At 39.1% G+C, this 72,089-nt stretch overlaps 3 protein-coding genes, 1 long non-coding RNA gene and 2 pseudogenes across 5 annotated transcripts; 2 read left to right on the top strand and 4 right to left on the bottom strand.

Annotated features, from left to right (window-relative positions):
• Positions 1-7,690: 7,690 nt before the first annotated feature.
• LOC115728507 (uncharacterized sugar kinase slr0537) lies at positions 7,691-10,920 on the top strand. The gene is given in 9 exon segments (XM_048273451.1): positions 7,691-7,828; positions 7,830-7,874; positions 8,371-8,634; positions 8,758-8,829; positions 8,939-8,977; positions 9,145-9,252; positions 9,609-9,706; positions 9,813-9,924; positions 10,416-10,920. Coding segments are annotated over 9 exon segments (1,125 nt in total). The 3' UTR covers positions 10,665-10,920.
• A 15,054-nt stretch (positions 10,921-25,974) lies between these two features.
• On the bottom strand, positions 25,975-27,346 carry LOC125312469 (annotated as a pseudogene).
• A 9,857-nt stretch (positions 27,347-37,203) lies between these two features.
• On the bottom strand, positions 37,204-37,892 carry LOC125313646 (annotated as a pseudogene).
• Positions 37,893-39,692: 1,800 nt separating this feature from the next.
• On the bottom strand, positions 39,693-42,997 carry LOC115728506 (ornithine transcarbamylase, chloroplastic). Of its 2 annotated transcripts, XR_007197604.1 has the most exons (6): positions 42,699-42,997; positions 41,272-41,606; positions 40,965-41,096; positions 40,601-40,876; positions 39,881-40,152; positions 39,693-39,789 (listed from the first exon to the last, which is right to left on the bottom strand). XR_007197604.1 is itself a non-coding variant. In XM_030658819.2 (5 exons), exons 1-5 carry the CDS (start codon positions 42,907-42,909, stop codon positions 39,970-39,972), a joined length of 1,137 nt encoding a protein of 378 aa, XP_030514679.2. In that variant the 5' UTR covers positions 42,910-42,997; the 3' UTR covers positions 39,738-39,969. The 2 variants fall into 2 exon arrangements, 1 of the variants encoding a protein (XP_030514679.2); XM_030658819.2 differs by having other exon boundaries at positions 39,738-40,152.
• A 6,236-nt stretch (positions 42,998-49,233) lies between these two features.
• Positions 49,234-50,253, bottom strand: LOC125313905. Its single transcript, XR_007197618.1, has 3 exons — positions 50,244-50,253; positions 49,396-49,581; positions 49,234-49,316 (listed from the first exon to the last, which is right to left on the bottom strand). It is a non-coding gene; the product is annotated as an uncharacterized LOC125313905 (long non-coding RNA).
• Positions 50,254-64,005: 13,752 nt separating this feature from the next.
• On the top strand, positions 64,006-66,151 carry LOC115733092 (mannan endo-1,4-beta-mannosidase 7-like). Its single transcript, XM_048275045.1, has 5 exons — positions 64,006-64,399; positions 64,528-64,722; positions 64,872-64,994; positions 65,185-65,387; positions 65,486-66,151. The coding sequence occupies exons 1-5, from the start codon at positions 64,067-64,069 to the stop codon at positions 65,922-65,924; spliced, it is 1,293 nt and encodes a 430-aa protein (XP_048131002.1). The 5' UTR covers positions 64,006-64,066; the 3' UTR covers positions 65,925-66,151.
• Positions 66,152-72,089: the final 5,938 nt, after the last annotated feature.

The following is a 72,089-nucleotide window of genomic DNA, read 5'->3' as shown; positions in this document are numbered from 1 at the left end:
CTCATTCTTTCTACGAGATCGGAATCTTTCTTTCAAATGCAACCACACAAAATCACTTAGTTGGAAATGAATATTCTTTCTTTGCTGATTAGCCTTCTTCTTATAAGACTCGTTGGCCTTCTTAATCTTGAATTGAATATGCTCATGAAGCTTCTTCATTGATTGTGGTCTTTCTTAATCGTCGAAGTTCACTTGTGAATTGGATGGAATGGAATCAAATCAATTGGTTTGAGAGGATTGGTTCCATATAAAACTTCAAATGGTGATCAACTAGTGGTGTAACTTGGTGATTGATTGTAAGCAAATTCAGCACGTGCATGCTTTTACATCACAATCTTTCAAAGACTTACTCGTCATACTTCGAAAGAGAACAATGAGGATGTGATTAGTTACCTCTGTCAGCCATCTGTTTGAGGATGACAAGAGATGCTGAATAGAAGTATAGTACCAAACATCCTCTATAATATCTTCCAAAAATGGCTTAAGAACTTAGGATTGCAATCTGAAACGATGGTCTTTGGTACTCCATGAAGGTGACACCTCTTTCAAATGCAACTCAGCTACGTGAGATGCACCATCCTTCTTGTGACATGGAAGGAAATGAGATATTTAAAAAAAATCGATCGACAACCACCACGATGGCATATTGTCTCCTTTAAGTTATCGGAAGAGCCACAATAAAATCTCTACTCACGAATCTTCACATCGCTCCTCATAAAGAGTTGTTCATATTTGCTAATCGCACCTCATAAGGAGTTTTTCAAAATCTCTAATGTGTTCTTTCTCATTTCACGCTACTGGAGGGAATTAATATTGAGGAATAGGTCTTGTTTGTAATTGTCGGGCAAGAATCTCATCTTCATGAATATATTTAGTGATCGATTGTTAATCTTTTAAGAAGTGTATAAGTTTTATAGTAGTATGTAGTATGTGTATTCTTGGTAGTGTGATCTACCACCTTTAGTAGTGGTAGCAAGCTACACCTGTAACATCTCAAGAGCTACTAGTAAGTTCTAGCCTTGTTGGTAGTTATTAATCTAGAAGAGTAGACGTAGGCTTATTTCAAGCTAAACCACTATAAATCTGTGCACGCGTGTGTATATATATGTATGTAGGTATGTATGTATATGTACGTATATATCTCATTTACTTGTTATTTCATTCGTTTGATAGAAGCACCTCTCAGGTAGTTCCTGTGTGTGCATGTATATGCATATAAACTTGATTTTACTCAATCTCACAAATAGTTGTCAAATCTTGTTAAATAACCTACTCATCGCTTTTTAGGTTATATGGCACATGCCACTGCCAAGTTCTTTCAAGTACTCTTGAATTGAGTAAAAGGCCGCTTTTCAATCTGCACAAGAAAAGAAGTACCTACTATTTATGAGTCATGTAAAATTCAATTTTGTGGGGACACTTATATCTGAAAAGAAGAAAAGGATTGTTAAAAAGAAAAAGTTCTAGAAACAAAAAAAAGAAAGAAAAAATAGAGCCGGATCCTATCCAACCTATGAACATGACCAAGACAGATCAATTCGATTCCCAAGTGGATGGGGTTAGTTCCCAGTTCCAGAAGGTGATAACAAACCCTATCCTGTTAGTTGTCGGTTTCAAGGTGGAAATTGACCTGTCTTGAGACCGATCACCCATTGTGGTTACTTGTGCCCTTGTGCTGCCTCAATCCCTTTATCACCTATCTATTTCCAAAAGTGCATATGCCTTAAATTGGGGCTAGTGACTCCAAATATATGTTTTTGAAGGCTCCACCTTTGCCAACCTAGGGCAACCCTAGTTGGGTTGGTGAGGCTATGCCATTGCTCTCGATGGTTGTGACCTCGTTTGCAATGGAAGACAAAGGGAGAGAGAAGAGCATAGAGCGATGTGATGCGGTGGCGAAGTACGATGGGCGACAATCATGAGGATGTAACAACCACGAAGGTGAAATCATTGTGAAGAGTTGATATTGTGGCAAGTGGCAAATAAGGCCAATAGGAAGAGAGATAAACGACTCTAGATTTGCTTTGATAAGTTTCTAAAGTTGATATCTTCTATGAAACAAAAGAAGTTTAGACTAGAATTGAGATTCGAAATAAAGTTAGCATTGTGTCATGTGACAAAAAAATGTTCAGATTGGAATTGAAACACTAGTGAAAATTGATTTTTTTAAAAAAAATTTAGCCTTCTAAATTGGTCATAAAAGTATGGCATGGAAATGGACATCATTAGCCTAAGATCATATTCCCTTAGCAATAGCCTATGAAGAACCGACATGTCAAGGAGGGCATCGGTGTTGAAGGTCCGACACGTGGTAAATGTTATCGACATATCGGGGACACGAAAGTTGGTGAGGAAGGAGGGCGGAGAAATCGCAGATCAGGAGAGTGTCTGTATCTCGGCCCATGACAGAGATGAGGGAGAAAGCTGACGACGCGCGAGTCGGTGAGGAAGGAGGAAGGGGAAAGTGCGGATCTAGAGGAGAAGATGGAGTGCAAAAATCATAGGTGGAAGAGGAGGCAGCGATGGAGGGGAGGGGAGCAAGGGCATGTGCGACGAAGGGTCCCACGTGGGTGTCCCTGATTGAATTGGCATGGCCATGTGGGTTTGACGAGCTAGTGGTGGCACTAGACTGCAAGGTCTAGTTAGTAGTTACAGATTAATTTTCTTTTAATAATAGGAAAGGGAATAATATTTTCTTCGAAAAATTGCTTTGGCGCCACAGCGACATGTGGGTCCACATGTCTGTTTTTGATTGGTTGGGAAGCACGTGACCTGAATTCCGGGAGCACCCAATATTTTCTCAGTCAAGTGATTTAATTTTTTTCTTTATTATTTATTATTTTTTTCTAGGCTGGCTGGAGTCAAATTACGGGAGTACCCATGATAGGGAATTTCTTTTTAATTATGAGAGCTCTTTTCGTAAATTCTCCATTTTTATGAAAAAATAAAGGAATAATAATTTATCATGCATATATAAATATCGTGTCCTGGCGTGTCGTGTCGCTTATTGACTAGATCAAAGCTCAGACAATTTTTTCTCTTTAAAAAATAGATTGGGTCTTCAAAGGTAACTAAACCTACCCCATCTTACCTAATCATTTGATTAAAACCATATCAATTGGCTGGGATAGCCTGTGTCTAGATTTAACAAAAGAGGAAGATTATTTGAGGGTAAGAAAGATAAATCAGGAAGAAGGATGTGTTTTTTTTACCCCTTTTGTTTGCTTTGAGGAACAGGTGACTTGGACTCGGCAGGAACCAACAGGCGAAGAGTATAATAGAGCAGGTAATTCCGACGTTGTACTAAACCCGCTACACCGGTCCGGTCAAAAACGAATTGTCCATCAATGGCGAATTGTCAATAGTTTGGACTAGAGAAATGAAAGGAAAAGTTGTTTTCACAGGGCTTAGCGGCCACGTCGAAGAGGATTGGAAACCTTACGCTTGTGGAAGGAAAAAGGTATTGAAAAAGTCCTAAATCTATTATATTAATATCAATTTAGTTTTAAACCTTTTAATTTAGAGCTAATTTAGTCTTTGCTAAATTTTATTGACGTAGACGTTGGACGACCTACGTGGCACGATCGGTGGTCAAAAAATCCCAAACTAGTATATCTATGATAAATTTACCTTCCATTAATTTTCCGTCAAATTTTACAGTCAAACCTATGAGTTGGATAATACGTAGCAGTTGACGGATATATCAATTTGAGATTTTTACCCTATTTTTGTTACAAATATATTACGTTGGGATTTTTCCTAATATTAACTCAATTTAACCGAAACTAACGGAGGGTAATTTTATTACATATATACAAATTTGGGGGGTGAAAGAAATAGTTTGGGGTAAATTTATGACAAGTGCACCAATTTGGGCTTTATTGTGATAAAAAAATATTTTAAGTTAAGTTTGTTACAGGTATATAAGTTTGAGACTTTTTGAGGTAAAAAAAATAATTTGGAGTAAATTTGTCACATGTGTACCAGTTTGAGATTTTTTGTGCTATTAACCCAAAAAATAAAAAAATAAAAAATTATTAAAATACCATTTAAATGTTCACATTAGCGCCGATCGTACAACATAGGCCGACATTCACGTCAAGAATATCCAATCAAAATTAGTTAAAAGGAATGAATTGGCTATAGGTCAAGATGTTTATGACTATATTGACACCATTAAAACGTTTAGGACCAAATTAGGTTTAGGACTTTTCTACACTTTTCCTCAGCGTAGAATCCTTACAAGCTTATGACCTTAGCTAATCCCTCGATTATTGTAACTAATTTGTGATTGGGACTTCATTAGTTTGCTTTTCCTTCCAACCTAGTTCCTTTGAAATCCCCAACGAGAAAAGCAAGTTTCCATCGGGACAAGTCATTGCCACGCAACAATGTTGTCGAGACAAGACGAGATCAAGGAGGCATGCCATATTCCAAGCAATGGGAGTTAGATAAAATGTTCCAAGATGTATATTTCAATCCGAAAGCAGCGGCCAATCCCTCGAATGAGCCAATCCTAGACCGACAAGACAACCACTACCAGCATAGAAACAAGAGACGAGTTGACTGGTGACTTCTTGATTTATTCCTTTATTTAATTCTACTTAGACAAATGATTAATGTCGGTCAGTAATTAAGTTCCATAATTTACACGGCATTGATTTTTGTCGGTCGGGGAATATCATCGTGTTTGAAGATGGTAACCGAAACTTCCATCTTAATTTCTTAATCAATCGTCGAACATAGCGTACGTAATGCGCTGAGGATTAGGTCCACAATTTCCTCGAAGCTTCGCCCTTTTCTTTTGTCAATATGTCTTTTTTTTTTTTTTTTGAATTTTCCTGAAAGTGAGATACATCAGGAATATAAAAAATTAATATATACACAAGCGTGGAAATTCAGTGTTTCTTACGAATTTCCATCCTATAATCATCAGTTTCTTCTCTCTCTTTTTTTATTTTGCATTGACTGAGTTAGTTTATTGATCCAAAGACAATTTATTTATTTATTAAGGATTATCATATGTTGGTGTCCTCGATTGACTGGAGAAGGGTGATTTGACTTTCGGAACTCATCTACGAAGAATTTATCAATGGGGCCATCACTAGAGTCAATAAACGCTATACATGACGTGCTTGATTATAACTGGATATATGTTGCTCCCATTCATTGAAATCCTTTTCTTTGTCATTTTGAGAAGAACATTCATTTTGCTCCGGAAGCATAATCATATCATCCTTGATTGCAATTTTTTTTCCCAAGAAAATTACATTTATTTCGGTTAAAACCTCTTGTTTATTGAAATTGGATAATCTGGTTGGGATGACCAACAAATGCGCATATGTTAGTTCTCAGATTCAGATTTTGTGTATGTTTTCGGTTAAGCCCTCGAACTTGTAAATTGGAAAATCCATTTCTGGAACTTAGATAATTTTTCAAGTCAACTTCATATTTCGGCTGCATTCGCTTTGTAGAGCTAATGTATCCCATAGAAGCCAGCAAGAATCAGGTGTGGGAAAACCTTTTGCCATGTAGGCTGTATAATTCACAGAATTTGAAAATGAAGACCATGACCAGACCTTGAGCAAGGGAATTTTTTTGACACAAAGCAATTGTAGTCCAAACTAGTGATCCAAACCGATTTCTGGGTTGTGAAGTATTTCACGAGCCTCTAGTTTAAACGATCATGCATCTTGGTTATCGTGAACAAGGGATAGTGGTGGAGAAACTTTTTTTATCGGAGCATATGTTCATGTCCCTGAAGCTCAACATGATGGAGAGTCAAATCATACTTCATTTGACTCCATTAACCAAAAGCACGAGATTTAATGTATTTTCTCTATATGTCTTCCAGGTTTATTTGGTAACCAGATAAAAGAACTATATTTATTAAAAAAATTGAAATTTCCATAAATTTTACTAAATTTCTTATTTGTGCCTTTAAATTCTTTTTTTTATTAAATACCAATGTTCATTTTCACCACAAATTCTCGACTCCAAACATGTTCAAAATTATATTTTCCTGTCAGTAGAAAACTCGTTAAATAAATTAAGAGTCTCAATGAAACCGGGTTTGATATTGTGCTTGATGAAATTTCCTTTTATAACAAGGCAACAGTAAATAACAGATAATTAGTCTGAGTCAATGCATTGGATGTAATCTTGTAGCTTAGGTACTAGTTGTACTATTAAAATCTGTCGATTTCGTAGTTTTCTTCAAGTTAAAATTAAAAGGGCAATGCATAAAAAATAAATTAGAAAAATAAACAATCTCGAAACTGTGACTTTAGTGCAACAACAATGTATATTATTATTAATTTCTGTTATCATATCAAAATAGTCAGCTTAAGATTATTTCAGCTCCAGGAATAGGATGTGTGCTCAGTCAAAAGGGGCACGGAAATGGCCACACTTGTGTATAGCTATGTAAGCATTGATATTATAGGCTCGCACTATTCACACCTCCTTATTGGCTCCCGACACCCCATATCACATTGAATTGACTACACTGTCCCTCGGTCACACTCTCGAGTTAAGATTATTATTTTTTTATTGATGATGAAACTACGAATGAAGAACATCAATCAATTATGTCAATAAATTCATTTGGAGCTTCTCGCACTAACCAGTGATTATGGCTCTCTTATTGCAATTGTAAACTTTTATTGTTTGATAGAGGTGAAATATTCTTTTTGGGAGAGTAATCATTTTTAGGGGAGCTAAGCAACTGAATGGACAATATCTCTTGTTAAGTTGAATATGCAACTTCTTCCTATTGCATTGGATAATTTTCTTTCACTGAATGTTTTAGGGAGCATTTAGTTTGCGTTGGCATGATAATAGTGGATGTTTAGAATTTTTTACATGCTTAACTTTATCATATTTTTTATTCTTTTAAAATATCTTTTAAAATATCATGCAATTCTGGCATAAAAATAAATAAAAATAAGATTGATAAATTCACTGAATAAAATGAAAGTTGAGAAGTCAAAGTATATAGAGTAAAACTTAACGACATATATTGAAAGTTATAACTAAACGAAGTGTGTACTAAAATAAGTAGATGGAGTCTTTTTAATCTTACCTCTGCTTTGGTAATTTTTTTAGTACAACAAAAAAGAGAAATATACAACTCATTGACACGACATGAGTTAGTTATCTACCAAATAAACTATATTCTTGAAAAAGTGGGACACCAATTTTGTTCTAAATGGAGAAAGAAAAGAAAAGAAAAAAAAAAGAAGAAAAATAAGGCAAAAAAAACTCTTAAATCTTAGAGTACGGCCCACATTTTAACCTTAATAATTATCATTTGAAGAGGATCACACGTGATTTCATCTTTAGTAAAATTGAAATAAAAGAGAAAGAAGAAATAAAAAGAAAGAAATTATCTAAATTCAAGAGTGAGATCCACAAAGGATAATATAGTCAATTCAATGTGATAGAGGGTATGTGCCAGTAATGGCGTCCATAGCTCTCTCTATAAATGTAAATACCACCTCTTTTCTCCATCAACGAAGCACGGGGCCAACAAGATCGCTCAGTATGAGGATACTCTCATTGTGATTGATTCTCGCTTCTGAAAAGCACAAATCGCATCATTCATATTTAAGCGAAAGATTTTTTGCCTTCAAAAGAAGAAACAAGGAGCCGAGAGGAGGAGGAGGAGGAGGAGGAGGAGAATAGAGGAATGGGATTCAAGCTTCTTCCCGACGGACCCGCCGCTGAGCCTCCCGCCGCTGAGCCTCCCGCTGCTGAGCCTCCCGCTCCCCTCATCGTCGGCCTCCAGCCGGCGGCGCTCATCGATCATGTGGCTCGCGTCGATAAGGTCCCTCCTCGATCGCGTCGCCGGCGAACCTGGCGGCTCCATTCCCGTGCGTAATTTTGATGTTCTTTGTGCGTTATCATTTAGGATGTTCTTGGTGTTGCTGTTGTTGTCCTGTTTCAGCTCACTACTTTTGTGGAGGCCACTGCTTGTTGTTCAGTAGATTGTCTTTCTTTATTTTTACTTTGTTTACATTGTTCAGATTCACCAAGCTCGAATCTTGAATTGTTCTATGTTGTGTGTTTCTTTCTGCTTTTCTTTCATTTTCTTCTGCTATTGACAAACTATGGTTGTGGATATGATGCCGACCGAATCTGTCCCTAATTGCTTCATTGTTTGCTTGAGTAGACGCCATGAAAAGGGAATTTTATTTTTTGTCGCCTGTGTTTGATCTAATCAAACGAGTCTTCTCTTTTATAGGCTTGTTAAATTGTGGAACAATAGGCATGCAATTGATCAGTATTTGTTTTAGGAATTGGTCTAAACAATTGAACATCTAAGATGTTCTTATCCCTTTTATTAATTCCAATGTGAATGCTTTGTAGGTTGCCATTGAAGAGCTAGAGCGCATATTGCGTGAAGTGAAAACCCATAGTCTATCTTCACCCAATGACCTGTCTCCTGTTAAATCGATGGCCGGCGGCAGCGTCGCGAACACCATTCGAGGGCTGAGTGCGGGGTTTCGCGTCTCGTGCGGAATAGTTGGGGCTTATGGTGATGATGATCAAGGCAAGTCGTTCGTGAGTAACATGAAATTTCATGGAGTGAACCTCTCGGGAATGAGATTGAAAGAAGGACCCACTGGTCAGGTGAGGGTCTGGTGACCGTTATTGAGACTTTACCCAAGAGAGGGGGAAGACAAAAATTAGTACTATGATGGACACAATTTGTTCTTACTATCTGGAGCTTCATTTTTTTATTGCATGTAATAGTGCGTGTGCTTGGTCGATGCATGTGGGAATCGAACAATGAGACCTTGTCTCTCAAATGCTGTGAAACTTCAGGTTCTTTCTTGACCCTATAAATCTGTCTTTGGTTGACCACGTGCTTGTATGGTCAAATTGTCAAATAGGTGCTTTCAAGGATTTGTTTATTTTTCTCCCCCTCTTTCAGGCAGAGGAATTGACTGGAGCGCACTTCAGAGGATCCAAGGTTAGTCTCTAGTTGAAATTCTAACTTTTGAACCCAATTTACTCACTATTCTTTTGGATGCATTTTTTTCCCCTGAATTGTTTTATCATCCTGTCAAATTCCTCGCCATAGTATATTACGGTCAAAGTTATGCTGGGGCTTATTTTCTGGCAGTCATATTATTGCAGTGGTTGGTGATAAGATATGCAATGTTCAACCTGCAAGTCATTGAAGCCGCAATAAGCATTGCCAAACAGGAAGGCCTTCTTGTATCTTTGGATTTGGCAAGCTTTGAGGTAGGTGGATTTTTACCCGCCGGTGTTAAGTCTGTTAAGGAGAGAGCAACCATTGGTTAATTGAATGGTTTAAGTATGACAGGTATTAATGCCAAAAATTGAAATATCCAATGGCAAATTTTCCCACATGAAGAATGAAAATGGGAGTCCATACTGAGGATATATTTCGTGTCCCTTGTAATCATAATGGAGAGTTATTACATGTTTTCCTCAGATTTAAGTATTTATATTCCGTGTACACAGTAATACAGAGGATTCACTGTTCTCCCTTTTGAATTTTAGTCAATCTTCTTTCTCTTGAAGGCTTTCTAATTGCTGGAATAATAATGAAAACGCTGTCTAATAAATGTGGCCAGATGGTCCGAAACTATATATTACCTCTTCTCAAGCTGCTGCAGTCTGGAAATATAGACCTCTGCTTTGCCAATGAGGATGAGGCTGCAGAGCTGCTAAGGTAGCAGTCATTCTAAGTCTTATTATGTTGACTTTTGTCACATAAGATTGGCTTATTTGACTGTGAGCTTTGTATTTCTCTTAGCCCACTTGTTCAATCGTTGTAGAGGAGAAGAAAATGCTGGACCTGAGGCTGCGCTTGAATTTCTGGGACAATATTGCAAGTGGGCTGTGGTTACATTAAGCTCGAATGGGTGCATTGCGAAGCATGGGAATGAAGTAAGTACTTTCTATGGGTATGCACATGCATATTAGCTGTTGCTTTCTATGCCTACACAGATGCATGTAGCCATTTGAATTGGTGAAATTGGCAAGTAAAATGGCCACTAGTAATTGGCTGTAAGTGCTTTCAGATAGTACTATACCTAGAAGATAAAAGATGCACTCGTTAGATTGTAGTTTGCCCTTTGGATTAGTCCTAAGGTTGGTCATTGCAAAGCCAGGCATTTAAGTAGCACTAATTCCTTGTCAACGAGGAGCGCCAGTGGGTAGTGAGCATACCATACCCTTTGGTTTTTGGCTGTCCAGAACTTTCCAGAAATGTTTCCAGAACAAGATGAATGTCCCTTCAATCCATGTTCCACGATTAAAATGATGCTCTGGAATGACGTACTTTTTGGTAGTTTCTTCCAAGCATATATGTGGCATTTAGGTTTGGTATAGTTGTGCTTCATTTTTGTCGATTTGTCACTAACATGCATGACCGCCAGACCGTCCGAGTTCCAGCTCTAGGCGAGGTAAAGGCAGCAGATGCAACTGGAGCGGGAGACCTATTTGCGAGTGGGTTTTTGTATGGCTTGGTGAAAGGATTGTCACTCGAAGATTGCTGCAAAGCGGGCTCTTGCAGTGGCGGTTCTGTCATACGAGCCCTTGGGGGTGAAGTGACCCCGGAGAATTGGAAATGGATGTACAAGCAAATGCAGATCAAAGGCCTTACTCTTCCCGACATTCGCAACTGATTCTTGCTCTGCGTGGACAAATCCGATCGATTTTTTAAGGCTCCCCAGATAGACAACTTGGCGATTGGGCCCTTTCTTTTTCTTCTCTTTCGACAAGCGAAGAGAAGTTATGGTTGCACTTATGGAGTTTGGTCTGACTGATGTGAACGGAATCAATTTCTAATCATGCATACAGGAAATATCATGTTTCGAGTTACTGAACAAGCGTTTGTTAATTTTGCTTTATCGGTGTTCTTAGAGCACTTAGTTAACACGGCCATTCTAAAAGTACCAAGGTACTCAGCAACATCGTCACTTGACAGTACAATTTTGGACATGATGAAATATCGAAAACCATCCCTAGTCCTACGAATCCAATCGATGAATGGGATGAGTAACATTACTGGCAGGCGATGAATATCGAAAACCATCCACGTGAATTACTTTTTGTCGATTAAAAACACCCTAAGTCAGGTGATATACGTCACAAGCCAATTGCCAATTCTAACTATCTAATGTCTTACATCAAACATTCATAACAGGAGCTATCTGTTTACTCCTCTCTCCAGAGTTTATGCTATATCTCCAAAGTCAAGGCGTCTGGTTATAATTGCTGATGTTGTAATAACGATGGATATGCTGCACAGTCGGAACATCGATTTCCAATGGTGAAGGGCATTCGGGCAGCCAAGGATTCACCAAACAAGTGACATGTAGGACCGCTTTTGAGAGCACAGGAAAGGTAAACCAAGATAAATTCTTCTCTTACTAAAGGATGGGACAATAATGACAGTACACGCCGTATTACACAACAACTGAATCATTTTCTAGCTCATGAGTGAGAACATATGACGAGACGGCACGAATATGGCGCATTTCTGTCTTGTCAAATTCTGAAACTCAAGAATGAGGTGAATCCAGCTGATTGAGCTCACAGGGAAAAAGAAGAAACATTCAACTATCAATCAGTCGAGGCAAACTGAAGCAGCATAACCTGGGTGCCAAAGTCAGAACCATGTAGCAGCGTGTGGCATGCAACGAAGAAGAAGAAGAAGAAGAAGAAGAAGAAGAGAGACAGTCACGAGGGTGTAAAACAAATCCAACCGGATCAGGGGAAATTGAAATAGAAAGGTAGGGACGATAAGTAGAGAGGCGGAGACAGGCCAAGGTATACGGCGTAAATTCATGACGAGCGACAGCAATTTGATAATCAAAAATTGATTTGAGGATACGTTTTAGACCGGCAAATATCCACGTTTATTCAAAGAAGATATGTCTTCAACCCCTCTTCTCAGATCAGTGAAACTGTTCAAGAATCTCCACTCCACTTCTACTGCTGTAGCTCATTCATGCATTCTAGAGCAAATGGAAGTCTCTCGGAATATGTTAACCTTTAGGGACTGGTCTCTGGAAAAAATAGGAGGGGGCCTCAAGTGGTACCAATGTACTAGACCATAACAAATTTGAGCGACGTGTAGTGATCTTGTAATCGTCTGCACACACATCGAAGGTTTTTTTTTTTGGTAAAGTAAGAAGTATATTAAATTTTCAAGGCGCAAATTACATAGAGGTAGCCGAACACAAAAACCTCGTACCCGTGACGATACTTGGGGGTGTCACAATGGGTGCAAAAGTGTTATGGCTAATCAAAATACAAGGCAGCAACATGTGCGCTAATAATTACAAAAGGCCAAACAATGGCCAACAGAAAACGAAAGCGTAAAAGCTAGGTAGCACCAGGAGATCACTAAAAAATAGAGGGAGATATGCCCCAATTAACTTGAATCCTCCTATTGCAGGGTGTGTTTTCCACGAGATTGAAAGTGAGGCCTTTATCCCGTACCACCTTAACAAGATGCTTGAAGAGGGCTGGCACAAAAAGAGCCCAATTCCCGAAGAGGATATGATTCCCGAAGAGCAATGCGCTGATTAAAAGTTTTGACCACCAATTTGCCGAATGGCCCAGCGGAGATTGTCTTGCCACGTACCATTTCGCCAAGCCAAAATATACTTAGCTGCCTAGAAAAGCGCAAGGGTGCTGGTGGTAGTGCACCCAAAGAAAAGATGATCGATAGAGTTTGGCCTACATTGGCAAAAGGCGCACACACCATCCAAAATTCTGTGATAATTCAACAATAAAACTTACGTTGGGAGCCTATTGAGGGTGATAAGCCATAGTAGGAAGTCATGCCTTGAGGCAATGATGCGATCCCAAATGAACGAGTGCTAAGGGACGACCTGTCCCTTGGATCCGATGTGGTCCCAAGGCGTGGCGGTAGAGAAGACGCCCGAAGGATGTCCCCGCCATACTAAACGGTCACACCTCTCCTCGGCAAAAATAAGGGCAGCATCCAACCATGAGGTGATAGTGTCTAGCACATATGACAGTTGCCAATCCGAGGAGTTGAGGTCCCAAACAAAGCCTTTCTCGGGATACTAGAACGGTAAATGTCCCTATCGGTGAAGAGCTTATAAAGAGGTCCTCTATGGTGCCAAAAATCAAACTAGAATGAAGCCAAACATCCATTACCAATCCGCCATTGAAATTGTAGATAAAACTCCTAACGGAGGTCAACGATTTTCTTTCAGGCCCAAGAACAAAAGGTTGGCTCGGTGGCAACCCAAAAGTTTTTGTTCTTCAGAAATGTCGAGTGTATCCACTTACACCATAATGACTCCTTGTCCGTGAATAGCACGCATATATACTTGAGCATGGCCACACGATTGCAATCAAGAAGTTTACCAATATCCAATCCCCCTTCTTCTTTTGGGAGACACACATCGCTCAATAGGACTTTGGCACCACCAACACCCAAATCTGGTCCTTTCTAGAGAACTTGTTTGAGAATCAACTCAATCTGCTATAAAACGAACATAGGAAGAGTGAAAACACTAGCCTAAAATACATGTATGGCATGAAGGATCGACTTAATAAGTTGGAATCGGCCGGCAAAAGGCAAAAATCGTTAAGACCAAGATCATGCTCTAGAGGTCATGGAATTCACCAGAGAGTTACAATCAGCCTTACTCAACCTAGAGGCAATGATTGGTACCCCAAGATACCGAAAAGGGAGCGTACTTTCTTGAAAGCGGAAGGAGTGCAAAATCTGGTCCTGTAGTTCAATCGATCCACCGGAGAAAAAGATCTCACTTTTGTTGATATTCCACTTTAGACCGGACCATCCGGAGAATAAATCGAGGCCAATCTTTAGAAGAGCGGTGGAAACCATATTTGCCTCTGCGAAAAGTAGGACATCACCGGTAAAGAACAGATAAGATAGGCTTGTAGCCTTGCATCACTAATAGAACTTGAAGTAAGGTAATCGTGTTTGGGCATTGAGGATATCGGTGAACACTTCCATAACTAGAGTGAAGAGGTAGGGAGATATGGGGTCCCCTTGGTGAATGCCTCTACCAAGAGCAAAAAAATTATGAAGTTCATCATTAATGGAAACCGAGAATTTGGAGGAGGTGACACAAGCCATGATAAGCTTGATGAACATAGCAGGAAAGCCAAATGTTTGCAAAGCCAGCTCAAGAAAATCCCAGTCAATAATATCATAAGCCTTTTGAAAATCAACTTTGATAGCACCTTTCGGTAAATAAGACTCATGTTGGAACCTAGCGAAGAGTTCCCGAGCAAGTAGGATATTATCATTGATCCTACGCCCCTTTAACAAAAGCATTCTAGGGGGGGCTAATGATAGAAGGTAGCACACAAGCAATCCTATTTGCCAAAATCTTGGTGATGCACTTGTAAATTGTATTGCAGCAAGCAATGGGCCAAAAGTCATTCATAGCCAAGGCATTGGGGACCTTCGGCACTAGTGTGAGGATAGTAGCATTGGTTTCCTTAAGCAAGAAATCAGAATAAAAAAAATTCCTTAATAGCCAACGTGACAAAAGGACCCACAAGTTCCCAAGAGGCTTTAAAGAGATCAATATTGAAACCATTGGGACCCAGACCCTTACCTTTAGCAAGGAAAAACATAGTGTTGCGGATCACGATATCAGCCACCTATCGGGATAGATACTAGATCCGATTATCATCAAGAACACGATCAACCACTGCCCAAATCTCCCGAACATTTGGCCGAGTGGTCGATGAGTTTGCAGCAAGCAAATTCTGAAAATGTGAGACAATATGTTACTAGACCATACTCGGGTAAGTGAGGATAGCACCATCATTGTCGGTTACCGAAAAAGGATACGATTATAATGGTGCTCTTATTAATAAAATGGTGAAAGCACTTCGTGTTAAGATCCCCTTCCTTCAACCATTTAATCCAAGATTTCTATTTGAAGAATTCCTCTTGGAGTCTAAGATCCGAGAATGTCTTGAGTTGCTCCTTCTCATGATCCACCACACCCAGTTAAAGGGGTCTAAGGCAAGAGCATCATGAGTAGAAGTTAGGGCTGACTTGGCTTGGGAGGCGTGGGTCAAAATATCAGAGAAAGAGTCCCTATTGAATTGTTTTGGGCGCCCTTTGAGAATCTTGAGCTTACGGCACAAAATGAACATCGGAGTACCAACAACCCGGGTTTCCCAAACTTGAGTGACAATAGCCAAAAAGGATGGGTGAGACATCCAATAATTGAAAATTTTAAAAGGCTTCCTGGATAATGGGGGAGGCACAATTCTGATTATCATATGAGTAATCAAAAATCTTGGGAGCCAAGAATGTAGCCTTGGAGAAGGAGAAGTCTCTACTCCACTACTCATTGATTAGGACTCTATCAATCTTTCTTTGCTTACAAAGAGCACTAAAGAAGGTTGACTAAGTAAATCTATAGCCAACATATCTTAGATCGTCAAGTCTGGCTTGAGCAAGACAAGTGCCAAATTCATCAAAAGCAGGGATACAAGTATTGGAGCTGCTTAGTATGTCAGAATGGTCTCGGATGGCATTGAAATCCCCAACAACCAGCCACGGAGAAGTAGTAAATAGAGCATCAAACTGAATAAGATCGGATCAAAGAGCCCGCCAAGAAACAAAGGTGTGGTCCCCATATACCACCGAAACATGACAAGACTTATTCATAGCCAAATATGACCATGGATAACTTGAGAGGACATATAGTGAACTACAAGCTCAACCGACCGAGGAACCCACCCAATCCAAATTCTCCCACGAAGAGAGAAATCGTAATTAGATGTCCACACCTAACCTGGCATCAAACCAGAAGATATGTTACCAAAAAGAGACGGTATCACTTTCGTCTCGAGAATACCTACACAAGAAAGATTATTAAATCTAACAAGGGATCTAATTTCGGCTTGCTTTAAGGGGTCCGAAAGACCTCTAATATTCCAAACACCAAAAAACATATATACAAGGAGAAGGGAAAATTACCGCCTTTTCTTGCCACCCTGTTTTTTTTCTCGACTTCGATTGGCTATCTTAGCAGTAGAGGGATTGCTTTCCGAGCTTGTATTAGGTTGTAAAATAACATTCAGCGGAGTAGGAGGAGTAGCATCATGCTTTCAATTTCGAGTTCAACTCTTAGGTGCAAAGTCGATCTCCTTTGAGTGTTTGGAGGGGCAGGGGATGGAGGATCCTCTTCTAAATCATTGCTAACATTGCTGGCCATATCCCCTTGAGAGTCTTCCAGGTCAGAGGATGCCACAGAGATCGCCCGAGAGAACGTAGGCTAATACCAAAGCCAATGAAATACAATGGAAAAGGAGCCATCTATCGGGTACCCCTGTTCACTTGAATAAATACAATTCATGTGAGATTTTGTTGAACCACATTTAACTGCTCTAAAAATTTAAGTAGTTAGATTAAGGTGTGGTTAGATATTTAGTTGTTATCCACTCCGCATAAAGCTGTAAAAAAATATGCAAATCTAGGATGACATCAATTTTACATGCAACCCAAAAGCAGCAGCAGTAAGTCCATAACATTTCCATCTTCGCTTAAACAAACTCTCACAAGTCCAGCAGAAATTTCAGAAAAGGTTAGGAATTCATATAAAAATAAAATGGTGCCTAAAGGTTTTGACTTCAGTAGGCAAGAGAAGCAGAAAATAAATCCTCAATTCAATTTCTTTCTCCAATTTGTGTACCGCTGGATCATTCGGAGTTGACATTTCTTCCCTAGACAATCCCTCAATCAGCACGACTATCGAGCAACTAATCAAGGAACTCTTCACCTCTAAATCCTTTAACCACTTCTCCAGCTATAACACAATACCTGTTAACACCTAATTTTTAATCCCTTTATTTTTAGAAAATTAATCAAAAATCAATAAAAATTCATAAAATTACAAAATCAATTTTGAAAGCCTTGGCCAAGCCTAGGGAATCAGTTTTGAACAAAAAAGTAGTTTTCTGACTTTTTTAGGAGCTTCTAGTATTTATTTTAATTATAAAAAAAGCATTTGTGAAAAAAAAAAACATGGAACAATACCCATTAGTCTTATTTTAATTCCAATTGCATTTTGGTCACTTTAGATCCTAAAAATTTAATCGAGAACGTTGAATTCCAAAATTTTGCATTTAGGTCCCTAATTGAACAAAAATCTCAAATTGAGTCCTTTCTACTGTTCTTTTCACTTTGTGCTAGTTATGACATTTGATTTTAATACCTTTAATTGCATTTTGGTCCAACTACTTACACGAATTGAGCAAATTGGAAAAATGGACTTCTTTGAAATTTCAGTTTAATCCCTCATCTTGAAATTGTGATCAATTGGGGGATTTCATTCTAAACTAAACCCTTAATCTTAGGTTTCGTATCATTTTAAATACACTGGTAAGCTCAGTTTGGCACGATTTAGTGATTAAGGGTCTCAATTGGTCAAATTTGCTATTTAGGTTAATTTTTGGATGAGGGTTTCGAATTAAATTGGGCAGATTATGCTCGACATAGTCATTTCTAGACAATATCCATGTTGTAGAATATTTAGACATTTATTTCATGAAATTTGGTCATTTTCGAGATCAATTTGACAAAATTTGAGCATCTGGATCAATCGAGTCGGATGAATCTGACCTGATTATCTGGATTGACAGTTCTTCTTCCCCAACTCCTTTTTTGTGCGCCGTGAAGAGGCAGGAAGAAGAAGTCGAACTTGATGGCCAATTATCGCACGCTGGAGCATCAAAGGAGGTGTGCTGGATTGTCAAAACTTCCCCGGCGCCGTTTTGACCATATGGCACGCTCAGGTCACGTGAGGACGAGTGGCAAAAACTTTCTCCAGCGTGCCAAAAAATTTTCTAGTTCGGGTGTAAGCTGTCCACGCGGTTTCAAGAGAGAGGGGGGGGTCATTCTCTTGCTTACTGAAGACTAACTGTATAGAGAGAGATGCAGGGAGTCCTTGGGAGTTTGCCATTGATGCTCAAGCTCCGAGAGCTTCGTTGGACTTCCCATAGCGAAACCGAGCTACGCCGCCGGTCTTCCAAGCTTGGTGAGATCCCAAGGAGCGCACAGAACCCTTCCAATCGCACTAACCTCTAAAAATGTGAGTGCCATTTTTGAACTCTCAAAGGTCCGTCAATGGCGAATCTCGGTTCCTTTCATATTTTTGCTTGATTCTTGCTTTAATCTGCTCCTAGTCGGCCTCTAAGATCGCCTTTATCTTGCATTGATATCAAGTTAAATCTCATGAATGAGCTTCGAAAAACCATGGGCCATCGCGAGTTCATATGCTTGTTCTGAGCGAAACCAAAGCCCACGAACCACTAGGTAAGTTTCCTGACCTTCTATTGATGCTCCTGGATGTATTAGGCTGCTAGTTTAACGTAGGAAATTAGAGGATCGAGCTTCGCTAGCACCGCGACTGCGAGTCGTCAGTCAGGTACGTTTCAAGCCTTATTTCAAGCCAAAATCAAGATATGTTGATCTTAGAGAGTTGCTTAGTTGATTTAGGAAGAAATCTGTGTGAAAACCACACGAATTGGCCTCTGTTTGATGTCTATGGTGAGACATCAGCGACTTTTGCCGAAATTTTAACTGTTCTAGCAAAATACTGGTCGTCTTCTCCGACGAGCACCGACCAGTCAACAATGACGTGGCACTAACATGGCGCCATGTGTCCGACACGTGGCGGCCAAGTCAATGTTGGAGTTTTTCTAAAAGTGTTTTTGAAATAAAAAAATAAAAATCCATATCGGACGGTGGATATTACGCCATGTGTCACGATTTGGGAGTTTTGTAAAATAAAATCATTTTTTGAATAAGAATCGATTTTTTAAAAAAAAAATAAAGATCTAACTGCTGATCATGTGGCCTAGGTTTGACCATGTGTCAAGATTTTAGATTTTTTGGATTTCATTTTCTTAGAATTTCAGAAAATGATAAAAAAAAAAAATAAAACTGATCCAGTGGTTGGCATTAGGCCACATGGTGTGTTCCATACCGTTAGATCAATAAATAGGCAGAAAAATTAAAAATTCATAAAAAAAAATCCGAAAATTCAAATTGCAAAAGCCTAAAAACTACCTTGTTTTTGTAGGCTGACCCTGAGCCATATGGTCTAGGTCAGACCCCCATGGTTGATGGGTCCAACCCGGCTAGGATAATATTTTATGAATAAAAACTTTAAAAAAATAATAAGAAATTTAGAAAAATCTAAAAAATTTTTGAAAAAATAAAAAATTCCAAAAATTACAGAAAATGGCAATTTTTCCCTTTTGGTAAATCATCCCAAAATTTTCCAAATCTCTTCCAAATCGTAAACACAATTCTCTAAACCCTTAAGCTGTGTTTGGTCATCCATATAAAACTTAGGATATGATATGTTTTATTCCATCTCATGTTTAATAGGTGTCCCGAATAGTATAATGTCGGATATAAATGGGATATAACCTGGATAAAAAAATTCAAGGGGAGGGAGTAGGATAATGCTGGATAGAATTTCTCTTATCCATCATATAAAAGCTAACTTTTAGAATAATGACAACTTTCTTGTCTCATTTGTTTCTATATTCATTTTATTTTTATTTTTTATTTTTGCAAAGAGGTTTGAAAATCTAATAAAATGTTTTTTTTTCAAGTTTTTTTTTTATATATGAGAACATTATTTTTATAGTAATAAGATCATAATATTCCATGAGCATCACGTAGGGTTATATATGTCATTTATATTGATATACAATTTCTACCAAATGCGGGATAGGATAGGATATGAGAATATCCGACTTTAAATCCTTGATTCACCAAATAATTGATAGAATGTGGCCAAATCCCTAGATTTCTTATCATATCCTATCCAATCCTATCCCGACTAGAAATCCCGACAACCAAACGCAGCCTTAGGGCTATAGTAGGGATGCCATGACTTGTTTTGATGCGTTTTATTCACATGTAATGGAACTTTGGTTGTGTACTTCATTACCCGATTGTGACTACGAGGACTAGTCTTCCCCTTTTTGCATGAAAACCTAATTCTAAGACTTACCTCACTAGAAAATTGAGCATCCATGAAATCAAGTTAGGAAAACAATCGACGTTAGGCACCGAAAGGGCGTTGGTAGAAATACCGGTGTAACCAAGTTCATGTATCCAAAATCTCCGGTTCCACAGAATCGAACGGACTCTTTCAACCGCTCCATATGAAATCCAGTCTATCCACCAAAAAAAGACTGGTGGCAACTCATTTGCATGTACACCTTTGCAGATGTCACACGATTGTATTAAAGATCGAACTTGATAAAAATTTTCACCACCCTCATCGCGATTCGGTAAGGGTCTGGGAGGACCCCAAGCTAAACCTACCTCCGAGGTTTAGCAATCCATTAACCCTCATTCTAGCTCCTCAAAGGGTCGCGACAATGCCTCGCCACAATTACATCGAACCCCCACATGACACAACAAACGCTCATTTGTCGCAACCTAAGAATTAGGTTTTCCAATCTTAGGTTAATGGATTACCAAATTAATTAATTAGATTAATTAACTTAGCTCGAACTCTCCCATGTTCTACCAAATCATGACTTTACGGTTCAAGTGATTATTTTGTAAAATATTTTTAATTTTTCGGATCCACCATTAATTGTTTTTTTGGTTGGTCATATTAATTTTTTAAATTAATGCCCTTTTGATATCAATTTCACGAAAAATGTTCAATTTGACAATTTTGATGAATTCTGACTTGATGTTCAAAGATGCAATTTTTTTAGGGTTTTCTTTTTATGAATTTTTTTTGTATTTTATTTGTAATTTTCGAAATAAAAAATTAATTAAAAATGAGGGTGAAGTGGTTCAAGATTGACTTATAATTTTCATATGTAATTTGCATTAATTCCCAAAATTTAAAAAAGTCTTTTTACCCTATGTCTACATATTTTAAAAGTTAAGATGGATTGAAAAAGATTTTATTCATTGAATGTAGTCCATTAGATAGGATTTCTAGAAAATTCGATCTTCTTAAAAATAAGAGACCATACCTTACTAATTTTCTCATGAATGATTTTTTTTAGATTTCTAATTTTCCAAAGTGCATTTAAATTAAAGTTGCAAATCTTTTAAATTGAAAAGATAACTTCTGATTTTTTTTAAATTAATTTTCGACCTAAAGCCCGATAGATCAATCATAAAAATTCGAAATACCCTCTATGAAAATAATTCTATGTAAAGCCCGATGAATAGACTTATTTCCATGTTTGCGGTTACATGTTAGGAAATTTATTAATGGATTACATTGTAAAATATTTTGGATATCTTTGAGTATTTTCAAAGAATTTTTAAATTTTGACAACATTATCACAAAATCCCAAAATATTCACAATGAATCACAATCTTTCTAATTTAAGCACAAGATTTTCGAAAATATCCAATGTCTAAATTTGACATGCAATCTTTCAAATTAGGCAAGTAGCATGTTGCAAGATTTCTAAAATACCTAATCCGAAACATGCAATTTTTCGATTAAAGCAATCAAATATCAAAATACAGCAATGGAGTTTTCGGTATGTGTAGATTGGATACTCAACTAATACAAAATAGGCAATTCAAATATTGAAAGCATTCAAGATAGAAAACTAAACCTTATTTTGTAACATTTGCCTTTTCCAATTTGAAATTCGCCAACCTTGACGGCCAAGTTGTGAATTGGACCAGCTCGAATTGGGACACGCTCGCTCGGTGACGTTCGGAAGGATGACTTAATGCAGCGGCACTTGTAAGTGAAGTTGCTCGTCGATGGTATGTGGGGGATGCTCGACATACTTGGTGATCAAGGAAAACAAAAGCGAGAAAGCTGCTGGTTGCCTTAATCCTTTTATTGTCAAGCCAAAGTCCCGCTAAGAAGTCAGCAAAACACCACTTAAACAGCCCTATTTGTGGCGTGAATCAAAATGAAACAACCCCCAAATGACGCACAAACCAACCCTAAAACTTGCAGCAAAAATCTTGACTAAATAGTGAGTAAACCGGGGGTGATCGGCCGCCGAAGAGAGGCGACCCAGTGGGTTGCGTCAGGTTGGACCAACAACGATTCCGGTCGCTGTCCTAAACAGATGCAGCTTTCGATGTCAAGGATACTGACGTAACTTCGTCGGAGCAGCAATAGCGTGTTAGCCATGATTAATACCCTTAATGCAGCGACCCTAGATAATCACGTTTAGATACACGAATTACACATTCATGAATAGAGGAATTAACGCACCTTGTTTCGGATCCATTGTTCTTGATGCGGAATTGTGACAATCCGATTGCTCAAGAGCTTCTCCTCTATGAACCCTCTTTATCACCGGTTTCAATGAGACGGCCCCTCACGTATCGCTCTTGACGACCTTTTATGTGAGGTTATATGGACATTAGGATTTAGAGAATGGACTTGAGCTCTATTTATAGAAATTGAAACCTTACCCCCTTATTATAGATAAGGCTTATTGATGTGAATCGTTGCGGAATTGATCGTTCTATGAAGATTCGGAAGGTGCAAATTGTGAACCTCGACCCCCAATTGAACCCGTGATTGGTAACCTCGGTATAAACGTGACGTTTTGACGAACCTATGTCAACCAACCAATGTTGTAGACACCACGAACAAGAGAACTCGCTATTTTGTTCGATAAGTCGAATCAATCGCCACAAGGAAGCCTTGATAATGTCAAGTCCTCAAAGAACTCAAAGAAAAGAAAATCCTCTCATTGTACGAAAAATGTAATGTTTACCCATCTCGAAGCCCTAAGCACCCTTATATATGGTGCTAACATTAGGAAACACAATATCACAAAATATCATTAAATTATGAAAATTGCCTAAAATAAAAAAAAAATGCCTAAAACTCATCATGACGACTCCAAAACGCGAAAAAAAAATAAGCATCGTCAGTCATGGCGTAGCTAACGGCTCGGGATCAACGCCACTCCAAATAATCGTGTTACGTGAAGAAGTACAAGATTCTTCGAGTTTCGATTCAAGATCGCCTCCACTCCAAAAATCACAAATCATGGCACTAATAGCTTGCTTGAATTGCTTCGCCCTCGCTCGAGTGATCGAACCAAGTGGATAGGATAACGGGTTCCTAACACCTCCTCCTCGATATGACTCGATGTCCACATCATTCCCTCCCCCATGCAAAGGATTTGTCCTCAAATCATCACATGCATCGAAAAGAGTCAAGTCAGAAACATTGAAAGTAGCACTAACACCATACTCACCTAGAATATCAAGCTTGTAGGCATTATCGTTGACCCTCTCCAACACCATCAACGGTCCACCCCATCGCGGTAATAACTTAGAACGTCGCTGCTCGGGAAAATGCTCCTTGCGCATATGAATCCAAACCCAATCGCCGGGCTCAAACACTACTTTCTTGCGCCCTTTATTGGCTTGCCTTGCATATTGCTCGGTCTTATGCTCAATATTCAGCTACGTCTTCTCATGCAATGCCTTGACAAATTTGGCCTTCTTAGCACCATCTAAATCCACATGCTCATCAATAGGTAAAAGGGCTAAATCTAATGGAGTTAACGGATTAAAACCATAGACAATCTCAAATGGTGTAAATTTAGTAGCAGAATGCATGCTCCTATTATATGCAAACTAAACATGTGACAAACAATCTTCCGAAGACTTTATGTTCTTTTTAATGATAGCACGCAACAATGCCCCTAAAGTCCTATTAACTACCTTAGTTTGACCATCGGTTTGTGGATGACAAGTAGTAGAAAATAAAAGCTGCGTTCCCAACTTTTTCCACAATATTTTCTAAAAGTAGCTAAGAAATTTAGTGTCTCGATCAGAAACAATGGACCTAGGCATTCCATACAAACGCACAACCTCACGAAAGAACAATTCAGCAACATGCGATACATCATTGGTTTTATGATAGGATATAAAATGAGTCATCTTTGAGAATCGATCAACCACCACATAAATAGAATCCCTATCATGCTTAGACCTAGGTAATCCTAACACAAAATCCATAGAAATATCAACCCAAGGATGCGTCGGGATAGGCAAAGGTGTATACAAGCCATGTGGTTTAGTTGTAGACTTAGCTTGCTTACATGCAATGCAACTCTCACAAATACGTGTGACATCTCGTTTCATGTGTGACCAATAAAAATGTTTATGTAGCACTTCATAAGTTTTATTAATGCCAAAATGCCTCATTAAACCACCATTATACGCCTCTCACACCAACAACTCACGGAAAGAACATCTAGGCAAACATAACTTGTTTTCATGAAAAAGATAGCCATCATACCTATAGAATTTATCAAATGCAGCGTGTTCACAAGTTTCAAACACTCTTCTAAAGTCATCATCATTAGTATATAAGTCTTTGATATGCTCAAAACCTAGACACTTTGTTCCTAGAGTAGTTAGAGTTGCGTACCTTCGAGAAAGTGCATCGCCACCACATTTTCCTTACCTTTCTTGTACTTGATCACATATGGAAAGGTCTTGATGAACTCCATCCATTTAGCATGTCTTTTCTTCAATTTTTGTTGCCCCTTCAAGTATTTTAAGGTCTCGTGGTCGGTGTGGATCACGAACTCCTTCGGCCATAGATAATGTTGCCAAGTTTCCAAAGCTCGCACCAAAGCATACATCTCCTTATCATAAGTAGGATAATTCAACGTTGCTCCACTTAATTTCTCGCTAAAATAAGTTGTGGGACACCCTCCTTGCATTAACACGGCTCCAATTCTTGTACCAGAAGTATCGCACTCTATCTCAAAAGCAACACCGAAATTCAGCAAAGATAACAAATGAGCATCGATCAACTTATCTTTTAACATATTGAATGCTCTCTCTTACTCTTCTCTCCACGTGAAACCCACATGCTTCTTGATAACCTCGGTCAAAGGTGCGGCAATAGTGTTGAAGTCTTTCACGAATTGTCGATAAAAACTTGCTAAGCCGTGAAAACTGCGCACCTCTCCCACGATCTTAGGTGTCAGTCACTCACAAATTGCTTTAACCTTTTCCTCATCAACTTGTACACCATCAACACTAACAACAAACCCTAGAAACACTAATCCGTTAGTTACAAAAGAGCACTTCTTTAGGTTAGCATATAATTGTTCGGCTCTTAAGACCTGCAAAATAGCTCACACATGCTTAATATGGTTATCATGACTTCGGCTATATATTAAGATATCATCAAAATAGACAACTACAAATTGACCAAAAAAAGAACGCAAAACATGATTCATAAGTCGCATGAAAGTGCTGGGTGCATTAGTTAATTCAAATGGCATGACTAATCACTCATACAACCCATCCTTAGTCTTAAATGCAGTTTTCCATTCATCCCATTCTTTCATCCTAATCTGATGATAACCACTTTTCAAATCGATCTTAGTAAATATGCAAGCGCCATGTAACTCATCCAATATGTCATCTAACCTAGGAATAAGATGTCGATACTTCATTGTAATGTTATTGATTGCTCGGCAATCAACACACATTCGCCATGATCCATCCTTCTTCAGCACCAACAAAACAAGGACGGTGCACGGGCTAAGACTCTCTCGCACATACCCTTGCTCCAATAATTCACTCACTTGCCACTGAAGTTCCTTTGTCTCCTCGGGATTGCTTCGATAGGCGGGTCGGTTAGGCGGTGGCGCACTAGGAATCAAATTGATTTGATGTTCTATGCCTCGAATCGGTGGTAACCCTCTAGGAAGCTCATTAGGAAAGATATCTTCAAATTCTTGCAATAAAGAAACAACAAAACTAGGTAAACTCGGGTCAAGATAGTTAGTAGAAAACAAAGCCTCATCGTATAAAAGTACAAGCAACGGTCAGTCCCGAACTAAAACTCTCCTCACTTCGCTTTACTTTGCATAGAAGTTCTTTTGCCTCGTTTCTTTTCCCTCTCATTTTCCCTCGACTTTTACCACTCTACTCCTCTCAGCCTCTCATTTTCCTTGCGTCTCGGACTCTCCACGCAAGCCCTCGATTCTCTCACCTTTTCTCTCCCTCTTGGCCTTACCTTTTACATATCTCTCGGCCTCACGTTGTAGTTCCAATTGATCTTCATACACCTCACTAGGTGTCATTGGTACCAAGGTGTAAGTTTTTTGATTCATCACCAATGAATATCGGTTAGTATACCCATCATGATGTACCTTTCGAACATATTGCCATGGTCTACCAAGTAAAATATAACCCGCTTGCATAGTTACAACATCACACACCACCTCATCCTTATATCTCCCTATCTCAAGTGGAACTCGGACTTGCTTTGATGCCTTTACCTCACCACTATCATTCAACCATTGAAGTCTATATGGTTTAGGGTGTTTTGTAGTCTTTAACCTCAACTTCTCCACCATGGTACAATTTGCCACATTCGCACAACTACCTCCATCAATAATCAAATTATAAATCTTACCATACACCATGCATCTTGTATGGAACAAATTATCACGTTGTCGGTGATGCTCCTCCTCCTCGACTTGAACACTAAAAGAACACCTAACCACCATCAATTTACCCTTTATTGGCATCTCAACATCACTATAATCCTCCAACGGTGGCATTTCATCATTCTCTTCCTCTCTCTCACTTTCGGATTCAACATCACCATATTCAACCATGATCATCACCCTCCTATTAGGGCATTGATTTGCCATATGACTCCCTGCCCAAACACTTGAAACATTTAATATCACAAGTCTTAGTGTTAGGGTTGTCAATTTTACCCGAAACCGGATTCGAACCAACTTTGTCATCTTTCTCCTTCTCCTTTGAAGTTTCGGCCTTGGTGTTATTTCCCCTCCAATTCGGCTTCTCATCTCTTTTCCAACTAGGCTTCCAATTTGAGCTTGAACCTCCACTACTCTTGTAATTTCGGTCCAACTTCAATTGCCTCTCAACTTTGATGGCCTTGTCCACCAATTCCTCCAACTCAACGTAATGTTGCAGCTCCACCACCCTTGCTATATCTTAGCTAAAACCACTCAAAAATCGTGACATTATAGCTTCACGACCCTCTACCACATTAGCACGGATCAAAGTAATCTCCATCTCTTTATGGTACTCTTCCACGCTCCTATTGCCTTGTATATGATTTTATAGCTTATGGAACAAATCTCGGTGGTAATGACTTGGTACAAAACTCCTCCTCATTACCGTTTTCATCTCATCCCACGTATTTAGCGACCTCTCACCATTGTGCCTCCTGCTAATCACAAGTTGATCCCACCAAATTATAGCATAATCAATACATTCAATAGCTGCGATTTTTACCTTCTTGAGCTCGGAATATCGTTGGTAGTCAAATACCATTTATATTCTTTTCTCCCACTCTAGGTACGCATCAGGATCATTCTTTCCTTGTAAAGATGGAATCTTCATCTTGATGTTGCCAAGTTCATCATATTCTCGATGTCTAAACCCTCTGTCTCGTCCTCCGTTCCACCTCCCAAACTGGCCATCTCGGTCATCCTCCATATCGGCCTCATACTCATCATCAAATTGCTGCTGCTATCTAGGTTGCGTCCTAGATTCATCTCACTGATTTTGCGGCCTCCCACGTAGTGGCTCTCGATCACTATCAAGCCTCGTCTCACACCCCACGACTCGAGCACTAAGCGCTTCAAGTTGCAATCTCAATTGTTGGATGCCTTCCAAAATCACATCATCTCTTTGTTTGGAACTAGTCTCATTTTGGTTCACGCTTTCTTAGTCGTATGTCATGATTTAAACTTGCAAGAAAATGTTAGAAATAAAGAAACCACTCTAAACACTCCCTCACGTGTTTCGCTCAAGGTGTTTATCACTCTCATCGTGTTTAACTCAATTTCGACTTTTTCCTCACACAATTAAGCTCACACACTCTTACCTTTTACTTCTCGTTTCCTTCTCACAAGCTCTTTATCGGATTAGGAACCAGTCTCTCAACCACCTCACAACAATCGACCAACCTACCAAGCAAGATCAAAATAATTCGGAAGATGTGAATTGCAAACCTCGACCCCCCATCGAACTTGTGATTGGTAACCTTGGTATAAACGTGACTTGTTGACGAACCCGTGTCAACCAACCAACGTTATAGATGCCATGAATAATAGAGCTCGCTATCTTGTTCGATAAGTCGAATCGACCGCCACGAGGAAGCCTTGATAAGGTCAAGTCCTCAAAGAACACAAAAAAGAGAAAATCCTCTCATTGTATGAAAAATGTAATATCTACCCATCTTAAAGCCCTAAGCACCCTTATATATGTTCCTGACTCTAGGAAACACAATATCACAAAATATCATTAAATTACGAAAATTGCCTAAAAAAAAAAAATGCCTAAAACTCATCATGATGACTTCGAAATGCGAAAAAAAAGTGTCGTCGATCACGGCGTAGCTAACGGCTCGGGTCAACACCACTCCAAATAATCGTGTTGCGTGAAAAAGTCCAAGTTTCTTCGAATCTCGATCCAAGATCGTGTCCACTCCAAAAATCACAAATCATGACACCAACAACTTGCTTGAATTACTTCGCCCTCACTCAAGTGATCAAACCAAGTGGATAGGATAACATGTCCCTAGCACCTCCTTCTCTATATGACTCAATGTCCACATCACTTATCTCAACTCACACTATCTAGTTTCATATTCGACCAGAATTAGGAAATCTTTTATCTATCTTTATTAAACCAATTAATATTTACAATAACAGTTAATAAAGCCCACATTGAATATTAAAAATATATTCTAGTATTCTCCTACTTGGGCTAGATTAATTGAAATTGTACTGCATATGCGCATCTTTATATTGGTCTAGAGATAATTCCTAATAGTCAATCCAATCCTTAAGCACCAAATCATAGCAATAACTATATCAAAAGACACAAAGCTATCCATGATCACAAATGCTCTTAACTTTACCGATATAGATTTGATATGGTAATTTGACAAACAGATAACATCTCAAAAATAGAAATACCTTACATATTATCCTCTTTGTCAGTCACCATTTTCTTACTTTATGTGTCACAAAACCTGATGTGTCACAAGAGAACATTCTTATAGTTTCAACGAACCCACATATATCTTGCCTTTATAGTTAACTATACTTTATGTGTAACAAGACATATGCACATAGCCAAAAAAATAAATGCCCTAGCAATTACTCAAGGTTTACATAATACCTTGATATTTTCAATAGATATTCATTTAATAACACATTCATAAACACTTAATTGAATGTAAAAGAGTTAATACATATCAAAACCGTTACTAAAATTAACATAATACAAATGCAAACTTTATTAGAGAAAAAATAGAAAGCTCCCACTAAACAATGGCATCCCACGATGCTTCTAAGCCCATGTTAATAACATGTCATTCAAATATATAAGGGCGTAGACCTTTAGTCAATGGATCAAGAATCATATCATTTGTAGTAATATGCTCTATTACAATGTTACCATTCTCGTATGGATTCCTTTATGGTAAAAACTTGATCTCCATATGCTTAGACCCCTTAAGACCTTTGTTGTTGTTAATGAACAACACAGCATAGTTATTATCACAATACAACTATATGGGTCTATCAACAAAATCAAACACAATCAACTCCCTAATGAGATTCCTAAGCCAAATAACTTGAGTAGCAGCTGAAAAGCATGCTATAAACTCCCCTTGCATAGTAGAGGATAATACCGTTTTTTGTTTCTCACTTTTCCATGATACTGCAACACCTGCTAGCATAAAGATGTATCCCGTTGTTGACTTCATGTTATCTTGACAACTAGCATAATCTGAATCTTAATACCTTACTAGTTGCAAGTTTTAAACATATTTATAAGTTAGCATACGATCTCTAGTCCTCTTTAAGTACCTTAAAATTTTCATGGCATCAACCAGTGATCATGTCTTAGATTTGATTGATATCTGCCTAGAAGTCCTATTGCAAAAGCAATGTTTGGCCTGGTACAAACCTATGCATACATGATACTACCAAGTGCACTAGCATAAGGTACATTCTTCATCTGTGCTTTCTTAATATCTGAATGAGTATATTGTGAAAGACTCAATTTATCACCTTTGCAGACAGGAGCAATTCCCGATTTGCATTGTTGCATATTGAATCTCTTTAAAATGCGATCAATAAATGCCCTCGGAGATAAGCCTAATATGCGACAAGAACGATCCCTATGAATCTCAATCCCAAGAATAAAAGACACATCACCAAGATCCTTCATATCAAAATTCCGTGACAACATTCTCTTTGTCTCATGTAGTAATTCAATATCGCTGCTAGCAAGCAAGAAGTCATCAACATAAAGAACAAGAAAAATAAATTTCCTCCCACTGACCTAACTTGTTCTCAATGATCCCAAAAGAAGTAACAATACTATGAAACTTCAAGTATCACTGTCTAGAAGCTTGCTTCAAATCATGGAATAGACTTTTTCAATCTACAAACCAAATTACCAGTATCATCTACTGCAAAACCTTCGGGTTGTGCCATATAAACCTGTTCATCAAGGTTTCCATTTACAAAAGCAGTTTTAACATCCATTTGATGAAGCTCCATGTCAAATGAGCTATTAAAGCCATGATCATTCTAAAAGAGTTTTTAGAAGAGGCTAGCAAAAAGTTGCATCATAGTCTACTCCTTCTCTCTCGAAAGTGAATCCCATTAGAAACCATTTGGTAAAAACTTTACTAATTTTAGCTTCGGTAAGATTTTGGTCAACTTCAATTTTTTTACTTCTCCACCTGTAGAGTCTCTTCTTGGATCTTAAACACCCATTTACAACCGCCCGACGGGTTTATATCCTTCAGAAGTAATTCAACAAGCTTCTACAAACATCACTTTAAAATTTTTAATCTTTCCTGTGGAGTCTTCTTGGTCTTAAACACCCATTTACAACTAACGGGTTTATATCCTTTGGGTAATTCAACAAGCTCTCAAACATCATTATGTTTCATAGACAACATCTCATCACTCATCGCTTCTAACCATAAATCAGACTGTGGATAAGAAATAGCTTCTGTATAAGTCACCGGATCAACAACACAACCGATATTATAATCATGCTCTCCTAAATAAACTATGTAGTCTAGTGGTATAGTTGATCGTCTCCGTCTAACAGATCTCCTTAGAAGAGCATCTTCAACCTCATTCTATTCTTGAGAGGCTTGAGGAACTTCATTAGGAACTGCTTTAGTAATAGGTTCTTGAGCCTCAACAGGTTCGGTTTGTGGAGGAGGAACTTCCATAATTGTCCGTATAGGTATAGAAAACGACATAAAAGTACTCATGTACTTTTATCTTCAATAGTTTGCAAACAATCACTTTTTTCTGCCGCATCAAACTCCGAAACTTCTCCATCTGTGAATCCATAATTCTTGTTCCTCCATTGATATTATAAAATCGATATCCCTTTGAATGATCTGGATAAGACACAAAATAATATCGAGTGGTTTTGGAGTCCAACTTGCTAAAAGTTGGATTATACAATCTTATTTCTACAGGGCATCTCCAAACCTTCAAGTGATTCAAGCTATGTTTCTGTCCGGTCCACAACTCAAAAGGAGTAAGAGGCGCAAATTTCGTAGGAACACGATTCAAAATATAAAGCGCCGTTTTCAAAGTTTCACCCTACAAAAAGATAGGTAGATTAGTTCTACCAATCATACTTCTCACCATATCCATAAGGGTACAATTACACCTTTCTACTACATCATTCTGTTCAAGACTATCGGGCATAGTAAACTAAGCCACAATCTCATAATTCTCTAAGTACTTAGCGAATGACCCTTTAAGCTATCTAGCATGGCTATGTCGTCTATAATACTCACCACCGCGGTCAGATTTGACAATTTTTATGACTTTTCCTAACTGTTTCTCAACTTCAATCCGGAAAATCTTGAACTTATTAAGAGATTCAGACTTTTCCTTAATCAAGTACAGATAACCATATCGGAAATAATCATCTATAAATGTGATGAAATAAAAATTTCTACACAACATTGCTGTATATGGTCTACTTATATTTGTATGGATAATCTCTAACAAATGAGAACTATGGACTGCGGTTTTCTTCTATTTTTAGTCATCTTACCTCTACAACAGTCTACGCACGTCTAGGTCACTTTTGAGAGTGGGTAAAATGTTTGCTTTTATCATTCTTTCCACTCTTTTCTTGGAGATATGACCAATACGTTTATGCCATAATGTATAAAACTATTCTTTAGGTAGAGGTCTTTTAGAAATAACCTTTTCAACTATATAAGCGACGTACATTTCATTGGGAGACAAATATAGTCTATACAATCCATTGGCTATAGTACAATACCAAACTTTATTTGAATTAAAAAAAATAGAAATTGCATTGTTTGAAATCTCAAAAGACTAACCACACATGTCCAAATTTGATACGGAAATTAAATTCCATCTAAAAGAAGGTACATAAAATATATTCCTTAACATCAAATAAAATCAGAATCTAGAATTAAAATGACATCTCCCACGAACTCGATGTCGGCTTTATTGTTGTTTTCTACAGTGAGCTTTAATTCTTCTTTATTTAGCTTCCTCTAGTTTATGAATCCTTGTATGGTAAACACAACATGATTAGTTGCACCGCTATCTAGCCACCACGAACAAAATGGGGCTTCTAATATATTAGATTTACAAACCAATGCCAAAAAATCGTTACCTTTAGATTAACGCTTAGACAACCAATTTTTATACTTACCATAATCTTTCTTTACGTGTCCTCCCTACTTACGGAAAAAACATATACCATCCTTACCAGCATTATCGTCCCTTTTAAAGGTTGGTTTCTTTGAATCCAAGTTGTTAGATGCACCAGCAGATGAATGGATTCTTTTGTGAGCACGATTTTTGTGCCCCTTACCCTTCTTAATACCAAAACCAGAAACAACATACATTGCAACATATGCTTTACTTTTCTTCAGCTTAGTCTCCTCTGACACCACCCTTGCAATCAAGTCATTAATTGTCCATGGTTGGTCGATGATATTATACTGTGTTTGGATAATACCAAATTTAGGTAGAAGAGAGTTGAGTGCAAGATGCACAATACAAGCATTAGGGATAGAAACATTAAGAACCTTAAGTTTTGATTGCGGATCAACCATCCTTAGGACATAATCCCTAACACCAATAGAACCATCATACTTTAAATTGAATAACCCCGACATATATGTCCCAACTTCAACATTAGGAGAATCACAATTTCTAGCTACCAAGGCCTCCATCATCCGCCTAGCAATGATGTCGGCAACAAAATCACTTCTAAGATATTCCTATATGGTTCCGTGCATCCGTACTAGTATTAGTAGGAGCTATCGGTTTATCCTCATTAAGAGCAATATGAACATATGCTAGTTCTATACCAAACAAAAAATCCTCTATCAACTTTTTAAAATTAGAACCAATAAGAATCTCAATACCTATGGAGTTGCATTCACAGAAAAGACGACTGAAAAAATCAATGTTTATAATTAGCATGATGTGAAAGTTTACCTCAAGAGTTACATACATCATCATATAATCACCTTTAGAGCGAAGACATGATATGTAGTTATATACTCTCTACATTATAGCAGCCATAAGATTTTATTTTAATCTTCGTTAATCACCACCTTTGGGTGTATGAAAGCATTTATACCAATCAATTCTCAACCATATGTTGTACATGAACCCTCCATGCAACAATACGCAATTACCTCATTTGGAAGTATAACTACACATTAAAGTAGAAGACATCCCAATACTTTATAAACCGTTATTTATTAAATCCAACCAAGTGTGCCACTTTGGCGGTTACAATCCAATTGGATTTTTCTAAAATTGGGATACAAACTTTATATTTCACATTTACCGTATGCATGTAATTATCAAAAAATAGGGGCAATTATCCATAAATTACATGCCGTGCTAATTCACTCAACAATATATATTAAACCATATGCATGTAATTGATAAATTATGCTCCATATATCTGTATGTGATACTTACATGTGAGATTATACTTGTATTTCACAAAATCTTATAGAAATACATAGAAATATGCCAAAAATACCCCAAACAATACACATATTTAGAGTTTCATAGGTATTTTCCATCCATAAATTCATCAAACATGTAAAATAAATATACCACATTGTAGAGTATGAGCATACGAGCACGTCGGTTCCTAGAACACCTCAATCATACATTTCACGCTCCCTTACGCGCCATCCGAAGCTTCAGCACGTGAGGCCCATGCACCGACATGTGTAGAGCACGTGTTCGGCTTCTCGGTTTGTTCTAAAATCGATCCGATCGGTTTATCCGGTCCGATCGCTCGCCTAACCGAACCGGCGAACCCGGTCGGTCTTAACCTAGTCTGACGGGTCAATGACCGGTTCAACCGAAAAGTTCGAGTCAACGGTCAACGGGAGCGGGTCGGGTCACAAATCGGGTCGGGTCCGGGGACGAGTCGGATCTGCACCCGCCAAGATGACGTCGGCCGACATCAGCCATGCACATGCGGGGCCCCGGTCGGCCACGTAGCTCGTGCAATTGGCGCATTGCCACTACGCGTCCGATAGATAGCAGCGCGTGGCTGCATGTGGCGGCACGTCCGTCATCCTCCGACGGCAAAACTTATATGGTTTTGCTCATCTTGTCATGTAGGTTCCAAATATATAATTTTATTTCAATTTCATAAAAATAAAAATTCAAAAAAATACTAGAACGTGATTCAAGATCTAGAATGCGTTGACTATGATACCACATGTTAACCACGATTAATACCCTTGATGCAATGACCCTAGATAATCACATTTAGATACACGAATCATCTATTCATAAATAGAGGAATTAACGTATCTTGTTTCGGATTCATCGTTCTTAATGTGGAATTGCGACAATCCGATTGCTCAAGAGCTTCTCCTCTATGAACCCCTTTATCACTGGCTTCAATGAGACGGACCTCTCACATATCGCTCCCGACGACCCTTTATGTGAAGTTATGTGGACGTTAGGATTTAGAGGAGAGATTTGAGCTATATTTATAGAGATTGAAATCTTATCCTCTCATTATAGATAATGCTTATCTTAACCCACACTATCTAGTCTCATATCCAACTAGAATTAGGGAATCTTTTATCTATCTTTATTAGACTAATTAATATTTATAAAAATTATTAATAAAGCCCACATTGAATATTAAAAATATATTCTAACATAGTGTTGTCTGGCTGACCTATACGTGCGGCGGGATGGCCTGTTGCTCTGTGTGCTTGCAGACGTCGAACCCCCTAGCAAGAAGACAATCTTTTTCTCCCTTTTTTTTTTTTTGTCTTTTCGTCTCTCTGTTGTCAATTCTGATTGTGAAGTGTGGAACCAGATGAGAGAGGAGGAGGAAGCCCTCCTTCTGGTTCTTCCACCCACGTGAACTCCCTCTTTTCTCTGGCTGTGTACTCCTTTTTTTTTTTTTTCCTTTTTTGTGTGTGTAGAATCTCCAAGAGGATTTCCGAGAGAAACTATTTCGGATGGAGGACCCCTCTTTTCTCGTCGTCTAAACTAGGCCGTGTATTTTTATGAATGAATGACCCCCCCTACTTTGTGAAGACCTAATGAGTATTTATAGATAAAACCTTGGTCTAATCTTGATTCTATGGGCTTGAATGAGGCCTGATCAAATTCATGAGCTCTAATAACTTAAGGTCTAATTCTAAATTAAGCTCTAACGGCCCAATTATGTTCACCCAAGACTTATTTCTCCTCTTGCTGTGAATTTCGACCATAATGGGCCAGACGAAATTCTCTTCCTTCATGGGCTTATTCCACACGACGGATTCTTATCCGCTTCCAGTTCGTTTCCGTCACCACTGGTCTAATGCAAAATGTAATGAATGCATACATTAAATTATACTATATGAAAAATGATTTAAATATTTTTGCTAGGGGACTAATGGTAGTCCCTAATTTTTATACAATAAAATAAATGAAAAAAAATCAAAATTTAGGTGTCAACACCATAAAATATATGAACAGATATTGGAGATTTATCCTATTAGAGAATATTCTTAGAGATACTTTTAGATATTACGGATATTATTTGATATTTTGTGATTTTCTAAAATAGATAATTTTCTTGTTAGAATAGATTATTTTCTTTTCTTATGTATGTTGTTCAAGTATAAATACCATTCTCTAATATAGTGTAATGACAAGCTAATTGGGTAAAAATGTAGTATTTATTGATTCTCTTTCCTCTCTCTTAAAAGATCCTAGAATTATTTTATATGGTATCAAAGTAACCAAGAGAGAGGAACTCAAATCGAAATGTGTATCTTTCTTGTTGCCATTAGTTCTCCAATCTACAACACTCATGTTCAAAAACTTCCCAATTTTGGTCCAGGTCCAAGTTCACCAATGCCTACGATGGACGTTATTCATTGTGGGACTCTCTTTCAATTGTGAGCAACATTGACAAGTGTGGTTGGTGTCATGTGTCCGAGCAATTGTAAGTGCCTACGTCGAGCACACTTTCATCGAGCACCTAAAGTTGAGCATTGTGGGGGTGAATGCAATTTAGTTTGTGGCAATTCAAGTTGGGTTTTAACACGATTATATTTGTATGAGAAAGATGTGTCAACTTTCTAATTATGTGTTTCTTCAGCGCTTGTCAAATCCAATGACAATGTGGATTACATTTAATTTGTCATGTAAGGTCCAACTTACATAATTATCGTTATCTTAAATCCGGTTTGATGTGTCCACATCTCTTGTTTAGTATAAGGTTTGGCTTTACACGGCGCTTGGTCATAGAGTTTGGATGAAAGTTGCACTTATCATATGCAAACCGAATGCTCCAGCTTGAGGAAGAGTGTTGAAGTATATTTATGGATATCAAACATTTCTCTATTAGAGAATAATTTTTAAAGATATTTTCAGATATTGTGGATATTATTAGATATTTCATGATTTTCTAAGATAGATAATTTCCTTATTAGATAGATTATTTTCTTTCCTTTGCATATTGTTCGAATATAAACATCTTCTCTAGTAAAATGTACGACAAACCAATTATGTAGTCGTTTACTGGTTTTCTCTCCCTCTCTCTTGAAGATCCTAGAATTATTTTACATAACACAACCAAAGGAAAAAGAAAAAAAACTAGCTAAGGCTAGTCAGAGCAGGAACCAAAACCTGAGCCATATTGGCTAGCTGAACGATAAGCCGGACGACGGAGAGCGGGGACTTGTAGATGAAGGCATGCTTGATGCACTCAGAGGGCATGTAGCATGACAGGACAAGGCCCTCGGTGGTGAGGCTGGCAAATGGCGACACCGAAGGGGTTGTCGAACTTGAAGATTTTCTTCTGGTGGGAGGAGAGCTCAGAGCCGGCCTTGTTGACGCAGGCGAGGACGGCGTGGGTTCTCAACAGGAGGCCGAGGCGGCGAAACCTTGCTTGACGGCTTCCATGGCGTATTCCACCTGGAAGAGCCGCCCCACTGGGCTCCACATGGTCATGTCGGTCGTCGTCCTGGTTCCTGAACATGGGTGCTGTCGTCCACGAACGACCGGATTTTGAGTTTGGCGTAGATGGAATGGTGGGGGATGGAGGAGATCGTAGTTTTTTTTTTTTTTTAATCGAGAAGGAGATCGTAGTTATGGAGCTCAAAGTGAACGATCCGGTCAAAATGAAGCCGGAAAATAGTACCACTTGAACTATCTTTTTTTTTTTTGGACAAAAGAAAAAACTTACCATTTTATTTCTGACAAAAAAAAAGAAACTATCTTTTTATTTTTTTGTGCAACCAACTACTTCAACTAATAAAACCTTTTCCATTGAGTCCCTTCATCGCCAAGTTTCACAAGTTCAATATCCAAATGCTCCGCACAAGCTGTAAAAAGCTATTGATAATTTACTAATTACATCTTATAGTAGTAGTTCTTGCAGTTTCATCGCTACAAATAGATTGCCTGTGCGAGCAACAATTTTTCACAACATATTTTTGGAGGCGCGGGTCTCTTAATCGGAAAAATTTTAGATGGTTAAAGACCTAATCGCTCAAATTATAATTTTGAAGTTCGCACAAGGATCGTGCAAGCGCAAGCTTGCGTGCTATTTTCAAATCAAGCCATTTTTTTCTTTAGCTTAATTGAGCTAGGTTTCTTGTTTTCAGCTCAAAGTATGGTGGCGATGAACTGAGCTAGCCATTTATCATGACATGGTCAAACAACCTAAAGAACAGAGAGCTATCCACTTATCCAGTGTCTTTGGAGTAAAATACTCCCACTTTTACTCGAAATACAGGTGGACAGCGTGTTTGTTCAATTTACGGGAAAACCTTCGTTCTTTTGGAGCAAAACTTATTCTATCTGAATAAAATACATGTTATAATTCTCTGATAAAAAGTATATCAATTTTGTACCTACTTTATGTCTTTTCCTCAGTCAATCGATGAATTAAAATGTCAGAAACATATGTATGCAAACAATATGATCGTACAATGTTGTACTTGTGAATGAATATAATACTTTTCATTTATTATTGCATTGCACGAAATAATAACAAAATTCATTTGTCACGCGTCAATTTTTTATAAAACAAAGAATTCAATTGAAATAGATATATTTTCTATGCAAAGTATAGCCATATATGACGCAGCTTATGTGAACTCTTGACAAAATTATTTTTAATATTATAATATATTGATGACAAATTTCTTTCGCATACTTTTAAAGGAATGGACGATGTACACTTGTCTTATGCACCGTTCTGACTTTCTTCTCATATAAAACTAATGGAGTTCAATGTACCATAACATTTTCGGAATAATTTCTTCAATGATCACCCTTACTTTTTCCCGAAATTCAAAATTGATCCTCTACTTTTCTTTTTGTTCAAAAATTTTCCCGTCACCAGATAGTTCGAACTTCTTCTTAAAGTTTTTCAAACTTCACCAATGCACTTCATCAATACCCACACACGATCATATTGTTCTTTGTAATTGTTTTGAAATCTACCTGTGAGCTCTCTTTGGCAAAAAGTATCCTAAAGCTCGCTCCGCTTAGCCATAGTAATCTGTGGCATTCGACACTGATGCAACAATAAAAGTAATTTCAGCAACTTGGGATAAGAGAATGTACTATAATGTAACATGGTCAGCTTTCTCGATTCGTGTCTAATGCGATAATTTCAATAATTTCAGCTAGGACAAGAGAATGTACTAAATTACACGGTTCCTTTTCTCGATTCGTTCTGATGTGACAACTGCAAAAATATCAGCGACTTCGGATAAGGGAATGTACTGAAATGGTACATGTCGGAATTATCATTTGCTAATACGAAAGACTTAAAAAGCTGCAACAAGCTGCACATAGTGGAAGACGAGTTGATTCTTCCCGGTAGCAAATTCTGGAGCTTAAGGAAAAAGGCATTGGAGCTTGATGAAAAGAACACCCCCAAAAGAAAACCATGGATTGTTTAGCTTTTCTCACCAAAACTTGCTCAATTTCTGAAACATAAGGTTTCCGGAGGACCCGGCTTCTGCCACCTATGTTCACAAATTTAGTTGAATGGAATAACAGTTTTAACCTTGACCTGTCGTCTTCCGGATGCTCCAGCTCTTTAAAAGGAAAAAAAAATGCAAACTGACTTTCACGGCCAAGGGGAGCCATGAACAAAGGGCAGGGGAACATAATTTTCAATGCAAAAAGCAAAACTCGACAATCAATCCAGGAAAAACAGCTTGGCTTTGCAGAAAATGTAGAAGGATCCCAGAAAGATGAGTTTCTACATATTACAGAGGTAGATGATTGGAACATAACTAGCCTAATAGTGCATCTCATATGGCATGTTGAAAGATCTTGAAAGATATTGCTTCTAGAGCTTAAGCCTTAATCGGTTTTGATTACTCGTAAAAGTCACGGTCATCAGAAGCCAAGCAAATGAAGCACAATTGCATTCTGGGCATGCATGCGGTTCTCAGCTTGTGGAAAGACAATAGAGTTTGGAGCTTCAATTACACCGTCAGTCACTTCAACCCCCCTTTCGGCTGGTAAACAATGCATAAAATAAGCTTTAGGCCCCGCCAACTTCATTAAAGCCTCATCCACCTGCAGGTGTTTGCCCACAGATGTTATCATAATAAAAAGTAAGCTTTAGGTGTTCTCCCTCCCTCCCTCCCTTTAAAGGAGATACCTCCCCCATTATGGAGCTTGTCATCTTCACATTTATTCATGAGACTAAGTTCAGACAGTTTTAACTTCTCTATCAAAGTTACTTCAATTAACATCTGACTCATAACTATAGCAAAAGAACCTATAGTACTAGCCCTAGTTCCAAAAAGGAGTGGAAAAGATTAATTACTCATATTTCTATAAGATTGTAATGGCGTCAGAGAGATGAACAAATGTAGAGGAATGAGGTGCCTTCTACTATTTTACTTACCAAGGCACCAAAAATTCCTCTAAAGTATTTTGATAGCTTAAGGGGGCCTTGAGAATGCAAAGCCTCCCCTAAAACATGTGCTTACGAATAGGGGTTTTCTAAAAAAATAATTACCTGAAATCCTTGAAACACTTGACGACGGTAAGCAGCCTCTTCCTTCTGTCCCATGCTAGCCCAAACATCAGAATAGACAACATCTGCACCTCTAACAGCTTCCTTTGGATCATTAGTTATTTCAATCTTGCTAACTCCGGCTTGTCTAGCCTTCTCCACAGTTTTTTCATCTGGTTCAAAGCCTTTAGGGCAGGCACATACAAAATGGAAAGGAATGACAGCTGCCAATAGCAGCCAAGAGTGCACAATGTTATTCCCATCTCCAACATAGATAACCTGAATGTCACATTTATTAAATTCAATTAGCTAAAATACAATTAATAACAAGTGAATAATACGAAAAACTAAGACCATTCGAGTGAACCTTTGTGCCTTCCAGTTGACCAATGTGTTCAATCATAGTAAGGGCATCAGCCATTATTTGGCAAGGATGATTATAGTCAGTAAGGCCATTAACAACAGGTACACTTGAATATTTTGCAAGATCGAGAACGTCCTGCATCAGAATAGATTATTTGATCCTGTTAACACATTATACACATGATAAAATTCTCAAGTATTTAATAAAACAAAAGAGGCGGGGCCATCAAACATTATTACAACACTTAAAATTTCAAGCATAGGATAATGCATGTCTACCGACAAAAAATATATGCAACTCACCATCATACCTGATGAGCAAAGACACGTGCCATAATAATGTCATTGTAGCGAGACAAAACACGAGCAACATCACGAGTTTCCTCCCGCTTACCCATCTGAATGTCATCTGGTCCCAAGTATATAGCATGGCCTCCCAGTAAGGAAAATCCAGTCTCAAACGAAACCCGCGTTCGCATTGATGGTTTTGTAAAGATCATGGCCATTGTCTTTCCCTTAAATGGTAGATATGTCCTCTCTCCAGATTTAAGCAGGGCTTTGACCTCAGATGCCCGGTTCAGTATTTTCACAATCGTTGCTTTGTCAAAGTCACTAATATGCAGGAAGTCCTTCAGCTCAGATTTTTCTGTGATCCATGGAACCAAAAGTAACAAAGTCCTTTAATTACCAAGCAGTTACCTTTGATTATTACCAGACTAAAACTGGACAAGAAAAGTTCAAAAAAAAAGAAAGAAAATTGTTTCCAGTAAATTAGCCAAATGAACTTAACCATAGAACCACAAGATCTTCAATACCTTTGAGGATTTCAAACAAGCATCGAGGTCAGATCAATTTCAATGCTAACACTGTAACACACCCTCAATTATTTGTACACTGCAATGGCACCCCCTATATTATGGAGATGTCTGTGATACCCTCCAATTGTTTAAACGATATGTAGCAGTTAAATCTCTTTCAAGTCAATATTTTGGCACTTCAAATGCCAAATATGATTAAACTAACATTGATTTGTAAGCAATCCACTCACAGCAAGCAAATTGTCAACATGGGGAACTGGACAAAGATTCATGGCATGTTGCTAAGCAAATGGAAATCGCCAGTTTGTAAAAATTGACAAAGATCCTTCCATTTTACAATTTCAAAGAATGTCCCTTGCGAATTTCATAGACACATCAACTATTTGTTTGAAAACTTCAGCTGCACCCCCCACCAGGCACTACCATATAATCAAAATCATATGCACACCTCCTAAAGTTTGAATAAAATGCACGAGCTTTTGAGGTGTCGTAGAATGTTCGTGCAGATTATGAGAAGTGGCGGGACATTTGCAACTTCACTAGTCTATAAGGGTGTCCAACAAGTTCACAATATCAATTACTATAAGAAAATTCTCCACGGTTAGATCGCATTTGTAACTAAAAACAGCCAAAACTATCGAGCAATACCAAATGCTTAGAAAACCTAATTCGAGTTCCAGATCAAACTAACAAAAGTTTGTCAGCACTCCGTCCTTCACCCTCCAGCATTTCTGTTTTTACAATCTCAAATTCAAGCGTCTAAAATGCGAAAAAAGAAACTGAAAACATACTCAATCAGACGGGAAGATCGTAGTAAAAACAAAAGCGAGCGAACGTCTGAACCGCGTACAACGATCAAGTTACGTAAACGAGGCAATGGAAGTACGTGCAAAGAAGAAGTGAAGGAAGAGAGCGCTAGCCTTTGGCGTGGACAGGAGATGGCGTCGGAAAGGTAGCGGACGAAGCCTGGCAGGAGAACTGGCGGCGGAGGGAGCGGGGACTCGCCGCAAAAGCCAGGGAGGCGCCGGCGAGGGGGGAATTGTTGCCGGAGAAGGTGGAGGAAGCGGAGGAGGAGAGGAGAGAGGAGGGGGGTGATGGGTTAGAGACACAGTGAGACGAAATCGCCGCCATTGCTGAGAGGGTTTGGTGGGTGCTTGCGGCTGTGGCTTTGACTGAGTGAGTTCAGGCTCAGCTTTCAGTCAGCCAAAATGCCGCGAGCAGCAGAAACGCGCACATAAGAAAAGGTCCGGGAAGGGTCGAAATGGTTTCGGTTCGGGTTTTAGAGTTGAATTTGGGGATTCAGGCCCAATTATTTCAGCTTTGGACTCATTTCGGCAATACATGAAATTAGGCCCACTTTACTACCCGAATTACATATATAACTAAAAATCGATTCTCACTGTCAATTTTTGTGGGCAATACAGGCTACCCACGTGATTCTGAAGCTATGGTGAAGGAATCTTGAACGAGAGGGCGTTCATGTATTACAACTGAATTTTTTTTTAATTTGAAATTCACGCACGTCCCACGTTTGAACTGAAAAACGAGTTAACAATTGAAACAATTTGTAAGTTCGAAAGGGTAAATTGCAAGGATTTAAAGTACAGGGTTCAACCTATAAGAGGTGAGTAATGTGGCGGATAAATTTTTTGACAAAAAAATGTGGAGGATAAATTGTGATCATCGATTGTTTAGGGTTTAAGGAGTTTCGATGTAGATAGTGAAAGAATTTGAAATTTAGGATTTATCGTGTAAGAAGGTGAGTGGCAAAGTGAAATTTGCCCTTTCTAATGAGAAAATCATGAAGATAAAAAAACACTAATTTGATTGATCGAGTGACAACGGAACCAAAGACTAATTGAATTGGCCATCAATCTTTGTACTTTTATATATATATATATATATATATAAAATCTTTGTACTTGATGACAAGGAGAATTGGACTAATTTTTGTAGTGTTTTTTTTATATAATCTTTGTACTTGATGACATGGAGAATCGGACTTATATCGTACTTATAACCCCAATAAGAACATATCATATGTCTAAACATGAATCAGCCTAAGTTTTTTAAGACAAAAGCTTTAACACCTTCTTTTGAGTAAAGGGGTAGTGACATTCCACGAGCATTGACTGGTTGTTCACTATCATTTTTGTTCCTCTTTTTTTCCAATGTTGTTCCTGGTCCTGTGTTTTGTTCAATATTCGTGTAATTCATCAATAAGGAGTGAGAATACAAAGTCCAACAACAAATATTGGTTGGGATGCATAAAGGGCATGCATGGTAACGATTCTGATTAAAAAAAAAGTGATTCCGATTAGATTTGATTTTTTCCGATTCTATTCCCGAATGGGTTTTAAAAAATGAGAATATGTTTGATAAACTAAGACCTCGTTCTGTTTTAGGTTGAGGGAAAGTAATAAGAGAGATGAAAAGAAAAAATGAGAGATGTGGGAATCCATACTATTTTATGTTTCTAAAAAGTTGTTCTTTTTTCCTGAATTAACTTTTCTTTATTCTTATTTTTGTTCTAAAACTGTTTTAGGGAACAAAATCAAAATCAAAATAATTTACCTTTTTTGTTTCGGGGAAAAGAATTAGAGAATCAGAATCGTTGCCATTAGGGATGTCAATGGGCTAGGGTCGGGCCGGGCCTCATAGAGGCCCGACCCGACCCTACCCGAAACTTGACGGCACCAAGCTTGGCCCGGCCCGGCACCCAAATTTTATATGTCCCATATTTTCGGGTCGGGTCGGGTCGATAGGTTCCTCCTTTTTAAAAAAAAAAAAAAACTCCAAAATTTCAAATATTTCAAGAATTCAATATTTTCTGAATTTATATTGTATCCACTTTTTCATATTCGTTAAAATCGAGTTCGACAGCAATTTTATTATTTGAACTTTTGACTCAAAATTCTTTAGTGCATACAAGTTAATCACAATGTTTTACTCAAAATTCGTTTGTGTATAGATGAAATTAATCACATTTTTTCTTGTTCACGTTGGACCACTCAAAAGGAAGGCAAGATGATGTTATAAAGATTAATAAAATGAGTGTCTGAAAGACTATTTGTCTCAAACAGGGGACAAAACCAAAGTGACACCAGTCACCAGAGGCATTATAAAGGTGTGTTATAGTGAATGGTAAACTAAAAAAAGAACGACAAACGGGTATGCCAAAAGTCACAAAAGGAGACAATCTACCGTGTCGTTTGAGAATGGCAGAGAGAGGACATGAGAAGATGGAGGATTTCTCCTTTCTGTTGCAGTGGAAAGAAAGATAAAACTCCTCAACAACAGAAGCCTCCCCCCTAAAAAATTCTCTCCCAAATAATCCAATTCAAATGTGTAATAATACAACAAAAAGAGCTCAAAATACATGTAGTAGAGTCCCATCAAAGATAGTGAAAAAACATCGTATGAAGACAAAAGTAAATAGGACTAATTCATCAGAGTGGAGATCATATATAGCTCTAGAGTAGCAATCCCATGGGAGCCCAGCCAAAAACCAAGCTACCCACCATGTTCTTCTGCACTGGCAAGATCTTTTCTACCCCACTCTGCATAGAGGAACAAACTCTAGTTATAAGAAGATAAATGACCCAAGAACATGAAGCCAGACTAGAATTCAAACAGGTTGTTAAGGTCATACATTTGCATTTGGCTGAACTGGGCTCCATTCAAAGGGTGAAGCAATGTCTTGGGGTAAGTAGAGTACAAGTGCCATAATTTTTGTACGAAGATCACTTGAGTGCCACAACTTTTTTTTTATCACCCGAGTATCACAACTTTTAAATATATACCACTTAAGTGCCATCGGCGATTTGGGTCACCGAAAAATCCTACGTGGCATTAAAATAATGTAAATCCAACCTACGTGGACTGCCGAAAAGCTAAATTAGCAAATAAAAATGGAAACGACGTCCTATGCTTCAGATTGAACGAGACAAATAGATTACTTCAACAATTGGGGCAAAATCACTTGAACCCTAACCTTATCGAGATCTTTCAACAAATGGGGGAAAATCAAATTCTTTTAAAAGGAATTCAAAAACCTAACCCTATCGAGCCGAACTCAACAAAATCGAAATCTTCAAATTGCCCAAAATCAAATCGTTAAAGTCGTGATGGGAAGTAGAAGCGGGGCAAGTGGCTCTCGAGTGTATGAGCAAAGCCAAGATGCAACTCTACACTTTTGCTCTTGTGGGTTGCGAAGTCCAACAAGAACGACTTGGACGAGAGATAATCTTGAGAGAAGATTCCATGGATGCGCTAATTATAGTGCAGACTTCAATTGTGGATATTTTAGGTCCCTAATCTTTGTTTTGCTGATCTATCAAATTTTTTGATGTCTTTAGCCTTAACATGTTTTGGATTTAGAGTTTATTTGCTCGATTTTGAGGGGATATGTTATTGTGCTTTACCTTGCTAATGCAACAAACATAAACAAAATTGTGTACTGACTTTCTTATAGGTGGGTTGACTCGAAATTTTCAAACCGAGCAACGGAGGTTATCTTGGAGCTACTTCAAAAACAAGATAAAGGTCGACATGTATTGACAAATGAGTTAGACGATGGGGACTCAATGGAAGCAGAGATAAAGGGTCTCGAATATTTGCTGAACCACTAGAAGAAGGAATTTTTAAAGATGAAAAATCAAAGAGATATTTATCGAATGATTGTTATGGTATTGTTGTTGGTGGGTTTGTTCTGGTTTATGGGCATATATAACCCTACTAAAGAGAAAGTTTTTTTGAGTCTACCGTAGTTGAGGAACAATTATATGATGATGTCGTACATGAACGTGATATTGTTCTTATGCCAAGAATTGTTGTTACGCCAAGAATTGTTGTTACAATTCTGTGAGTTTTGAGGATGCCAACACATGAATGCAATGGTGCAAATGCAATGTCAAAATGATGTGCGGTAAGATCAAAAGCATCGTCCTCGGTTTTTTTGTAAAGGTGTTCGAGATGGAATTATCTCCAACAAGCCATCGAATGATCGTTTAAGTGCTATAGATTTAGTTAAATCGACCACTTAGGTTACTAAACTTTCACAAAGTGGCCACTTAAGTACTATGTCTTTTTAAAAGTGGCCACTTAGGTTTCTCAATTTTTGAAATGTGACCACTTAGGTTCCTCAATTTTTGAAAAGTGGTCACTTAAGTTCCTCAATTTTTAAAAAGTGATCACTTATGTTCACTTTTTTTTATATTGCTGCTTCACCCGTATCAACTGTAAAATACTATTTATCTTGATACAACAAGCCAATCCAACTAGAAATACTATGGCACCATTACATAATCATTGCTACTTAATGATACCACATATTCTTATATCATCAACAACAATAACAGCCAACCAAGTTCAATTACATAATGTTACCGCTAAACACACCAGCAAAAAATGCAACAAATTGCTGCTGACCACATGTTCCAAACCAAAATGCAACATATTACTACCCAGCCAAAATGCAGCAATATCACAACTTAACCACATTGTTGCATAACATACATCAAATCAAGTTGCAGCATCAAACACAATTCTAGCAACTTCAAATTTCTAAAAGAAACATCAACAACGGATATCATCTCAAATCCTCCCATCAGTCAAGCCGAACAACCTCATCACTTCGTTTTTTTCTCTTCAAAAGGCTTTACTTGATGCATGATCCTAGCACTCTTCCGAATTGAAATTATATTCACACGCTGCATTGATGTCTCCTTTTCCATTGTTTTATCTTTTGGAGGAGCCACCTCGCTTGGATGTTCGGGTACATTGGCATTGTCTCCCGTTGAACTCACCGTCCGTGTTGGCACTGTGGCAGCAGGCCGTGCATTGACATTTGCAAGATCATTTGACTAACATGGAACTAAGTTTGGGGGAGGGGGGAGCTTCTTTTGCAACTACCCTTTTTACCCTTTGTTTTGGAGGTGGCATTGATTGTTTTTTTTTTTTCGCTTGTGCTCGAGTAACCATTGGTTGGTTTATTAGTGCCTCCTCTTGGCTTCTTTGTATCGGTGCAGTTGATTCTTGAGTTGGTCCTCCTTTAGATATCAAGACCTCTGAATTTCTTGAGTTGGTCATGCCGGGACTCATGTCCGTCAACCCATGTCTTGTCTTTTTTTCCAATTGCACCATCTGTATATTGTGATGCACAAGTTTGAGGAACATTTTCAGCTGGTTTCCTTTTAACCTACGAAAAGGCAAAAAGCAATGAAGTTAATGCCTCAAAGATTTATAGTCAAAGGTAAAGATAATAACAAACATCTTACCGGATATTTCCTCCTCAATTGTACACTATTGGACCGAGTTTGCTCTGGAATTGAAACCGCATGGCAGCTTGTGTTGCCCCGTGGTGCCCCCGCAATGCTTTCACGAATGTCTTCAGCTGGTTTCCTTCTAACATGCAAAACAAGAGAAAGCAATGAAATCATTGCTCCAAGGATTTACAATAAAAATAAAGGACAATAACAAACAGCTTACCGGATATTTCTTCCTCTGCTATACACTTGTGGGCTGAGTTGGGTTTGGAGTTGGAATTGCATGGCTACTTGTGTTGCCCCGCAATGCCCCCGTATAATTGGCTTGTGTTATCTCCGATTGTTATTGTTAGTGGTGCTTTTTTTTAGCTCGATAACCAGCCTTATTGTGCCCTTCTCCATGGTAAAATGAGCATCGAATTATTCCATCAGCCCCGCTCTTTTTGTTACCACTTTTCTCAATTTCCTCCAATCTCCTTTTCCTTTTAGGCCTGCCAATTTGCTTCTTCAATGGTAGAGGTTTTGGGGGTTGATAGTTTGTCTTCCCAGAATTTGCTACTCCTTAGTGGCTGCATCATGAACCGATATGCAGCCATATACTAATTTTTCTTATAACAGTTATCAACATAATCCTCGGCATTGGGGTTCTTCAGCTGAATGGCACATATGGCATGTGAACATGGTATTCCAGTCAATTGCCATGCTCGGTAAGAGCATTTTTTCCTCTCCAAGTGGACAATATAGTTGTCACCATTATTATTAATCTCGATGCCATCGTCCCTCGTTCCAAATCGACTTGCAAAACCTACTACCCCGTACACTCTCCTCCAATTTTTTTACAATTCTAGGCCCAAATTGTCTAGGCCACTTTGCACATTCATCTCTCTGCCTATGTAGCCTAGTCATGACCATCACTCTGATGTCTTCTAGCATACTAATTATTGATTTGCACCTGGCTCCTATAATCGTGTCGTTGAATGCCTCACAAAGATTGTTATCAACGATGTCGCACTTGAATTCTTCGTTAAAAAAGGCCTTACACCAATGTTTTACTTCAATGCGGAACAAGTCTTCAAAGGCTTCGGCAGACAACTTATATAGAGCTTGCTTTCGAGCTCTAAAATCTACCATATTAGTGCTTTTTGCAATCAACCCAAATTGCTTCTGTAGCTCATCGCCTCTATACTTCTTCGCCCAATTTGTGTATATGTGCCGAGCACACATTCTGTGCTCAGCATATTTCATCAATTCAGCTATAGCTAGAACAAGCCCCTAGAAAACCAGCAAAAATTAATAACATACATAAAATGAGTATGATTAGAAAGACAACAGTTCAATCAAAGTGTCTCACCTTTTGTTGATCGCTCATAAATGCCCAACCATTTCCGTTGGTTATGTCAAGATCAGCCATTAGATTTTTTAGAAACCAAGATCAAGTGTCCTTGTTTTCCGACTTCACAATAGCCCATGCTATTGGAAACATTTGGTTGTTTCTATCTCTTCCAATTGCTGCCAATATCTCTCCTTTGCATAAAACCTTCAAAAAGCAACCATCTAACTCAATCACTCTTCCGCAGCCAGCTAAAAACCCTCTTCTGCATGCCTCAAAACATATGTACATCATGTGAAATCGTTTCTCATGCCAATCCAATGACGGCTTCTCAACCTCGACATGAATTCTACTTGGTGGATTTTGAAACTTACACTCCCTAGCATAGTTCCAAATCTGTGCATGCTCTTGCTTATACATGCCCATCAATTCACTCATCACCTTGTGCTTAGCTCTTTTGCACTGATTTCTAGATACGTTCACACCTACTTCCTCTCTGACTAGTTGCTTCAATCGAGTACTGTTTAGCTCTAGCATGGCCTTAATGGTATTGAAAAAGTGCTTGGCCAACCACATGCTTATCACTCTATTATTATGAAAATCGATACCATAGTTATGCTCTTCCCGGGGTGATCGGATTTGAAATGAGCCACTTCTTCTATCTAATGCAGCATATATCATCAATGGACAATTATCTTGTACACATTTCATCCTAATATAGTTCTTCGTATTTCTAATGAACTTCAAATTCCTCTACTGAGTGATTGAATACTTTATGATAGTCTCTCTCAATTGTTTTGCATTATCAAATCTCATTGATAAGCAAAACAAAGGGCTTGCAGAATTTGAATCGTAAGAAGGGCACTTACTTGACCTTTTCCCACTTTGAAGCGCACCATCTTCATTGTCGTCTAAGCTGCCGCGATCATTCTCACTACTTTCCTCATTTTCTGTATCATCAGCATCATTGACAACAGCTCCATCTTCCCCGCTTGTAAAAGTACCCTCATCAACTACCCCGACTTGTCCTTCTTTCCTTTGTCGAAATGCTCTTACTTCTTCTTTTGCTTGTGCAATGTCTACATCATCAGCATCACTTGGGCATTGTGTATGCAGCAGTATTTCCTCATCTTCATCACTGGACAATACAACTTCCCAAGAGCTCGCATTTATTCGAGTCGATTCTTCAGCTACTGTGTCTTCACCATCAGATATACCACCAATTCTTTCAAGTTGCTCACACAGCTCTAACACACAAGCCGTATGGAAAGCCCGATTGTTCTCTTCTTGTAAATTTTCTTCTAAAACAGATGCATCCCCATCCCGGGTTTCCACATGAGCTTCCAAAATTGTTTCCTCACCTCCATTGCCATCAACATATAAAGACACATCTTGACCATGAAGAAAATAGTAAACAACATCCCTAACACCACTATCATCATGCATGAATCTCATTCCACCCTTCAGACTTCGACCAAGTATTACATAATATAACTTAGCAATTTTGCATCGGAACTTTTGCACTATATCCTTCTTAAACTCTTTATAAGACAATTGACTCACATTGATGAGGACAAAAGCCACATCTCCACCGACATATTTAGTCTCATTATCTCTAATTACAAACTTCCCACCGTAGAAAACTTTGACCGGCGCAATCATATCGCCCATGGTAACACTGTTGATTCAAAAAATAATTCTTTCTATAACAGACACCACAATGCAAGCTATGTTAACACTACATGAAAGATAAAATACATTTTTTTATATAATAAGGACCACAACACAAACCATGTTAATAGTGCAATATAAAAGAAATAATTTTTATAGCATTCTCTATTATCGACTAACAATTTTGATAGCCTTTGCAACTAATTATAATCAGTTTTTTCCCCATCATAGAGACCACAACAACAGAAATCTTTAATAATGCAGTTATAAAAAAAGCAATCTTTTTTTATAATGGGGACCAAAATCCTCAACACCGCACTAAAAAAAGAATAATTTTTTCCATGATAGACAAGGACCACAACAAAGCAAAGACACGACAACTTCAACACTCGGTCCCTACTACCCCATTACATTCGGTAAACAACAATCTCGTTGTCGGCCGATGGACACAAAATGACATAAGGTACAACTCAGAAAATAAAACTCACCTTTATACTATGCCAGCGAGACCCTAATTTTTCCCTCCAACGGATCGTCTTTCTCACTTTTTCTTTCGCTTTCACTCACTGTCAATAACACCAAAATGAATAAACGTGTGTGTCGTTTATTAATCACTTCACACAAATAAAAAATCACTTGCCTTTGCTTGTGTCGACCCCGGTTCGTCACGTGACAAACACTTCCTCCGCCTTCGTAGACTCCGACATGAATCACAAGAATAGAGTAGGGCCTTCGATCGATTTGCTTGAGACACTAAAGATTGATGAAGATTGGAGCCCTAATTTGATTTGGCGAGCGTCGAATCTATCGGACATAAATCGATTTGCGAGAGGGAAGGTTTGGAGCCCTAATTTTGCTCGAGCCAATTTTGATCGTTCTCTCTCTCGATCTCGAAGGCAAGTTTAAGACTTGATAGTGTGGCGTCGTTTTCTCTTTAAGAAGGATACACCGGAGAAGAATTTCCACGGTGGACTTGTAATTCTTTTTTTAATTTCCACGTCACAATAAAACATGGGAAAAGTACACTAGAAGTGCCATAATTTGTGTATGGCGTTCACTTGAGTGTCATAACTTTCAAAAATCGTTCACTTGAGTGCTACGTCGGAACAAAATCGTTTACTTGAGTGCTACAAGAACTTTTCCGGTGTCTACAGTAACTTTCCGACTGTCATGTCAGCTTTTCCGGCCGCCATGTCAACATGGCACTCAAGTGAATGATTTTTAAAAGTTATGTCACTTAAATGAACGTTTTGAAAGTTATGACACTCAAGTGAACGCCGTACAAATGTTATGGCACTTCTAGTGTACTTTTCCCATAAAACATTAAGTAAAAAGTCCACGTAGAATGTTTTGCCGGAGATGGCACTCAAGTGATCCCTTTTGCTCCGATTTGGTACTCGGGTGATCGAAAAAAAAGTTGTGGCACTCAAGTGATTGCCGTACAAAAGTTATGGCACTTGTACTATACTTACCCACAATGTATCATGAGGTTCCATGCACAAATAACATGGATTTTCTCTTTCGAAATTGTCATTTGCAATATCAAAGGTAGAAAAGGGGGAAAAAAGTAGAACAAACTAGGTTTCTCATTGAACTCTTGCGTATCCTAGTTGACGCTAACATCTTCCTACCAAGACCTAACTCATGTCCTTCCCCGAACCAAGGTCCTCCAAAATTGCTTATTGCGGGCATAATCGGTATCTTGAGGTTGGTTTGATCCATGATTGGATTGGGTAGTTGCTGTAGAAGGAATCTAAGCCACTAATATGAGCAAAGATATTTGAAGAGTCCATCACTTATTCCTCCTCCTTCACCGCAACCTGCTGCAAAGTATATGTACATTAAATTTACGATGAAAAAGATAACAAAAGCTTCACAAAAATTATATGTACGAACCTCCAACTTCGTCAATCATCAAGAGACATCGATGTCAAGTTTGGCTCAACGGTCGTAGTTGGCAACTCTGCATTAAATTTACGATGAAAATGAGAACTAAGATATCCATTGAAATATAGAGAGGTATAAATATTCGACAACTATATTTTTTTACTTGACTCAAACTTTGCGAGTTCTTCTAAGTTCTACTCAACTGAACAAGAAAGTGGTGCGCTTCGTAACCAATCTTGAGCACATATAAAAGCCTCAACCATGATTGGGATCAAGGAGCTACAAAACACATCAAGCACACGACCTCCAGTACTAAATGCCGCCTCTGATGCTACAATCGAGATGGGTATGGCCAAGATATCTCGAGCAATGAAAGAGAGTATAGGATATCTCGAGGAATTTTGTCACGCCCCGAACCCTTCGAGCTCGCCAACATCCCACCACGGTCGTTCTCTTTCGATTATTCTCGGGATTCAACGACGTACATCTTAAAGCGATATGATATGCACAAGCGAAAGCATGAATAAAACTCCAAACAAATTGAAACAAGATGACTTAAGGAAAACATCATAACATAATACATAGTGTTTTACAATACAAGGGATAAAGCAAAAAGGACCTTGAGGGTTCAACAAAGACGATACAAACTAAAAGGGCACTGCTACTTAAACCCAAGGAATATCAAAAGCTAGGTGATACAGCTACACCTAGGGGTTGGGCACACTCTCATTAGAGGATTCTTCATCATCGAGGGGCAGTCCACTATAGAAACGTTTGACTCGGAGTTCCATGCGGTCCGCTACTTCCTCTTCTGCCTCAGGATTGGATTCAGCGTCTGATAGGATATCCCATTCGTCTTCCATCTCGGGTTCCGACTCGAAAGGTTCTCCAGGTTCACCTCGGCATCAACATCGAGGGGTTCCACGAATTAGGCGAATTTTGAAGCCGGACTTCAAGCTTGATGTCCGGGTCGAGTACTTCTGTCACGCCCCGATCCCCGGGCCCGCAACAACCCTACCAAATCGCCTCAGGTCATAAAAGGACGACGTCCCAGGTACGTCATCAACCCATTAATTTTTATCTTTTAATAACGCAAGCGGAATGTACAATAACCCCAAACAAATGAATTAAAAGCAGGGATATAACAGTAGAAAGTCAAATCAATCAATACTAACCAAAAATCACTTTTATTTAATTATCTTGTTAATCTTGGGAAGTACATACATACAAGCCCTACCTCGGGGCCACCTTCTACAATCCTCAAAAATATCGGTTCGGGGTTGGGGGTTAACACTACTCCATGCTACTTAAAAAGAAGCCACGCTCACTTCTAGCTCCCCACGCCTAAGACTTGAAAAATGGTTAACAATAACGGGTGAGATATAAAATCTCTGTGAGTCAACGCCTAAGTCCGAGTAGGACATTGACTCGCTCAAGGCATCCTAGACATGCGGGATAATATCGATAACGGATCAATAGCGTGCGACTCACGCCACGCTATATCTACTACATGGCCAAGTACAATATCACGGTGAATCTTCAATCACATGCAAACTTACCCCACCATGGGCCACACGACGAATAGTTCATATCATAACAGCCAACAACATATAAACCATGGCACTCAACCAGAACACCCATCACAATCTCATACATAATGTATCACACATGTTCCGGTTATTAGATACCATCGGGCCCACCGCACACGACCGGTGTGGCTTAACACTACGACCGGACGTGTCTACTGGCATGACCAAGCTTTGTCCCTTACTTCCGGCGACGGCGTCCGATAGTCCGTAAGATTCGTACGACCGGCATGACACGGAACTACCAGGAATCCCCGTAGGGGCTTCGATCCTTCACAAGCTGCGACCGGCGTCTAATAAGTCATGTTATTTCGTACGACCGGCACGGCACGAACTTACTAGGAAACCGTACGACCGGCACGGTATAATCTCCTCATATGACCACACAAGCACACGAGACAATCAAGTCGGTTCTTATCTTTGCATTTAATTCAATGCACTCACAAACAATCGTGCTTAAAATTTGGCTCAAGGCCATTTTTATGCTCAAAATTCAGTCCACACGTGGTCATATATAGATATACAAATCATCCACAAGATTTTGCAACCATAAACGGGGTGATCACTCACATCAATCCGGATAAGTAGCGGTCATTATACAATCATCCAATAATAATACAATAACCACCCAATAATAACAATAATAATCGTACAAGAATAATTAAATTAACGTAATTAACTATCTCGATCACATTTAATTACTCCGACTCGATTAACTATTCCAGACTTCCATTAATAATACCAAAATATTTAGTCGACTCGGCTTCACGCAAGTAATTCGATCTCATGCAATTAAATTATCCGATCCCAACTAAATAATCTAATTAGCAATCAATAATATTAAATCTATCCTTAAACGCAGTTAATTCCCTATTTAGAGTTTAAGGGTTAACTCACTACTCATGCGTTTGATGTCGGGTCGGGCGCGAGGCAATGCGAGTTCGAATTTAAATCCATGTTCCAGTTCGGGGCAACCAACGGAACTCCCACGTTGGATCCTCGAGTTGGCGCGGCGTTACGGGTTTGATCATCGGTCCGGGTCGGCCTCGGTTCGGGTCTCGCGGTTGCTGTTCATGGCTGCATGGGCGTCAGGCCGGCTGTCTAACAGCCAAACAGATGCTTCGGAGGGTTGTGGTGGCGGCGAGACAACGAACGACCGTGTTGGGTCTTACGAGCTCCAAACCCGAGGTTCTCGGGTTCGAACAGGGGGCTTGGTTAGTACTGATCACGTCCCCAAAGAGCTTCGGGTGGCTAGGTGGTTCGTCGTCGGGACCGAGCAGAAGTTAGTGAGTGATCGGGTGGACGTCGAGGACTCAAGGCGTGGGCGGGCGTTTGGGAAACTCGGGATAGCGGCGTCGGGAAGTGATCGGGATGGAGCACGGCGGCGCGGACCGTGTTGGCTCCCTTTCGTGGCCCGCGGTTAGCGCGGCAACTTCGGGTGAAGCGCGGGCTGGAGGTGGAAGGCAACGAGATGAAGCGGAGGCGCGGCCGGCGGAAATGCAAGGTTGGGTGGCGGATCGGGACCGGCGACGGCCGGATTTGGGTTGGATAGAGTTCGGCGCGGCGGCGCAAGCCACGTTGGCCCTCGGGCCAGCGGCCTCACGAGTATCAAGCGGACCAACGGCGTCGAACTGAAGTTGGCGCGGCGCAAAACGACAGCTGGGTGGTGGTCGTGCAGATTTTGGGGGGGGGGTCTGCTCGCACGAACAGCAAAGGAAAGAAGAAGAAGAAGTAGAAGAAAAAAGACAGAGATCGCGCCGTTTGGGGGGGGTCTGTTCGCGCACGAAAGGAAGAAGAAGAAGAAGAAGAAGAAGAAGAGGGGAGAGAGGAGTGGGGTCACGTTGTGGGGGAGGGGAAAGCCGAGAGAGAGGGAGAAAAAACGTGGGGAGGGGGAAACTTGGGCAGGAAGAGGGGGAAAGAAAAGTCAAAAAGTTAAATAAAACTTGGGGAAGGGGTTGGGCGACGTATGGGGAAGGTGATGTCAAGAAAAGAAAAGGGAGGGGGGCCGGCGTATAGAAAAAAAAGAGAGGTGGGATCCACAATAGACTTCAAAATTCAATTTTTTTATTTTTATTTTTGTTTTACACACATAAAACGTAGAGGCAAAAAGATAATTTGACAAATGGGCACCGGATGGTCATTTGGCTCGATCGTCTGAGGGAAAAAATGATAATTTGGCATTTAGGGTTCGGATAAAATTAATTCGCGCTCAACGAGTCCGTGGTATTACGAATCAAAGTTTGACTATTCAAACTTGACTTTTTCTCGACGGACGTTTCGAACGACCAATCATCCTCTCTTAAATCCTCAAAATCCAAATTTACTTTCCATGCTAGAATTTATAATTTCCTCACAGAAGTCGAAATTTCAGGACGTCACAACTTCACCATCCGGGGGAGTAGCACTAAACCATCCGGGGATGATACCAGTGGGTATCTCAAAAGTCCTAAGCGGTCCAAACTTTGCATCGCCGTCTTTGTAAAACCAGGCTTCTTAAGAGTGGGGTATCTAGAAGTCGTCCCCTTCGTCTACCCAAACCGTACTTCCCTTCCTAACATAGGTCTTACCCTTGCCCACTGGGTGCTCGGTGATACATGTATCGATGTCCATCGGTACCCCAAAACGCTTTAGCGGCATGGCTAGGATTTAGGGTCTGAAAAAGGGTATCCCACAACGGGATGAGATTACATCTTAGTATGCTAACTCTAAACATATACTATGCCATGAGTACTTCTAGACACTAACAACATGCAAATCTAATCATATTGAACACATGACAACCGATACACCAAAATGAGGTCATGACATGCTAGCACTTAAACAACACAATCGAGTTCATAATTAAGGTTCAAACAGTACAATCAAGCTAAACTTCGTGCTTAAGGTAATAATGGTTCATAAGCCTATAAATATATAGTGGTACTCAAATCGTTATAATTCTCAATTCCAATGGCCGGACCCGTATTAGTACGCATCAAGCTAATAAAATTACATTGCACCCACGTTAGTACGCATCGGGTTACAATTGTCATTCTCAAACCCGTGTTAGTACGTCTCGGGTCGGACTCGCGTTAGTAGGCATCAAGTCACATCCCACGTTAGTACGCATCGGGATATCATAAACCCCGCGATTATAGCATTAGGGTACAATATGCATAAATACTCATATCATAAGATTCGATCGACTATAGACCCCGCGTTATCACTCCTCGGGGTATTCATATGCACATTTACACAATTCATTCAAATGGCCAAACAAGCATATAACACTTCAATTCGACATACTTCGATATCAATTTCTCAAGTTGGATACTAATCCACACTTCTTTACTCAAGATTGAATGTGATGTGAGCAAATTTCTAATTTGACCAATTTGGAATCGGGGCCGAACACATCAAGCAACCAACTCAACTAGCCACATCAAGCTCACAAAGGTCATTCAAGACCGAACCATACAAGTTTCAAGGTGTAAATCATGCGTTCGGTCCACATAGGTTTTTCAACATCTCACTAGCTCAAGTATGCTCCATAATGAGATCAAAGTCATTTCAAGCGTTTAAGGGTATAAATGATCCATCCGTGCCTAAATTTAATACCACATATACACGGCACTTCATGTATAATCCATAACCGAGCCTATCCTCCCTAGAATAGCTATGAGATCCGCATTTCCAATTCCAAGACAACCAATATCCAACAACCCTTCTAATGTCGATTCGAGCTAGTTCACTTAAGATATCCTCACGACCTCTACTCAACCGAACCTATACACTTCACCACAGCCACGATTCAACCACAATAAGCTCCAACAAGCAAAGCACAAGTCACTCCAAAATTTCTAATCTCGGGTTTAGCACAAATCCATCCAAAACAACCCATTAATCATGTCGAAACTCACTCATACATGGTCTATTAGTAATCTCAAGTCTTACTATGAGTTTATAGCCAATTTACCATTTAAAATAAGCTTTCCAAGTCCTCGGAACAGCAACAAGCACCGGCTACCGGAATTGGAGTTTAACGTGGTTGTTTCGGTTTCAACAAAATATCTTAAGTTCAACTACTAATCCACCCTTAAACCTTACTTAAACACTAAACTAAGATCACACAAGACCTAAACCAAGCTTAGAAGATCATATCTCAAGGGTGGACAAAGATCAGCCCCCCTAAAGTCCACTAATCAGGCTGCAAAATCGGTGTTGAAAGGGGGCGGTTTCGCGCAGCTGTTTGGGGTGCTTTGGGCCGTTGGCGGTTCCGAGGTTCACGACTCACAAAGGGGAAGGGAAATGGGTGGTTGTGGTGTATGGTGGTGGTGGCAGCAGCTCACGATGGCGTCGGGACCGGTTGGTGTCACTGGTGAGCTCTCAAGTGAGAGAGAGGGAACTGAGAGAGAAAGAGAGGAGAAGGGAGAGGGGAGTTATCTTGCAAGAATGAGAGAGTGAGGAAGAGAGTTGTCTCCTTGAGATTTTGATGCATGAGTTCAAATGGAGAAGGTGGGGTGGTTAGCAAGTACAAGGGACAAAGAATGACTAGGAGAGGACATGAATAGGAATAGTTGATAGTGGGATTTTTGGGATTTTAGAAGATGTGATGGGCTTGATTGGGTTGAATGACAGGAATGACTAGTTGATAGGTGGTTGATGGGGTTTTTCAAGATGGACCCCACAAGATCTATCACTTTGTCACATGTCCATCAAGAGTCATTAGGGACCAAATCACCCTCATTTTTCGGTCAACTAGGGGACTATACAAAGACTAGAATACCCTTAGTCTAATCTAGAGGAATGAGCTTATATCGGGGGCAAAAGGTAATTTCCACTTTTACGGTCTCGGTTTCCAATTTTCTCCAACTCTTTGTAGCCCACCCATATTCTAATCGACACGCACGAGGCGAAGTCCAAAGTCTCAATGTTAGAATTCTTGAATATCCGACGTCCGATTTCAAAACTCAATTCATGTCCAAAGCTCCTCAATTGAATTTTCAGTGTATTTCAAACTAACGGGCGATTTTTAGGAGTTACGCATATCAACCCGTGATTAATATCACGTTTAATTAGTCCACGTACTTAAATCCTGGTTGGCCTTTCCCCTTTGGTTAGTTATCCCAAGAGTGATCAAGTCCGGACGATATTTAACTAAAATTCATCGACGGATGTTTCATTCATTCATAAGCTCGAAAAGGGTCGGAATTCAGAATGTCACAAATTTCCTTTCCACCAACTTAAGATATCAAAGATAGCGCTATAACGCTTGCATCTTTCCTCCAAATAGAGGTCCAATTCAGATTTTTCTTCCAAATATTTTTGTTCGATTTGGCTAAGATACTTTGCAGTCATAAAATTAGCATCAACTACAAGAGACTTTGACGTGCTTACCATCCTTGTGCTCTTTTGCCTCAAGATACTTTGTGGGCATACACCGGTGCGGTATTGCTCAAACAATGACGTCAAAGATGTGAATACTCTATTTTGTAAAGTTTTCACATCACTACTTTCATACACGTCATTAATCATCCACTTCACATATCCCTACTTATGTCGCGAGTCAAGTATACAAGCAATGAACAAGGTAAGATTGATGTTATTCATATTGCCAAAATACTTATCGAACTTGATCTTCATTCTCTTAGCCATTTCTTACAAACTTGTGTTCTCATTCTGACAATACTTATCAATGATTCCATGGATCCCATGCACATTCTTCCCCATATCATTACTAGTGACATAACAAGAACCCGACACTTTTAAAATTGTATCATAGAACAACTTCAAGAAAGGAAAAAAGTCACGAGTATACTTCCAATCATCACCAGTAGGCAACCCTTTCGTTTTGGAAAGCTCTTGAGCAAATTTATGATCTCGAAATACCAATGAGGTAAAAGCTATTTGAAACTTTAGAGCAGCTTTCAACATCATGTATGTTGAGTTCCAACGAGTCTCTATGTCCAAACATACAAAACTTTTGGACTCAATATTCTCATACTCAATACAATCCTTAAACCGTCTCAATCTCTCAAGAGAAGACCTCACATAACGCACAGTTGAACGTATTCTAATGATGGAATCATTCACATCTTTCAACCCATCTCGTACAATCAAACTCAGTATATGTGCACAACACCTCATGTAAAGTAACTCACCTCTTAAGACCAGAGAGTTCCAAGGGTTAAGTTTGTTTCTTAAATGTTGAATTCCTAAGTCATTTGAGCTCGCATTGTCCACGGTGGTAGAAAATACATTTCAAATCCCCCACTCTATCAAGCATTTCTCAATTGATTTTCCTATAATCTTGGTAGAATGACCCGAGATTTAATAGAAGTTTAATATTTTCTTTTGTAACTTCCAATCGGCATTAATGAAATGAGCAATGAGACACATATAACTCAAATTCGACATGACGTCCATGTGTCGGTTGTAAGAACAACTCGTGGAGATGTCTTGGAGAAATATTTCCTCAATTTACTTTTTTCTTCCAAGTACAACTCGTAATAGTCATGCCTTAATGTGTTACGTGTTGGGATTACAAACTTTGGCTGGAGTCTATGCAAAAATAGTTGAAATCCCTCGTTTTCTACGAATTTGAATGGACACTCACCAATAATAAACATAGTTGCTAAATCCCTTCGATTAACATCTTAGTCAAATTTTCAAGGTCCAGATGAATTAACAACCCTACCAAATTGACTCAAGGCATTTCTTTGCCTCTTATCGACATGTGCATATGGGTATTCCTTACACCTTGACAAATGACAATGCATCGAATTGGTACCCCGATTACTAGCACAACCTATCTTAGCCCCACAATACAAACATTCAGCATTTTCTTTATCAAGACTCTATTTGAAGTTTTCCCACACTATCGAAGATCTCCTCTTTTTTTTCCATGGTACTTGAAGCACTTGTTTCAGCCATCTAACAAATTGAACATTCAACAGTAATTACTAAAAGCTCTCAATTTACAAACAAATTTCAAAAGGAATTTAGTTAAAGGTGAAAACCGCCAAAAAGATTTCTCCTACGGTTGTTGCACTAAATTAAGAAATACCAGTTTGATCTTGTGAGCTACAATCCTACAATAAGAGTGAATCATACTTCTACATTCTTTAAACAATATATGCCACTCAAGGGCAACTCCAAAAGGTGATTCGTAAAAAACAAAAATGTAAAATTGGCTCATTTCATTGTAGCAAACATCGGGTGGACCAACACCAAGTCAGGGGAGTCTACGGTCAAGAGCGAGTACATCAAAATCGGGGAGGAGATTGAATAGCAAAGTAGAATCTCAGCCTCTACGTCCTACCATATTCCTCGATGGTTATGGAAAAGGATCGAGAGGACTAATACAAGGCCCAAAATAAAAATTTTCTTGTGGGTTATTTGTCAAGCAATGGACATGTAGTCTAACTCAATTCCCAGCTCATGCAAGACGAAATCCACTTTCGGAGACACATTTTCAAAAGCATCGCGTTGCTCTCGATTCAAGAACGAATTGGCAAGCAAGCTAGAGATTGAGAGGAATCACTTGCCTCAGAGCCGATGCGCAGCGCAAACGAAGCGGAATTGTCGACAAATAAGTTGCGGTCTTCTCGTTTCCACTTGGAATCGCACGGCCGAGAGCTTAAAGGAGGGGCGACCAACGAGCTTGAGCTAGGACGAATGTTGAGGAGGAGTCGCTGTCGCCGTCGTGAGCAAGCTCAAGTAGCCAAGAGGAGACGTGGCATCGTGGGTTTGCTCGGGTGGAATCCATGAGGTGAAGGGGGATTCGCACGAGTGAGTGTGAGATAGACGTCAAGAGGAGAGAGAGATATGTGGAAGAATAGGTAGGTTTGTAAGTTTCGGGCCTTTCTTTTTTCTTTTGGGCCGAGCCTCATGCGAAACAGTACCAAGACCCGGCCCGAAAATACTCCAAATTTTTGCTCGGGGCCGGGCCGACTCGAGCATTTTTGACACCCCTAGTTGCCATGCGCAAGCCTAATTGAGTCACTTCAGTTTTGTAAAAAATGCATAATATAATTTGTCATGCATTCTAATCTTTTCACTTCAGAATGAGGGGAAAAAGGGACTAAACCAAATTAATAGGTTACCCTGAAGAAGAAAACATTATTATGAAAACCTAAAAGAGCAAGAAACCGAAAAAGGGAAAAGCACGAAACCACATAGAATCTTCCTTTACGGATTGTCGCTTCTTCTGGATTCTTCCTCAATCTCTGTCCCTCTTTTTTTTTTTTTTCGTAATCTCCGTCCCTTTATTCTTTTCTTTTACCTTAGTCCCAAGGACCCATTCCAAGCTTCTCCACCTCAATTAACTTCGGGTGTAAACCACTCTCACCATTCTCCACCACACCTCCAAGAATGGCCGTTGGATGTCGACCGCACCAACTGATGTAACTCCTTTTGTGCCACGCGTCGCTCATACACCCAATCACATGCAATGCGTAACACGGGGATCACTTGACCCACCATCACCCTTTGATTCCGCCTGGATGGGCGCTTATAGATTTCACTAGAATCAACAATTAGCGGAGACTCCGGCGGACTTGTCTGTCATGCACGTCAAATTTCCATATCGTAAACCTTTCGGCTTCTCCTTTTACATATTTATTTAAACTTTAGCCGTATCAAATTATTATAAATACATATAGATTGGTCGTTCCCGTGCATTAAATAATGAGATCCACAACAATACTTTTGAGGGAAAAAGTTTCGATTTCTATCCATAATATGTAAACTAAATATCGCAATATCCATTCGAATTCCTGACTTATTCAGTTTTGTCAATATCCTTTTTGTCAGTCTCGAAAAAATTTCATATTTCACAGATCAGAGTATGTCCGCGATAGGTTCTCGAAGCAAATATCGAAGTTGATGTTCGGTACTTAATATAAAAATATATATAAATTAAATTCGATTATACCAAACTAAAATAATGAAATATAGCGAACACCGTGACATTACATGTCGTGGACCCCACTATGCATCGTAATGGCCGAATTGAGCATGGCCGAATCTTAGGCTTGATCATGTGCAAGTTCCTTTCAAAATCAGCCGTTTGAGAGAGAGAGGGGAAGAGATTTTGTGCACCAGAAGAAGATGAAGAAGAAAATGTCGGGATCATCAAAATTTGTGGAGCCTGCAAGCCACGTGATGTGTTCATACGTTTTTGGACAAGTGGACTCGGTTCCATTTTCTACGGTGGTAAATGATCCTCCTCGCTTCCTACCAACCATGTTTTATCACCAACAACAAAATGGGGAAAAAGGCAAAGCAATCAAAGAAAAGGAGACCTGTCCTCACCGCGAAATTGGGTGACTGTCATATGCTTTTCACGACCTATTTGGTCCCACCTATTTAGCCAGGACCTTTCCCAGTCACTCAATTATTTCATTAATTCAGTCAATCAAGGTTAAATTGTTCAAAAAAAGAAAGAAAAAAAAAGGAAGGTGAAATTCTAATTCCTGAACCTATAAAACCAAAAGACCTTGAAGCTCCATAGGACTCGTTTTGAAAACATTTTTCTTTTCAGGTGTTTTCATAGGACAAGGAAAAACATGAAGCATCTGAGGCTGTTGTTGTTCTTGGCTCTTGTTCTGGTTCAAGAACGAGGGTCGCATTTCGTTGTGAAAGCGGATGATCAAGGTGGGTTCATCAAGACCGAGGGAGTGCACTTCATGCTGAACGGAAGCCCCTTTTACGCGAATGGGTTCAATGCCTACTGGTTGATGTTCTTGGCGTCAGACCCATCTCAGAGAGCCAAAGTGACCTCCGCTTTCCAAGAAGCTTCGAACCATGGCCTCTCCATTGCAAGGACTTGGGCGTTCAGCGATGGCGGGTACATGCCCCTCCAGTCCTCTCCTGGTTCCTACAATGAGCAGATGTTCCAGGTGAGCTTGCTTTCTTAAACTTTTTTTTTTTCCTGCTTTTTTTCATAGTGGGTTTTGGATTTTCTTAGGGACGATTTTCATTTCTCAATCGTGAATTTGCTATTTTTCATTTTTGTTGTGTGCAAAAGGGATTGGATTTTGTGATATCAGAGGCTAAAAAGTTTGGGATCAAGCTGGTGCTGAGTCTGGTGGATAACTATGAGGCGTTGGGAGGAAAGAAACAGTATGTGGAGTGGGCAAGAGGCCAGGGACAGTCCATAGCATCGGACGATGACTTCTTCACCAATCCTGTGGTGAAGGGTTATTACAAAAATCACATCAAGGTCGAATTTCTGTCTCTTCTATATTTTTTTCCATCCCCATCTTTCAATCTGCATTGGATTAGTACATCCCGTCGTTGGATTGAATCCTCTATGGGAGAATCTTGACACTTTTGTAATGTCCTGTTTGCTGTTTATTGGTACAAAAGCAGACTGTTCTTACAAGAAGGAACAGCATAACTGGGGTTGCTTATAAGGATGACCTGACCATTATGGCTTGGGAGCTGATGAATGAAGTCAGATGCCCTTCAGATCCATCAGGAAGGACCGTCCAGGTTCACAAATGCTCCTTTTTAATCTCATGCAATGTCTTGCGTTTACTGCATTTGGGAACCCCAATTGTTCCATTGCACATTCTCAACTTTTGCTGGCATTTTCTCCAATCTTTTCATCAAATCTAGTGATATTTCAAACTCAAAATGCACGATCGGGGCTGACTTGAATTACTTTTTGTTCTGTCTATAGGCATGGATCACAGAGATGGCTTCGTATGTGAAATCAATTGATGGGAACCATTTGCTAGAAGCCGGCCTAGAAGGTTTCTATGCGCAATCCTCTGCTCAGAAGCAGCAAAACAACCCCTATTTCCTCGTCGGAACTGACTTCATCGAAAATAATCAGATTCCCAGTATCGACTTTGCGACAGTTCACTCGTATCCTGATCAATGGTAAATTTTAACTACTGTGCCGGCATTACAACGCTAAAGGCTCCTATCTTATTGACTGACCATAAATTACGGGTTCGTTTCTACTATACAACAAACAGGTTGTCCGACCTGAGTGAAGGAAACCAAATCTCCTTCCTCAGCAACTGGGTGAACACTCACATTCAGGATGCGCAGAACGTTCTCCACAAGCCGCTCCTGTTCGCGGAGTTCGGGATCTCGTCGAAAGACTCCGGCTACAGCCAGAACGAGAGGGACCAGTTCTTCGACACGGTCTATTCGGCAATCTATTCCTCAGCTCGTGGAGGCGGTGCGGCAGCCGGCGGCATGTTCTGGCAGCTTTTGACCGAAGGGATGGACTCCTACCGAGACAGTTATGAGATCGTGTTGAGCGAGAGCCCGTCGACCGCGAGCGTGATCGCTCAGCAGTGCCAGAAGCTCAACAGGGTAAGGAAGATGTACGCGAGGCTAAAGAATATGGAGGAGTGGAAGAAGGAGAACGACGGAAGGAGGAACGATGGCGGAAGAACAGGAAACTGAAGATATCAAGTGAAGAATACACTTGCAGGAAGGTCGATATAGGATCGGGATCGAGACGTTGCTGTTTTGCAAACTAGGTAAGAGTTCATTGAATTAACTCAGGCTTTGGCTGCGCTTAGTATGCTGCAATTTAGTCGACAATTCTTCTCGGCCATGACCCGCCTTGTAGAGGAGGAAGACAAAATGTTCAATTAGAGAAGACATGATCTTCTTAGTTCTTATGATAAGCACTCTCCCCAATATCTCATGATTATATAGTATTTTGCTTAATGCTTAGGACTTCTTTTTTTACATACACACTTAAATGACTGATTATGACCCTAACAAGGAGGTGGTTCTTCCTTCGAGATTTAGAAATCCGTCTCCCTGGTGAATTCTAGCGATCAATAATTATGCTGTGTAGATAAATCTATTAGTTACACGATTCTACACTCTCCTACTAAAATATGTCATACCAAAAAAGAAAGAAAGGTCTAGATAGATGCAAAAATGGAGTAGGAATTCTCGAGAGTAGAGGCAGTGCAACTTTTGCTTCAATACTCACAATCACCAACGACCATGTCAAGGTACTTTCGCAACTCCTCAAACTTTGCAGCGCCAAGTCCTTTGGTAAAAATATCTACAACTTGATCAATTATTCTTCGTACCCCGTCTCTATACTACTTGTTTCACGCAATAAGCCAAAGGTCATAATGTACTTCTACATACTAAGATCTCAGTGGATTCGAACAAAAAGAAAATTGTTTTTAGTGGGAAATATAAGGTTCTTGCCAACCGTATTGTTGGCTGATTATCGCGATGGAGGTCCACGAGGTGGTCAATTGGTTAATGTAGATTCTTCAAAGTTGCATTTGCACATTTATGATGGACCGCACTTTTTCCACTCCTCTTTTTGTTTATACCCTCCCTCTTTTTATGTTTTGACGATATTATCCCTCGATGGCCCTCCACTCTACAAAAGTGGTCTTTTTTTTGTTTGGTCAGCTTTTTTATTTGGTTTTTTTTTTTTTGTGTCCTTATGAGTCCCACTTTCCTTCATTTTCATTCTTTCATGCTTTTGTGGCTCTTATAAATTCTCTCTCTCTTTTCTTTCTTACATGCCATGCTCTTCTTTCTATGCCTCCCTAATAATGATGCCTCTTTGGCTGGAGAAGAGAGAAAGAGAACTCTCCTTTATTTTATTTTTTTTCTCTTACTCCCGTTGGGGAAAGAGTTTTTATTTTCAGGAAAGAGCAAAAACGGTTTGACAATTTTGAGGCTGTGTTTAAAATGAGATTAACACACTTTAAACCATTTAACTTCTGCAAAGAGGATGGTAATGGAGGATAAATGTGCTTCATGTGATTTGACCAAAGTTGATACAAATCTCAATAAATAGAAGCTCAAGGTGTTTTTACAAATGCAATGTTACTCAATGTACTCCATTCTAAATCTACGTTTCGCTGCATTGAGAAAATTCAAGCGATCAAAAACTTCATAGTTTTCCTATATTAAAGCATAAGAGACCTTGTGAAGGATGGCATCTCCATCTAAGTTCCGCTCCATAACCCAAATCCCAAGAAAAAATCAAGATAACTAGATTAATACTTAGCCTTAGACACTTGCTTGGATGCAACAATGATTGCCTCCGCAGTAATGTTGAATTCTTTGTATATTTTACTTGTTGGAGCACTGACATCGAATCTGCCAATTCCAAAAGCCGTTCTAGCTTCGATGCTAACTCTAGCTAATACAACAGTAAGGCAACACACACACTCCTTGTACTCGGGGAGATTGCTCGCCAAAAAGTTCCCAAGAAATCAAAGGCATGACTTTTACAGCCTTGCCATCCTTCCTGAGCGAAACTATCGAGAATTAAGAATGTCAAATGCATTGAAAGAAACAAGAAAGAAAGAAAGTGGCACCCACAAGGGAAAAAAAAGGAAAAAAAAGGTTGACAAAAAGATCATTTTTGTAGTGTGGTTGGCCATACAAGAGATAGTATGGTCAAAACACAAAAAAAAAGTGTCTAAACCAAATGAGAAGTGGAAAAAGCGTGACCCTTCAAGACTTTGTATCGGGCAGCGCTATTTTCACTCCCGTTTTGGCTAATATACTCCTTTTTTCTCGTCAACTCTAGCTAATACAAAGAAGCAAACACACACTGCTAAAAGTTCCCAAGAAATCAAAGGCATGACTTTTACAGCCTTGCCATCCTTTCAGCGAAACTATCGAGAATTAAGAATGTCAAATGCATTGAAAGAAACAAGAAAGAAAGAAAGTGGCACCAAGAAAAAAAAAAAAAAGGTTGACAAAAGATCATTTTTGTAGTGTGGTTGGCCATACAAGAGATAGTATGGTCAAAACACAAAAAAAAAAGTGTCTAACAAAAAAAAAGGAAAAAGCGTGACCCTTCAAGACTTTGTATCGGGCAGCGCTATTTTCACTCCCGTTTTGGCTAATATACTCCTTTTTTCTCATCAACTCTAGCTAATACAACAGAAAGGCAACACACACACTCCTTGTACTCGGGGATTGCTCAAAAAGTTCAACCAAAAACAAAGGCATGACTTTTACAGCCTTGCCATCCTTTACCAAACTATCGAGAATTAAGAATGTCAAATGCATTGAAAGAAACAAGAAAGAAAGAAAGTGGCACCCGCAAGGGAAAAAAAAAAAAAAAAAAGGTTGACAAAAAGATCATTTTTGTAGTGTGGTTAGCCATACAAGAGATAGTATGGTCAAAACACAAAAAAAAAGTGTCTAAGCCAAATGAGGAGTGGAAAAAGCGTGACCCTTCAAGACTTTGTATCGGGCAGCGCTATTTTCACTCCCGTTTTGGCTAATATACTCCTTTTTTCTCGTCAACTTACCCAAATACCCTCCTCTCTCTTCAATTTATTGTTTCCTTTTTATCTGGTTAATCTATAAAACTGCCTTTATTTTTGTCATCTCTGTCAATAATTTTTACAATACAAATATTCCATTACACTCGTCAATATACCAATTTACCATATCACACTATCTTCTCATTTTTAATTTTTAGCGTTTTCGCGATAGCCATAACAATTTCTTACCTTTTTTCTTCTTCTTTTTTTTTCCTCAATTTTACTAAAAGAAAAATTTACCCGCATCCCATCCAAACAACTTTTATCTGCCGATCCTTCCACACCCATTAAATTTCAACGTTTCCTCCTTGTTTGTCTTTTTTTGAACTTATTCTTCATTATTGCAATCTAAGCGAGCACTAATCCTATATCATAATAGATAAATGTCAATTTTATCTACAAATTGTTTACTTCTTTTCCCTAGATTATCCTCATGATTGTGAATTCCTCGATTTCGGCTTTTGGTACAAATTTATGAGAATTTAGTCAAAGATTGAATATTGTGGATTATGTATGCAATGTACATAATTAACTCAAAGATTATCTTCTTAGTTGTCCTTAATTATTTTTTGAATAATAGTTTCCTAGTAAATAAAATATACAACTCATTGAGAAAATAATTAGATTTTTTTTTTGTCAAAAACACAATAATTAGTTCCAAATGGAGAAAGAAAAGCAAAAAACCAAAAAGAAGGGAAAGTATTAGTCTTAAATCAAGAGTGGACCCCAAATTTAACCTTAATTGATGTTGTTCGCGAGGAGTATGATAATTTCATCTCTAGTAAAATTGAAACAAAAGAAAAGGAAGGAAAAAAGGTAAGAAAAAAAAAATCATGGATCAAGAATGAGACCCATTAGGGATAATGTGGTCAATTCAATGAAAAATTGGGTGTTAGAAGCCCATAAGGAAGTGGAAATAGAGTGAGCCTTGTATAGCCTTTGCTTTATTGACATCCTTAGTTGAGGAACTTGCTTTTTAAGTTTGGGAAAAAATACCAAAAAGGTGCTAAACTTATGTCATAGGCATCAATTCAATTCTAAATCTTTCAATTGGATCAATTTAGTTTTAAATATTTTTGCATTTGTATCAGTTCAATCGATCTAATCAATTTTAATTGAAAATTACTAATGTGTACGTTCTTGTCTTATGTGATATGGCTAATGTTGACACTAATATTTTCTAATAGTTTGATTGATATTTCTTTAAAATATTTTTAATTATTTTTTCTTTTTTTTCATTCTTGTTTTCTTTTCACTGTGGTTGGCGGAGGTCACCATTAGCCCTCCCCGACTATTAGGCTACAACCTTGCCGGCCGCAAGTGAGGGTCACCCATGGCCCAAGGGGCTGCAAAGGCCAGTGCCATCGCGGCCTCGAAGGCCCTTGCCTAGGGACTTCATTGCCATCGGTAAGGCCACTCATCAACAATCGATGGGGGTCGGCTTGCCCACACAGAATATGTTCACGTCGGCGCTAGTCGCGCCACGTAGGACGACCGACGTCCACTTCAAGGATTTTTTTTTCAAAATTAGGCAAATAGACTATATTTATATCAATACAAAAATATTTAAGACTAAATTAGTTAAATTAAAAGGTTCATAACTAAATTGATTCTAATTATGGGAGATCGATTTTCAATCTGGTACAGTCCCACCAAGGAACCCTACAATAAGGAACGTTTCCCAATTTTTGGGACCGGGAACTGGACCACCTAGTTTTGGGACCAAACCGGTCTGATCTGATTTCTGAGCGGTCTAATGAAACCGGCAGAAGAGGACCAAACTGATCCGCTACTCAGACCGTTCTCTGCTGTTGTTTTCTTGCCTATAAAGATTGGAGAACCAAACTCTGCACTCTTCTCTCTCTCTCTATCTCTGACTAAAGCACCGAAAGTTCTCTGACGTCTTGCACATTGTGGTCCTCGAACGAGGATTACCCATCAGCCTTATAGTGCGATGGGTCAAAGATTGGGTTCTGTTTATGCCGAGATGGGTCTTGCTTGCACACATGGTGTTTGACGAAATGTTGATGGTTTCTTGCTTCAATGATGTGCGGCTCTCAAGCAGCTCTCTAGCACTTTGGCTTCCTCTTTGAACCTCTCTTTTGGTGTCCTTGAATCCAGTGAAAGATCTCCTGGGTTTTGATCCATCCGTGGGCTTCGAAGAAGCTGAGCTCGTGTCTGGGATTCTCTGACAATCGAAGCACAGGTTCCTCCATCTCTTATTTGTTCTTCGGTATTTCCCATCTCTTCCGGAATGAGGGTCGAATAAGGAAGAAAGAAAGAGGAGTGAGGTTACGATTATTAGGTTTACCCTAAAAAATAAAAAAATAAAAAATATTCGGTCCGGTTCCTCTCTTGGAATCGAAGATTGGATCACTCGGACCGTAGTTCTACTTTGAAGAATCGGGAACAGTACCTTAGGGGTGTCAATGGTTCAATTCGGTTCGGTTATTTGAATAACTGAACCGAACCGAACCATTAAGGAATATGCCTGAACGGCACTGAATTCCGTCCGAATCGAACCGAACCGAATTGAAAAACTCAGTTTGGTTCAATTCGGTTCGGTTCGGTTTTCGGTTATGTTTTTTATTTATTTTTATTTTTGCTCTTGCTCCATAGCTAACCCTCAACAACCTTTTTGCTATTAAAATCCAAGTGAATAATGCAGAGTTATTAATTAATTACTGAATATTAATATATTTTTTTTCATCTCATATGGCTAGCCTTTCCGAAAAATCCAACATTATTTTGCAAGAAAATTTTGAATATTAATATGTCGGGACTATCATCCTGCGAAGGATTTAACATCATCGACAGAAAACTTCTCTTGCTTCGTGCATGTTACATTATGATACATGAGCTCTCTTATGGGAAAAACAAAAGCGACACCGCACGGCTTTGGCTGGAAATAGGATTATAATGTTTCAGGATCTACATGTGACAAGAGTAATTCTTTTTTTTTTATAACCCGACAAGAGTAATTCTTAATCCTTACAAAACAAGGTAATCAAAAGAACAAAATTTCTGGCTCCTGCCTTTGTCCCCATTGCCTCCTAACTAAACTAAACCGCTCTAAGACAATCGCAGCTTTGCTAGGAGTCCATATAGCTTTGCTGCAAGTGTGGTGTTATGCCAAAGAATCGATGAGGAAAAGTTTCGCACAAGCTCTTTCCCGATCATAAAATCCCAGCGTACGTGGAAGGATCCCTAGGGATGGAGTCGACAAGAAGATGATGTGAAAATCCCCACTCAAGCCGCCAACGACCACAAGAAAGATGAAGTTAGCATCAAGCAAAAG

This window comes from Rhodamnia argentea, chromosome 2 (assembly GCF_020921035.1).
Source record: "Rhodamnia argentea isolate NSW1041297 chromosome 2, ASM2092103v1, whole genome shotgun sequence".
Taxonomy (NCBI): domain Eukaryota; kingdom Viridiplantae; phylum Streptophyta; class Magnoliopsida; order Myrtales; family Myrtaceae; genus Rhodamnia; species Rhodamnia argentea.
This window is presented reverse-complemented; position numbering and strand designations above follow the sequence as displayed.

Excerpts from the sequence above, each read along its gene's own strand:
- LOC115728506 (XM_030658819.2), bottom strand. The coding sequence starts at position 42,909 with ATGGCGGCGATTTCGTCTCACTGTGTCTCTAACCCATCACCCCCCTCC. Across the intron at positions 40,877-40,964 it reads GTCAACTGGAAGGCACAAAG|GTTATCTATGTTGGAGATGG; the intron begins GTTCACTCGAAT and ends TGTGACATTCAG. Across the intron at positions 40,153-40,600 it reads AAGTGTTTCAAGGATTTCAG|GTGGATGAGGCTTTAATGAA; the intron begins GTAATTATTTTT and ends AAACACCTGCAG.
- LOC115733092 (XM_048275045.1), top strand. The coding sequence starts at position 64,067 with ATGAAGCATCTGAGGCTGTTGTTGTTCTTGGCTCTTGTTCTGGTTCAA. Across the intron at positions 64,400-64,527 it reads ACAATGAGCAGATGTTCCAG|GGATTGGATTTTGTGATATC; the intron begins GTGAGCTTGCTT and ends TGTGTGCAAAAG. Across the intron at positions 64,995-65,184 it reads CATCAGGAAGGACCGTCCAG|GCATGGATCACAGAGATGGC; the intron begins GTTCACAAATGC and ends TTCTGTCTATAG.